Source organism: Hyalella azteca, unplaced genomic scaffold, assembly GCF_000764305.2.
Source record: "Hyalella azteca isolate HAZT.00-mixed unplaced genomic scaffold, Hazt_2.0.2 contig10505, whole genome shotgun sequence".
In the NCBI taxonomy this organism is placed as follows: Eukaryota; Metazoa; Arthropoda; class Malacostraca; order Amphipoda; family Hyalellidae; genus Hyalella; species Hyalella azteca.
The window spans coordinates 1,250-71,563 of NW_025940543.1; the positions used below are offsets into that span (position 1 = coordinate 1,250).

At 35.5% G+C, this 70,314-nt stretch overlaps 5 protein-coding genes across 6 annotated transcripts; 3 read left to right on the forward strand and 2 right to left on the reverse strand.

Annotated features, from left to right (window-relative positions):
• Nucleotides 1-2,597: 2,597 nt before the first annotated feature.
• LOC108664809 (receptor-type tyrosine-protein phosphatase delta) lies at nucleotides 2,598-9,209 on the reverse strand. Of its 2 annotated transcripts, none has more exons than XM_018151505.2 (6): nucleotides 9,122-9,209; nucleotides 7,365-7,422; nucleotides 6,640-6,924; nucleotides 5,575-5,874; nucleotides 4,476-4,750; nucleotides 2,598-3,682 (listed from the first exon to the last, which is right to left on the reverse strand). In XM_018151505.2, exons 1-6 carry the CDS (start codon nucleotides 9,164-9,166, stop codon nucleotides 3,416-3,418), a joined length of 1,230 nt encoding a protein of 409 aa, XP_018006994.1. In that variant the 5' UTR covers nucleotides 9,167-9,209; the 3' UTR covers nucleotides 2,598-3,415. The 2 variants fall into 2 exon arrangements, with proteins under 2 accessions (XP_018006994.1, XP_018006993.1); XM_018151504.2 differs by having other exon boundaries at nucleotides 5,575-5,877.
• Nucleotides 9,210-13,294: 4,085 nt separating this feature from the next.
• LOC108664808 (receptor-type tyrosine-protein phosphatase H) lies at nucleotides 13,295-25,843 on the reverse strand. The gene is made up of 15 exons (XM_047882456.1): nucleotides 25,562-25,843; nucleotides 25,091-25,178; nucleotides 24,290-24,535; nucleotides 22,456-22,749; nucleotides 21,876-22,303; nucleotides 21,392-21,567; nucleotides 20,652-20,715; nucleotides 19,572-19,701; nucleotides 18,560-18,636; nucleotides 17,604-17,741; nucleotides 17,037-17,168; nucleotides 16,298-16,614; nucleotides 15,603-15,741; nucleotides 14,505-14,565; nucleotides 13,295-13,962 (listed from the first exon to the last, which is right to left on the reverse strand). The coding sequence occupies exons 1-15, from the start codon at nucleotides 25,616-25,618 to the stop codon at nucleotides 13,886-13,888; spliced, it is 2,424 nt and encodes an 807-aa protein (XP_047738412.1). The 5' UTR covers nucleotides 25,619-25,843; the 3' UTR covers nucleotides 13,295-13,885.
• A 5,436-nt stretch (nucleotides 25,844-31,279) lies between these two features.
• Nucleotides 31,280-32,734, forward strand: LOC125178522. Its single transcript, XM_047882454.1, has 4 exons — nucleotides 31,280-31,308; nucleotides 31,350-31,530; nucleotides 31,950-32,128; nucleotides 32,665-32,734. The coding sequence occupies exons 1-4, from the start codon at nucleotides 31,280-31,282 to the stop codon at nucleotides 32,732-32,734; spliced, it is 459 nt and encodes a 152-aa protein (XP_047738410.1).
• A 465-nt stretch (nucleotides 32,735-33,199) lies between these two features.
• LOC108664810 (receptor-type tyrosine-protein phosphatase S) lies at nucleotides 33,200-39,194 on the forward strand. The gene is made up of 8 exons (XM_018151507.1): nucleotides 33,200-33,319; nucleotides 33,535-33,608; nucleotides 34,006-34,137; nucleotides 35,102-35,224; nucleotides 35,786-35,937; nucleotides 37,160-37,298; nucleotides 37,659-37,728; nucleotides 38,275-39,194. Exons 3-8 carry the CDS (start codon nucleotides 34,078-34,080, stop codon nucleotides 39,111-39,113), a joined length of 1,383 nt encoding a protein of 460 aa, XP_018006996.1. The 5' UTR covers nucleotides 33,200-33,319; nucleotides 33,535-33,608; nucleotides 34,006-34,077; the 3' UTR covers nucleotides 39,114-39,194.
• A 14,669-nt stretch (nucleotides 39,195-53,863) lies between these two features.
• Nucleotides 53,864-56,548, forward strand: LOC108664813 (heat shock cognate 71 kDa protein-like). Its single transcript, XM_018151508.2, has 2 exons — nucleotides 53,864-53,916; nucleotides 54,554-56,548. Exon 2 carries the CDS (start codon nucleotides 54,562-54,564, stop codon nucleotides 56,479-56,481), a length of 1,920 nt encoding a protein of 639 aa, XP_018006997.1. The 5' UTR covers nucleotides 53,864-53,916; nucleotides 54,554-54,561; the 3' UTR covers nucleotides 56,482-56,548.
• The last annotated feature ends 13,766 nt before the right edge of the window (nucleotides 56,549-70,314 follow it).

The following is a 70,314-nucleotide window of genomic DNA, read 5'->3' on the forward strand; positions in this document are numbered from 1 at the left end:
CGATACTGTGTACAAGAATCTGTAATGCATTGTAGCTCGACAGGCTTCTTTTGGTTTTGACTGAGAAATCGGAAAAGCAGGAAAATTGACTTGGAATTTGAAATTAAAGAGCATGAAGCATTGAGAGCAAATTGCTCAAATTTGCGATATCATCGGTATGTTGACGTCTTCAGACGGTGAGAACATTTCGACATTTTAGCCAAGCAACCTGGCAATTTATGCTTAATATGTCTTATAGACACAATTGTGTATACTACATGTCATGTTACATTTCATAGTACGTGTCATAGAACATATCTTATAAACACATAAAGCAATATAATTACAATGTTCTGATTACTATTAATTTTCCTCGGTTACCAGACCAGTAGTTTGTGTCCCCTCAGTTTTGTGATATGTTAATGATGTTAATGACTATTTAATATGATGTTAATGACTATTGCTAAAATAATATTCGGTTATTATTAATATTCATTATAATTAAGGAAATATTATCATCAATAATAATATATAGTCTTTAAAATTAAAAATAAATTCAAACATAACTCTGTATTACACTTTACAAGAAAAATATATTAATAATACACACTTAAATTTATAACTACGCTCATATGACCTCATTCATGTAGTCAAAAAGAGGATTAATACTGCCGATATGTCTTTTTATGTTACTGAACATGTAAATAAACTAATCAGAACAGCTTTACGCTATATTGTGTTACCAAAATTTACTCACCAGCACTGCCGCACATATGATGACAGCAGCTTTATAGACCAACATTATTAACATGAAGTAGCATCATCAATTTAATTGATCCATCATGAGAAATGAAGAGTACAACCTATAATGGAAGCAAAAAGACTAAAACAGGCCGTCGCAGTCATCGTTCACTCCAAGCAGTTGAATGGACAGATTCGCTTTACAAATTCGTAGCTGGAATATAAAAAAAAAATTTATAAGTTACAATTAACGCCCGAAATTTCAGTTTCTTGTATAGTTGATTTAAGAAAAAAATTGACTGGAAATACCATTTATTATAATTTTATTTCAATAAAACATTCATCATACTTGTATAACGATAAAATGATCCGTGTAAAGAATTTTTAATGATTTAAATAAACTATATCATTTTATTTAACTCCAAAAATCAATTACAAATACAGGATAATGGTTCAATTGGGACTGGTAATATCATCAGCCGTTGTTCATAACCACCGACCCAAAGCTTTAATTTAAAGAATAATTACATAGTCCCATAGATGAGAACAGCAGTTTTCTCAATATAAATTGGATTTCAGAAAGTTTCGAAAACAATAACATTTCAAATATATAACATGAAAGATATAAAGAACAAATTAGATATTCGGCCGATGATAGAATTATTTTCAATATTGAAACAAGCAACACCTCATTGCTGCACATGACTTGAAGAAACTAAGCGGGTGACATTGTCGCGTTGTCGCTCGAATTATCTTATCTTCGAACTGATAGGGCGATTAGTGCTGCAGGCTGTCGCAGTCCGAATAAGAATGCAGTCAAAGAGCAACATCACGCATCACTTTGATGCTGACGTTTACATGCATAGTATAGTATAGTATAGTATAGTATAGTATAGTATAGTATAGTATAGTATAGTATAGTATAGTATAGTATAGTATAGTATAGTATAGTATAGAATAGTATAGTATAGTATAGTATAGTATAGTATAGTATAGTATAGTATAGTATAGTATAGAATAGTATAGTATAGTATAGTATAGTATAAATAGTATTTCACTCCTATAATATTGACGTTTACACTCATAGTTCACCTGTGAAAGCTTAATTACAAGCGATTTTTCTGTTAGCTGAGCTGTATAGGTGTGCCGAACCTCCTTTAATTTGTTAATTTAACTGTTACTCGTTTCATTATTCAATGCCTAAAATTCAGCATATTCCGAGGCTAAGCTTATTATAGAATGAGGAAACGTGGATCACAAATGGCTGTATTGAACCACTCTTTCATGGCGTTCATTAGAGCGCGATTCATTGCAATGTAAAAAATATTATATATTAATATATTAGATCATCATTACGCAGCGCGACTCATAAAGAATGTTCCATTTTGATCAAATAATGAAAACTACAACTTCCAGTGTAGTATTGATATATTATCATCAAAATTATAATTACCACATTCATATTTACATCAATGAAATTTAATATAAGCAAGATTTTCAGGTAATAGTAATGACAAAAGTTGTTATTATTGCAAATTGTTTATTATTATTTCCCATGTTATTCGTTATTACCAAATTCATATTAACATCAATGCAATTTAATATGAGTAAATTTTTCTGGTAATAGTAATGAAAAATTTTCTTTTTATTACAAACAGTTTATTATTATTTTCTATTTCATTCTACAGCGTTTACACAGACAATAATACCGATTCTTGGAAAATGATGTTTCTCGAAGTCATTATAACTTACAAATTCAGATTAGTTTTTAAACGCATTTTTGTCGTTATTATTAAAAATCACTTATTTTTATTATTATTAAAAATCACTCTAAAATTTTCATCAAGTGAGTAATTAAATTTAATGAAACTTGTTCAACTTATAGTGATTTATGAATAATAATTACTTTAGGTAAAATCACAGGATAAATCTCAACCTAAACTGCAGTTACGAGAAAAACACACAAATTCATGACATACCCCGCGCCACGAGTTTATATTGAGCATTTAATTTTAAAATGAAGGATTTGACAAAAATCATTTACTACTCATCAACACTTTCTTACTTCCTATTGCTCCAGATATTTCTCTAGGGGGATTTAAATATTTCAAAATACATATGTAATTACTACTGATTTGATTGATTAATATCAATTATTTTTCAAATTTATTAATTCGATAAATATAGCTATGATTGACGACTAATAAAAATAATAATATCTTCCATGATTGTAATGAGATCTAAAAATTGTTCAGTAATTGTGGTGAGACATTGTGAGTTCAGAAGCTAAAATATAAAATTTTTTCGTAATACTCTTTCTTGACAAAAATATGTTCGCTATTACATTTATTTTGGCAGTCTTTTATCATTGTCATTTCGAAAAAATGATAAATTCATTCAATAGCTAACCACAACTAAAATTATTACATTGTGAACAATAAACTAGGCTACAATTACATATCGATTTTAAAGGCTTTTCTATGATTTAAGTTTAACTAAAGAAATGAATTATTGTCCGCTAGCCAACCAAATTAAGCGTTATGCAATTTAGATGCGCAAGAATGAACCTCGATCACATCGGGTTCTGACTAATGCAGTTCACTTCTATTATTTGCTAAGTGGAATGCTCGGAGGTTTCAAATTAGATTTGAAGTTTCGAAGTTTTGTATAGATTGGGTATGAAATATCAGAAAATTCAAATCAATGAAAAGGGATTTTCTACTAATTTGAACATTGAGGCTACAACTAGAGTCAAAATGAGGAGCGTTCCTGGATTCATATCTCCTGTTCCACAGTCGGAATTCTCTCCTGTTTTGTCACGAGAATTATCTTCATCGATGTTAGACTGAACAGCAGCAGGACTGACTGCGATGTCTGTATGTTCACTTGGTGTGGAATCTTCCCTCGGTCCAGTCGAAAAAATTTTGCCAGTGAAAGGTCCCATTCCTTCTTCGTAGTTGGCCTGAGTGGATAATGATTATAAATTACTTTCTATTTGCAACAGGCAAAGTTTTTCTTAATTGTATATTAAAATAATTATAATTTGCGAATAAAGTGTCATAACTTTATTTTAAATTTAATTCAATACTTGTATTCATTTAGTTCACAGGTCATAGATTTAATACACAATACGACGGTCAATTTGAAGTTTTTTAAAGTTTACGCTAAGTTTACGATCGCAATATTTAGTTTGAACATTCAATGAGGTGCTCAGAAATATCTCCTATCGTTTCTGTAATTTATCAGAAAATGCCTTACAATTTTTTAAAAAACATAGAAAAAATTATAATCTCATAGCCAATCGAATCTGCAAGAAACCTAAATCACTCTTCTCAAAACCGTAAGATGAAGGGGAGGCATTACGAAAAACCATGCTGATGCACCGCCTTCGACACCCATCACGCTACATCAGCCACAGGCATCAACATGTTAGTGAACGGGGCTTCCCAAGGCTCAAAGGATAGCTATTCTCATGTCAGGGCCGCTACCACTGCGCTACAAGCTTGTTTGTGAAAAACATTCAATAATCTCTAACATTTCACTGGAAACTGATTATTGAGTTATGGAAGGTCTAACGTGATTAAGGAAGGTCTAACTTCATTCGTGTCAAAGCTACCAACGAGTACCATCGAATTAATCCATTGTGATCACTATAACTTTTACATGTATAGGTTAAATTGAATTTAATTCAAGTAAATCTTCCATCGGAAAGTTAATCTTTGAATCCCAACCACAGCACGAGTAGAATTTCTTACCCTAACAGCAATATGATATTGCGTCTCAGGCTTCAGCTGCTCGACAATAAATGTCTTGAAGTCTCCTGGTAATGAAAATGTAAGAACTGGAGCATTTGACGTAGTATTATCTTGCACTGCAATCTCGAAGTTCGATATTTTGATTTCCCGTCTTCCCAGGTACGTATTAGAATCCAATTCCTCATCCGAACTTATGTCGTCTGGTGGTTGCCACGCCACATTCAGGGATGTGCTGGAGCTGTTCAGTAGCCTCAAGTCCCGTGGCGCTGGCAGCGCTGGAAAAAAATTTGCCATCATAGTTACGCAATACAAGGAAAGTGAACATACATAATTCCTTAGATATTTAGTGTGACTATTGATTGTGTGGAAATAACAATTCTCTAAACATTCAATATGACTAGCGTTCGTGTGAACATAAATCTTCTCTATATTGAATTACATTAGCCATAGTATGAACATAATAATATCTCCGAAATTTTAATGGGATGGTAATAGTAAAGCTAATTCATTCTCTAAATTTACTCAGACCTGTATGTGATGGTAATAACAAATTTTCTCTGTAAGTCATTTAAATAAACTAGTGATGAAATGAACATGATTATTTTCTAAGATGTTTGATTTGACTAGTGATAATAAGAACATAATTTTTCGTCTAGATTTAGTTTGAGTAATTATAATATGTAGATGTAATTTTATTTCTGCACCCTATGCAGCAGACTTTTATTTTGATTTGTAAATATAAAGAGAATTCCGATTAGAACGCACGTGATAAGTTTGCTCCCCGAATTTTTATGTTTCATTTTAAAAACTTTCTGCTTACTCCAATGCTCCGTCAATAATAATAACCAATAAATAATAATGTACAATTGCCGACGATATTTAACATATATGATGGAAAATATTCTCAAAGTACATCTTCAACAGCTTTGCCACCAGGCAAATGACGTTAGAACAACTTGCTTGCGAGTGAGTTTCGTAGAAATAACGTTAAGAAAAGTTTTTTCAACATCAAATGAGTTTAAAAATATCTGATGGGTTATATTTTTTTGGCTTCTTCGCGCTATTGAATTATCTGGTGATTTTAACAAAAAAGTCCCACCTTTACCAGGAGTTTTAACTCTTACGCAGGATTGTTCAGCGCTCACTGAAAGATTTATTTCAGCTGCCACGCATACATGATACAGCGCGTCGGCACGCGCGGCGCTGATGCGGTATTGGTGATCTTGCAATGAGGCGTTCAAGTGAACAATTTCCTTGTGGTGATCAGGGAATGTTGACGGGTCGGTGTAGGTGATGGAAATCTTGTAGGAGGTTATCGGGCATAGCGAAACTGGAGGCTCCCAAGCGATCAGGACGTCACGATTGTCAATTGTGACGGTCAGGTTTTTAACGGGCGGTTCTGCTGTGGAAAAAACATTATGTGCTTTAATGTTTATATGTCGAATGTATATATCATAACGGTGTGTCATAAAGGAATGGTTCTTTTTGCTGAATGAATAAAGCGCTCTGTATTGTGCTTATGTTGAAGAAACAATGTTGAAAGTTAGAACTTTCGATCGAATAACGATAATTGTTGATTATATGATTATATATGTGTTGGAGAATAATTGACTTCCAAATCAATTATTTTGACAAAAAAACTGACTTATAATTAGCATGGCAATGCGATGATATTAAGCAATATCAACCTTAAAACCGGCCAACACAATCGCGTAAAACTTTGCTACGTTCGAAAATTGAGTTATTTTGTTATGAATGGTTGAGAATATGTCCAAGTTTTGGTAAAAGTATTGTTAAAAGTTTCATGTTTTATTTGAGTATCACCAAAAAAAGCACACATTAATTTAATTTCCGATTTGCTTCGTACTTGTGTCAACTAAGTTTTATTTGATTATAATCAAACATCAGTAAAATCTCTCATATAAATAACAAACAACCATTCATATTAAATTAGTAATTTAATATGAATTTTTGCTTATATCGATAAGTAATTATTTATGCACACTAATATTTTTATTAAATTTTATATTTGAAATTCGAAAAAAATAACTTTTTAATTCGTTGGTCACGTTTAATTCGTAAACTAAATAACTTGAACAAAATTGCGTATCTAAAAACGTACATTCGTCAAAACTTTAGTTAAAAAGATCACATTTTCACTCACCTTTAGATGCAGCGACTTCATGCCTCTCTGTTAATGGCCTAGCCGCCACGCTTCCGTTGGGATAAAACAACGCTACGATCTCATCGTATTCACTGCAAGATGGCAAGTTCTTAATTCTTTCTTGCATTTCTGAGTAACTTTTGTGAGGAGGGATCTGTGTGTCACTCATGGTGTTGTAGGAGTATCCACAAAATTCATCCATGTTTCCAATTTCCGAGTGTTTCACTGGATGAATTTTTGTCTGAACTATTAAGCAGTGCGATAAATTGCAGCCCCGGGAGATTTCTGGAAAATTTCGGCATATTTTGGTAATCAAAATATTTGTTCATTCCACATATATTATGCGATCCATGCGTAGGGAAGGTTTCCGTTATAGTTTAAAAATGAATTTCATTATAAATATTCATTGTTTCCATAACCATTTCTATGATGTATGATTATTCAGTTATCAGAAAATCGTTCTCTATTATTTACTATAGAATATGTCGAACGTTTCTACTGACAATATTACGTCATCATCCTAGGTGTTGTGATGTGTATTGAATATAATATTTTTACCTGTGTAAAACTTTGTTAATATCTATCTCACGGATTGAAACTTTTTAACATTGAAACCAATTGATATTGAATTAGATAATATAAATAAAAAATGTTAAATTTCATTCTAATAAAAATAATCCATTTACTTAAAACTTAAATTAATGCCATTGAAGATGTCTTTTCACCTGCAAAATTTTCCTCCCGGCAGCTGTTACTGGATGCGACGTGCCCGCCATGAATCAGCTGTAAAATATTGTAGGATAATCATAAATGCAGTCAACAATAAAAATAAAGAATGCAGTCAGCTGTGAAATAAACAAAAGGGCTGCCGGCAGTTAGAACTTGCCATCATAATATCAAAATAATTCTGTTAACTGTATAATAAGTGAATAGGCTGTCAGCTGAAAAATGATGAACTGTTTCAGTTGTAAAATAACCTGAAATTTTGTTAACTCTAAAATACTGTTGAGATTAAATCATTTCAAAATGTACAAAATAAAATTCGCACACAGTGAGTCACCGACAATGACTACTTCTTAATTTTCAGCTAAATTCAGCTAAAAGCTCAAATTAAGAAAAAATTTCGGTTGAGAAAAGAACCAAATTATATATCTGGCATGACCAGGATCTAAGACAAGCTGATTTACAGAGGGAGTTTCTGTTCGAAAATGTATAAAATGCAGGTCATTGGATGGATGCTTCCTGCACATATATATATACGCGAGTTTAAAAACCGTGAACGCTAATGTTCACGGATTTTAGGATCCTGAAAGATTGACTGAAAATCCTTCAGGATCACTCAGCGTCCTGAAGGATTTTCGTGCAGGGAAAAGCATTAATTAAGAGGATTAATGTTTATTGATCAAGTCATTAAAGTTTTCATTATTACGTTAAAACAAATAAAGTCCTTATAACATTTATCTAATGAAAAGAAAAGACACATAAATGAGTGCAAGTAGAAAAATCTCCAAAATTTTCTTCTGCCGTGGATGTTTTCCTTGTGAAATGAAGTCAAGAGAGTTCATACCTTCAAACTAGAATCAAATGTAAATCTCTAAACGGAGATCTGTTTTTTCGAAAATAAACGCCTGTAATAAGTTTAAAAAATCCCAAGTGAGTCCGATGAAGCGTAAGCGAAATGAATACCACAATTCAATAAATGAGATTGCTCTAAACTGAAGTCCCTACGAGACGGCAAAGCTATTCTCTGCAATTGGGAGTGTGAAGTATTTGTAAAGTTTGTTTAAATAGCACTCAACACCTGACGGACCTAGATATTTTCATTTCGAAGAAATCAATCCGCTTACTACTAAAAACTTACTACTTACTAAAACTATCCGCAAATAGTTTTAGTAAGTAAATAGTTTGTTGCGTGTGGGACGATTATGAAATTCAACATTCTTTCCAATGCTACGTTCGTATGCATCCTAGCTCACAAACCTATGATTACTATTATTATACCTGAAGTATGCTTCCCTAAGAACCTAAAATTATTAGTTCAAAAAATAAAAGAAGGCAACTATAATCAATCGAATACTATCAAAGTTCGTGAATTATACCCGATTTACCCGATTTATACCCGATTTTTATACCCGATGTTAAATTTAAGTTGTCTTCTGATAATAAGAACGATTAGCTTTAATAAGCTCACAGAGAGCCGAGGAAACTGAAATTGGACTGAGAAGCGTTAACCCCATCATTTATGCGTCAGATTATATTGATAAAATTGGGTGATACCCCGCAACGGGGTCGCACAGTGATCCAGTAACTGGCAAATTGTTCATCTTTCCACAGAACGAAAGAAGTTCGTCCGATATAAGTTTCCACCCATACCGTTTGAGAAACTCATTATGATGATTTGCGGCGTCGAGGTAATATAACTAACGTCATGATGAGACGCTAACAATTAAATTCTGAGTATTCTATCATAACTTTGACTCACCTGCAGCACCAAGTAAATGAAGGCGAGTGTTAAGTACAGCTGCATCACATCGGGTAAGAGACGGGAAAAAAGTCATTGACTCTGTTAACTATAAGTTCAAGGGAAGAAAAAAACCATGAGAGAGATAGATTCATTGAAAATGCTTGTAATAAATTCGCAGGTGGTGAAATAAAGAACAGGATCAGTAAGCATTTAGGTAACATAACAAAAGTTTTTGTAAAAGCGTCTGTAATATTTCAATTCTAGTGCATTATATACAACTCCTATATGCAATGTTTACATGACCGAGTTCATCCCACTTGCAGTGAAAAATGCAAAATCAAATGAGTGAGTCATGTATATTTCGTTTTTTTACTTATAACAGTTGTTCTATACATAAAAGCAATGGATACTTGATGGAAATAACTTTTTCGATACAACTAAATTTTTGCTAAAAAAAATTGTTGGATATATATTTTTTCGCTATTATCGTAGCAACCCTGAAATCATTGTTGTATATATTTTTGCAAGACTGAGTAGGATAAGGAGAGGGTCTGGTTAAAAAAGTCGATAATATTGGCTTTTCCGTTTTCTTCGCTCATTTTGTAGCTGCTGAAAAGGCGCGTCTCACACAGCAAACCGCATGTATGTGTGTGCTCTAGTTGTACATAAAGATATTCCAAAAATATATAAAATGGAAATTTTTTAACAATATGTCAGAGTTTTTTTGAATACATCTGTATTTATAGATCATTATTCTCGCTGAGTTTAAAGTGCTTTCACTCGTTTGAAAGCTACAAACAGGACGCGTTCGACAATATTAATACCATGGATTTACATGCAATAGTTTTTGCGTAAGGCTGTTTTGAACTTGCATAAAAGACCATTTCAACGATATTTACAAATTTTCCTTTATGAAATTATATCTATAGATCGTTATTCGCGGTAATTTCAAAGTGTTTGCACTCGTTTGAAAGCAACAAACGAAGCGCGTTCAAGAAAGCATATATATAGCACGGATGTACATGCAACGTTTTTAGCGTTCGGCCGGTTTGAACTATACGAAATTAACATTTTTATACATAAATATATTTATAAAATATAAAAAAGTCACATCTATAGCTTATTATTCAAATTAAACTGGACAAGAATACGTATAACGACGCGTGCTGTACTCTAAATGCGACTAATTGGCAATGGGAATTCTTGGGCTACAATATCAAGCAATTTTTTGGCTTGATAAGCAAGCAATTTGATTTGGCTTGATTACATATTTGGCTACTCTGAAAAATAAAATTTCCGAATAAGCGATCTTTACAATCTATCACCTCCTGTGATTTTCACGCTCCAGCATTGAATGATACACCATTCGATTCGTAAAAAATATCTAGAGTTCAGCCGATCACTTTTTTTGAATTCGTTATAGTGTGAATTATATATTGAAAAACGGTGAATGGGGGGGGTGGAAATTGAAGAAATCAGAAAAAAAATCATTAATAAAATTGTAAAAATGACCGGTTGATCGCTAGATATACAGGTTTACGAATCAAATGATATGTCTCTAGATGTTTTAGCACGCTAATTGAATGAGGAGATTTTTACCCTCTTTTGCCGTTTTCTATGAATTTCACGGTTTCATTCCTTTTTTCGAGCAAATTCCACGAACAAAAAAGTCCTAGGTTTCTGTTCTACATATCTGTACCAGTTTCAAAGTGAACCATCCGTAGATAAATTTTTTTCCCAGACGCTCCACTTAATTAAACAAAACTATACATAGAATTGGCTATAATTCCTAAACATCGACATAAACTTGAAATATTAATTGTGAATATTTTGGTATCCTACCACTATTAATTACACAGAAGCATCAAATTATTGAGATTTTAATTAGCTTCGTGGATTAATTCATCCAACAAATCACCTTCCTGGAGCACGTATGGCTAAGATACTAACGCTGACTGCATCGTAAGGTTATCGGACGTGTTATCTCAAGCACGATAATCAGGGGCTGATCTACTTGTCACTGATAGTATGCAGCCTGTTCCATATATCAAGGCACCGTTGTTTCATCGTGGAGTGATATTGAAAAAACGCTAAATGGGTTTAATTCTATTCATAATATCCGATGATATCAGAAAAAGAACTGTTTTTTTTATCGGATACTCTATATATAAAGAACTATAGATACAGTGGGGGGAAATAAATATTCGTACACTTGAAAAATCGCATTTTAATGTATGTAAGTACACAAACTTAACAGGAAAAGTGATTTAAATTATGTATAGAGACGCATAGTATTCAAAAATACTATCAAAAGAAATTAAATCTCAATGCAACAAAAAACAATGCAACATGTTCACTTAATAATTTAAATCACTTTTCCTGTTAAGTTTGTGTACTTACATACATTAAAATACGATTTTTCAAGTGTACGAATATTTATTTCCCCCCAATGTACTTATATTATCAGTCTGCTTATGTCGCCAGTTCACCTTATCGATATTGAAAACGTTTCGGAGTCCAGCTCCGTCATCAGTTCAAAAAAACTAAAAATGAATAAAATCAAATTATTATATCAAAGTTCTAAGACAGACATAAAACCTAAACAAGACCTAACATTATATTTAAAAAACAGGAACTGTTTTTTAAAATTAAAAAATTAATTAAATAAATTAATTCATTTTGGGTGCCTTTATCTCATCAAACATACAGCGATTCCGATTCGCTATGCCTATGAATTTTTCAATATTTCTTTTATAAGGTGCCAGTTTGAATAATTAATTTCCTATAGAAATTAATTTCATGAAACTAAATTTAGTTTCATGAAACTAAATTTAGTTTCATGAAACTCATGAAAATAAAGCTTTTTTTTGTTATTTTGAACCTCAGGAGCGATTGCAATTAGAGTTACAATAATTCATATTCCAGGAAGAGGATTATATATTTCAATTTTTATAACTGTCAACTATTTTATGGATATAATATATGATAAATGGATTTTCTGAAAGTTCAAGTTGAGGGGAACCATATCTAACATGAGAACCAAACCTTAATCTAGGTGCTGAGGTGTTCAATATCAGTATGCAATACAGGCTATGCTGTAATATTTTTTGAGAATTTTCTGAAAACGAAAATTTGACTCAACATCTAATACTGGTCTAACGATGCTCCTGTAGTTGCTCGGCTGCTCAAGATGACCGATATTTTTGCATATAAGAGGTAAAACGCTTCCTGCAGTGTGGCGACCAAAAAGACTGCACTCAAACTTTGCCTCATTCTGTTATTATTATAAACAACAGGATAGAACATATTATACATTTTTATTAGTCATATAAAAATGAAATATATATAATATATCATCATTATTCTAATAATATAATTATGAAGAATTACCAGACAAAAACAACGCCTTCATAACCTCTAAATAAGTTTTAAGGCTACAATGTCTTGTTGATGTCCAATAAATTGAATTATTATGCGTCTAAATTGAGGATCGTTCACTACTTACCCTGAGTGTTGGATTCTTTGAAATATAATTCTGGTGTTCTGTCCTGAATATGCGAGTATCGTCTTGGCGATTGTTACAAATCGAAGAAAATCTAAATTAACTTCAATATGGTATTAAAAATTTCCTATTTTATGTGAAATATATAAATTCATTTTACGTGCTGAATTTCTTTTAATTGAATGAGTTCAATAGAAGGAATAAATTGTAAGTTTATGTAATAGAAATGAAATATGTTTAATAGATTTTACTATTAAAACCGGAATTTTAAGATTTTTTCACAATCCCAATACCGGAAAATATTAGAGAAAAACTGTATTATAGTTGTTACGATATACGTGATTATCATGTCTCACTAAATGGTACCAACCTCTAACTAGCGAATTTCATAAATGCAGATAATGTTGTTTACAACTCTTTTCCAACGAATAACATGAGAATTTCGGATCCAAAATATATCAGGAAGGAAATGAATGTCCATGTTTGGGTTAATCATTGAACTGACTTACTTGCAACGTTCATATATGAACTGATCCATGTTCAGCTCGTTAATAACATGTCTTCAATCATATCAGGTAATGATCAGCAAAGGAAATCACTAAAGTAAATAAAACTATGAAATTCATATAATCATAAACTAATGATAACTTAATATAAACATAAATTAATGATATAAATTGATACCTTGATACCTGAAAATATAATAAAATAAATTGATACCATATGAACACATCTACAGTTGTTTATGTTACATCTATCGAATATTTATTCTGATTTGAGTGTCGCATTCCAAGATGTTCTTTTTATATTTCGCTACACTAAATTTTGCACTGAATTTACAATTTAGTGATCGAGTGGAGTAGTTGGCATTGTGCAATGAATGAAGGACATTGTACAATCGAAAATTGTTCATTGCTTTGGAGTAAAGAGAATGGTTGAAGATAGTTGCCGGTCACTAAAGTCATTGAAATACATATATTTAATAGATTAATTTAGAATATGAAATATCATAATCACGATTACCGGTCACTGTTAATTGTCGGTCACTTCAGAAATTACTATGCTTAGAACATGATCATTAGTGCGAAAATCCAACGCCAATAATGAAAATCAATATATGCTCCATGTGCTTGAAACGAGTAAATTACAGAAGAAACTAAACAAACTAGAAATTGTTGTGGAAATGGACGTTCCTATTTCATCGACACTGAAACGCTGGAGATGTCCATAAATTAATTATTTCGTTCCTCAAGAAAAAAACTTGATCGCGTCATCTCAGATCATAACAACTGCTGCATTTGGTATCCGGTGTCTGCTCCATAGGAACATCGTGAAGCTGGTGTTGTGGAGTTAAGTTCTGTGGTGGAATAAATGAGAAAGTGTAAGAAGTATGTCTCGGTCATAAGGGAATTATGTAAAATTAGAATAGAGGGGTGTAAATAAATATATAAGCAGATTGCGTGTTTCTATTGCATAAACCCTATTCAAGCTATAATTGCTCGTAAAAATTTAATGTTGTTTAGCAACTGACACTGTATGATATATAAAAGAATACCAAATGTATTATTTCATTTTCAATTTATATGCTAGATAACAGTGTTTGATGATATTCCCTAACTGACGACTGAAATGGGACTATTGCACTTTGGCGAAATAATATTTGAGATCTTTTCACAATCTAGTTAATTTGATTGATATTTCATCGTTCTGACCAGACAAATATTGTATAGCCATTGTTGTGAACATTCGTATATCGTATGCTATTGTGTATTATTAACATTTGTGTTAAAGGCTGCTAATACTTATATTTTTTGAGATACGATTCATTTCTCCTCGGTAAATTATTGCGTAAATTAATTATTTGTCAGGCATAGATAAGAAAAAGAAGACATAACCCACCGTCACCGCCATCGCTCGTGAGGTAAAAGCGACAGCACTTGTGCCAGAAGATGAACTGGTCCTGTGGGAGAATAATAAGAAGTGAAGTTATGCAATACTGTTTCATGTGTTCTTACATTGGCAGTCTGAATTTTGTAACATTGAATATCAAGATAAATTATTATTATTTATTACAAATTGATGTTACACAACTATAAATCGCCACTATTTCATTACGAAATGAAATAAAGATTATGTAGCGATTGATATCTCATAAAGAAATTTAGGTAAATTCAAACAAAAATATAAGGTTCATCAAGAGAAATGGAGTCTCCTAAGTATTAGTCAAACTAAAACTGCCTGATCAAGTTTAGAATTCACAAATTTTAATAGAATTTTAGTAGAGTAACTGTGGAACAAATTAAAAAAATTATATGTTGAACACTTTCAAATGAAATTCATATTGTCTGATTAACCTTCATACAAAATGGTTCTAACTTATAATTGCTCATTAAAAAGTCATCGTGACGAACGAAAATTGGATCAAAATATCTATTTATGAAATCGTCAATGCGACATTTCATTTCAATAAGACATTAGCAATATATATTTGTGTCTATCGGACATATACTCTAGGGAAGACGACAATCCATTGTAAGCTCACTTTGACAATGAAACTCAACTTCGTGGTGCTCACCTTTTTAATATGGCGAAACCATCATTAATAAAACGATCTATGAATATATTTTGCATAATCACGTGGCACCATTTTAATGATTTTTGTTTTTCTCATTTTATAGTGTTTCTAATAATAAATATTCTATTACAGTAAACACCACAAGTAGTATGAAGAATATTAACTATTTATCCTAACTAAATTAAGAAAATTTGCCATACATGAAGAATAAAGCTTTAGATATAGGCTACAGAATCGATAAAAATAATAGTTTTCATTCCAGTTCAAAATTAATAAGAACATCTGCCACTCACCTCGTCCAGGACCATGTCTGCCCGACACTCCCTAAGAACATCTGCCACTCACCTCGTCCTGGACAATGACCACTCACCTCGTCCTGGACCATGTCTGCCCGACACTCCCTAAGAACATCTGCCACTCACCTCGTCCTGGACCATGTCTGCCCGACACTCCCTAATTTCCCTCAATATTTTGACCAGGTTGATCTCCGACGCGTAATGTTCGGCCGTCAACTGGACGCTCCACAGGGCCAGGAACACGCCTGTGCGACCCGCGCCCGTGCTGTCATTATTAAGGATTTATGTCATTATTTACATAGGTGAATGGATGGATGAATGGTAATGTATGAGCATCGTCATACGTATACAGCCATTATTAACGGTCGCGGATAAAATATTGTTCATTAAGGTCAATATTTACACAGATGAATATTAAGGACTCCGCGTAATTTCGTTGATGAAAAGAAATGATTCGAGTATTAAGGATGTTATTATTTAGTAGATGTTATGGATTTGGTTATTATTATTGGATTGGATTGGATTGGATTGGATATTATTGGATTGGATTGGATAGTTATTATTATTGGATGCTATTATTATTTAGTATTAGTTGTGATAGAGTGCCAGCAACTGTAAATGTGATTCAATTAATTGATATCAAGCCTTTTTAACTTTCTTCATCACTACTGGAAGGCCGCCATATCACATTAAAACGTTTTTTTGTTAAAATGTCTTTTATTTTCACTAAACTCGCGATAAAATATGTGTGGTCAATGGCGAAAACTTTAAAACTCTCTCTAAATCATCGCAGATTTCTTACCTTCCTTGTCTGTACTTACTCGCAGTGTACAACTGTGGTGTTGCGATCTGTGTTGACATCTTTTCTCACAGCGTGCAAAAAGCAACAGAATTCCTCAACAGACGGCAGCTGTTGATCGTTGAAAACCTGACTCTTCCGTCCAACAGACGACGTACATTGTCCTTCAGACTGCGATATAATATGTCCACTGGCTGGCATGAACTGTCCGTTGGGCTGCAGGAGAGTCTGTCCCTCGTATTGCAGCACAAGCATTTCTCCAGGACGCCCCAAAACCTGTCTGCGGTTCGGGGGCCAGTTGATGAACTGGAAATGCTTCAGCAGTCTTGTGGATGATTCCTATCAGAAAATTATTTAATAAATTTTAGTTATTAGTTTGAAATAATTGATTAATTACTTAGCATTAATTGTACACTTGTAAGTGACGTCATCAATTTAAATTGATGGAATTAAATACAGTTAATAGGAACGAGACACACTAAATTGTGAGTTAATGATTGGCGTATTAATTATTATCAATGGTGATGAGAAACCCTGAAATTTAATTATTTTCATGTGTTGAAATCCCCATTACAAATGTCTTCATTTTCTGTTGTAACTTATATGGACACTTATAGTCGACGGAGATACCGTAACATATTTTATTACCTTTATTAACAAAATCAATTTGATGACACTTGTAGTCGGTAATCACCGTTATATATAATGAGATAACATATATTCAAACAATGTTTGTACACCAATACAAGTGTATTACTCACGTATGTGATGGCCAAGCTTCTCTCCACCCACACTTGCTCCACTCGTTGTTCCTCTTGAACAAGTCGTATAGTGAAGGGGGGATATCGCATTTCGGGATTATATGAAGTAGGAAAGTAGGGAGCACATAATTCCTGTACATAGGATACATCCGTCAATTTTAAGTGGGATACATCGTTTTTTTTAAACGGTATAAGTTAATAAATGAACCTGTGAAAAATATTACCAGGTGATTGGAAAGCTGATAATTTGAAATGGAAATATTGTATCAGCTTTGGTGAGTATTTAAAACTTGATAAAATGGGCGCTTCGAAAAGCTGTGTAAATATAGTTTATAAAATTCCCTCTCGGAATATTCTGAGATAATTTATGCGTTTACTTTGAAATAAAATATTTTCAGTTATTCTATTATTGAGATTTGCGCAAAAACTTAATTGCCACAGAAAAAAAGAATAAATGAAAGAGCTCAAAGAAAACCAAAATAAATCAGTGATATTAAGTCAACCTTGTTTTCCTCGTAAAATTCTTTAATAATTAAAATTCATCTCCGTCGTAAACATGGAACAAACCTTATGTCCGTCATAACATTCAGTGATCATGATTATCTGGTTGACGCTCTGCTGCCAGATCATCTGCCAGAAGGCGACGGTGGTTCTCTCAGTGGGGCTCTGTGCCGCGATGAACGTCAGGTTCGGAGACCTGATGTTCTGGAGTAAAGTACATTCAATGAGGAGATAGTGGTTAAAAATTAGGACGAAATCATATCGATTGTGATGAGTGATCAGAATATTAATTTAGGTGCCCTCTTCATAATTATTAGTAATTCTAAAAATATTTATACTGGACAAAAGAGTTGATTCGTGGAACAAAGGTTTACTAGTTTACATGATCGGTTTTGAAATTTTTAGTATATAATATTATTTCACCGTCGCTAATATTTTTAATCATGTAAATGAATATAAATTTTTATACCAATACTTGACCATGACATTTATGAGTCAGTGTTAAATTACAGAATTTGTTTATGTAAAATATTTTGAATTTATCATCTAAGAAGAAAAGCGTGCCGTAAATTTCATATTTTTCATACATATTTTCCGTATTTTTGTTGAAAGACGCGTTAAAAATATTAAATTTAAAAAAAATTTTTGTCTATAACTATAGGTTATAGAATTTATTTTGAGATATGAAATTTGAACTCATTGCTCGTGGAATAGAAAAAATTTCCATTTCATTTATGATATTTCAAATAAAAAAATACATTCATTATTAGTTTATTCCTACTGAATAATAATAACCTACCGAAAACGGTTAGAGTATTTCGCGAAAGTCTTGTTTAGTCGAAATCTGCTGTAATCTTACAAAGAATATGTATGAATATCTACCTCCACTCCGGGATAATTGTCTAACCGAGTATTCCGACTGTTAAATAGAGGATAAGAAACGAAGCAACTTTTTTATTAATATGGAAAATAATTATATAAGTCATGAATATTTTTAATTGGTTCACGGCAAGCGAACTCACAGGAATGAAGCTGGCGTTGATGTAGTCGGAGTCGTGCAGCGCCACGCCATCCGTTAACGTAACTCGGGTTTCGTCGACTGCAACGTGGATAATATGTTCATTAGGAGATATTAGATTATTGTTATTATTTTATTAGATTTATTAGGAGATATTAGATTATTTTATTAACTTACACTTAAAAATAATTAGAATTGAAATGTAACATCAGATCAAGGTTTATTTTATAATCTTCAATTTTGATTGGATATTGTAGGTCATGGGCATTTGTGACAACTTTTTACTGGTCGTAAGTGTCAATTATGCTACATAATTTTGATTAGAAATGTCACATAGGAACGTAATCTTCTGTTGCGCAATTATTTAAGTTGCAATCAAATTAATTGGTGCTTATAAAAGTAAAATCTTATCAAATCAGTGAGTGCGAGTCCAGTCAAATCAGATGAAAATCAAATAAATCGTTGTCAGGACAATAATTGGACAGAGCACAGCAGGGATTGGCAAAAAAATCCTATTTTTAGCAGAATCTAAAGTGTGTTTGTAATTTATTCTTTCAAACAATAAAATATCAAAATCCATTATTTTTTACATTTGTCTTGAGCTTCTCTAAGACATTTTTGTGTTAAAATCAAGTTGTTCAAACCTTTTCTCCTAAATACACTACAATTAATGAATAACCGACGAGTCAAAGAAAATAGTTAATTATTTTTTCATAACAGTATTACTTAGTTATGATGATGGAATTTATTACTTTAGCATCATGTCATTATTATATATCACTAAGAATAAAATCTTAGGTTCCTGTAAAATCTTTACAAGACACGTAACGTTGCTACGCCCTAGCAGCCTTTATAAATTTAATGACTTGGCACAGTTCAACTTACTCGCACCCAAATTTTATGGATGCATGTAGGTTGATAAGATTATATGAGATTATTTGAGACATACGAGATTATTCGAGACATATGAGATTATTTATAATCAGATGCTAGCGCGTTTATATTTAGTTACCCACAAGGTTTACTTAAGCCGCGTCTGTTTTTGGCCTTGTTTTCAGGGCTGCAGGCAACCTCCGTAGATTTTCTTGGCGAGTTTTTCTGGAGTTCTGCAAATTCATTCCTGAGAAGCTCTTTCTCCATTATTTTCTGTATCGCGAAACTTTAATTTAGTTTGATAATTATGATATTATGGCGATTATGATATTATGATATAATAATCATTATTATCGTTATTATATAGGGAAGATGATTTTACATATTATAGAGTAATGATAAATAAATAAAAATAAGATAAGTACTTATATTATCAGTCTGCTTATATCGCAAGTTCACAACGAATTTGAAGGCAAAGAAAACACCAAACAAATACACCATATCGATATTGAAAACGTTTCGGAGTCCAGCTCCATCATCAGTTCGAAAACTAACAATGAATAAAATCGTATTATCATATAATCATATTTTATTAATTTTTAGTTTTTCGAACTGATGATGGAGCTGGACTCCGAAACGTTTTCAATATCGATATGGTGAATTTGCTTGGTGTTTTCTTTACTTTTAAAATCTATGAAAATAAGATAAATAATCATTATGGCTTTATGTACATACCTAAACGTTTAATAATCTCTGAAATTATTTGTGTAATATCTGAAAAGAAAGCAATAAACATATCCTCACAATTCTGAGCTCACAACATGCAACGTCAGTCACATTTGTAAGGCTACGATTGTGTTCAAACTTTGATCCAAAAAAGCCAATTTCAAATAAATTTAAAAGTAGTTTTACTATTGAACGCTATGATTGAACAAGTGTGATTACGATTCCGGTGCGCATGATTGTGCGTCAGAAATAATCTTGCGGCCTTTATTCATAATTGCGTTTATTATTCATACTTGAACTTCAAAGCGTAATCCTTGAAATTAATCAATATCAAATTAAATCCATTTCAATATTTAGATCGTGCAAATACCATATTCAACGTTATTTACCTATAACGTACCAATACGTCAGATGCAATATAAATTATTCCATGTCTATCACTGATAAATCATTTTAATAAATTTTCCTTGTGAATATATTAAATTCAATATACTTACTCCTAATTTCTGCGGCCCGCATTTCGTCATGAGTTGTTGAAAGTACATCTCCTCGCGCTGCTCCCTGGGATGAAAGTAATAATATTCTAGGTCTAAATTTTTATTGCAAAATTACTTATTTGTAATGAATCCTGAAATGTAGAACAAAATTTCATTGCCTTATCGAACTTGCTTCATGTTAATTATGTATAATTCTGCGGTTTGACAAGAATTTATAAAGCTAAGAAAAGAATTTATATGAATTTAAAATGAGTTAAAAGCATTGTAGGTTTTTAATGTCGGTGCAAGATTTTAATGGATCCTTAAAAAACGCTATTTTAATTTATTTGAATATGCATTATTATGGTGATTTCTATTTTGTATAAAGAAGTTTTATGAACTGTCATCATATATGCGGATGGAAAGAGGGGTTATTTGTTCATTTTAATTCCCGAATCCTCTCGAGAAACAACTACTGCCTGAAGTAGCGATAAATGTTAGATCTTTCATAACACACATTGATAAATGTCACATTCATTTCATCACATGAGTAAAAATTCAAAACCATAACTTTCTTCAGATATGCAAAATTATCCACCGTTGTCAGATGCACTGTCTACAAATTTCATAAGGGATAGAACTCCAGTGCTCGAATATTGCTTATTATTCAATTGTAATTAAAAGATGGCTCGTAATTTTGTACTGAAAGATGCAAATATATATAACTAAGTGTCATATTTTTATTTAATATTTGTACCCACGGTTTTTTTGGACGTCTTTTTTTCTTCACAAAGATAGCGATGATAACGATGAGAGCCACCGCGCCACAGCCGCAAATAATCGCAATAATATGATTGTCTTCACTTAAAATGTTTTCTTCGTCGGTTTGGAAAACTTTAACGGCTTCCGCGCCTTTTTTTGAAGAAGACGTAACACCCTGGAAATGTTGGCATAAAATATTGTCCACAAAACTATGTTAAACGCCTCATCAAGTGTAATAAAAATATTAGCATGAATCACCACTGCCCAAACATAGATTACGAGCAGCCTTGCTTGGCCATTTTTTATTCAGGAAACCATTATTTCCAGTAGTTTTAAATTCAATCAAACAAAATGAGATATCGAAAGGAAGTATGAAGGCAGAAACATTATTCAATAAACAACAATAACGCCCCTACTAGCATTAACAATTTTTATGGCAGGGGGGGGGGCGTACGGTGATGCAGTATTTACGGTTAAGCTCACCCGTACGGTGATGCAGTATTTTGTCCCTGGCGAAAGCCCCGTCAAATTAACGCTCAGCGCCTCAGACGTGAAATTTGATTTTGTTTTGTAGACGATGACGAACTGTTCCTCCGAACTTTCTCTGAAGCTGACATTTTTTCTGGTGTTGATGCTTTCAGTGTTGTTGGTTTCAGCGTTATTGCTGGCGTGATTAGTAGGGGAAATTTGTGACTCATTATTCGCGCTGCTGCTTATTATAGCGTCGTTGCTGGCGTTAGTGTCTGATATTTTCACGGAGTTATTGGTCGCGTTATGACTTGCGCTGCAGACAAAGCTGGAAACTTCGTATTTGCTGACGTAATGAGCTTGCTTAGATGGAGGCATCCAGCTGACTGTCAGCGAGGTGGCCATAGCTGACACCAGGGTCAGATTCTCGGGAGCCTTCAGAGCTGACAAAAAAAAATAAATCCCTGAATGGGGAATTAATATATACTAATACAATATATACAATAATTTCATCGTCTAGTACAGAATTGTAATTTGGCTGTCTTTTCGACCAATTCATCACATAAGTCAGTGAGAATAACAATAAGTTGCTAACCGATTTCAGGTGTGGTTTGCTCGATGCAGTTCTCTTGACTGGCGTAATCATCAGAAACAGCAATGACGCATATTGTGTAAGTAGTTCTGGGTGATGTGCTGATGTTGTAATTCAATTGTGTTGTTGTAATGGATGTTTTTACTGCGTCAATGGTTGAGTTGAAAGGATGGGCAGCGTAGGAGATGTTGTATTCGACACGTTCACACGGCAGCTCTGGCGGCAGCCACTGCACCGACACAGCGCTAAACTCCACGGACACCGCACGTAGCTTCTCGACTCCCGATAAGGAAGTGACTGAAACTCAAATATTAATGTCTGTTACATAATTAATAAAGTTACTCATGATGCGGTATATTTAGGGTTCAAGGCAGTAAACCAGCTATTAGAAGCTTCAATGAAACTTATTTTTTTCATTGTGCCTCTGGAGTCTTTCACAAAAGTAAAACAGGGAAAATACGAGCTATTGCGACTGGTTTATCTCGGACTTTTCTCCAATTTCCGACAACTCTTGAAATTTGATCGGAATAGTGTATGAAATAACGATTAGGTTCATTCAGGTAATGAAAATGTAGTTATCAGAAAATCAAGAATAATAACCTTTGCAGAATATAAAAGGATTCGGCGGCTTAAAATAAAACCAAGAGATTGCAAGATTGATTGAAATATACGCATGCAAATTTCAAGTTTCATTTGAGCTCAAAAATTTGTTTACAATAACATTGTATGCATTTAACCCAGTATATTGTAAATGCGTAGTATCAAATAGGTGGCTACGGTTGTCTATTTGGCTACAGGTGAACTACAGAATCCATCGATTCGCTATCCAATCGCTCGAATTAAGAGCCGTCGCAGTGAGAAAAAATAGACGATTTTTATAAATTGCCTAACCGCAAGCATGAGGATTATAATCAATTCGAGCTTAAGTAGAAGTTAATTTTCATCAGCACACGATTTTGCTGGAAATTCGTTACAACATTGCGTGACATGCTTTTATGGTGGAAGCATATCACATGATTCAGTCACGACGTTCTTGCGTTATAATGCATTTTATGATCGCGAATTAAAGATAATGTTGTCGTCGGATATTATTACAAGAAGATGTATAGTTACTACCTACTATAGTTTTTTTTAAATTGATGGAACAGATATCAATGGAAAGGCAAATTTTTTCAAATAGTATAAATAGACTCATCGATGATGACGAAAATTCTTTCTCATAAATGACCCTAACTTGAATTTCAACGTTCGACGGCCAAAAGCCGTCGATCTCATCGGCAATCGACCAAGCAGAAAGTAAAATTTTTCGCTCCTCGTGCTCTCATCTGGTTATTTTAGAATCTTTTTAGCGCATTTTCTCATTTATGGAAAATAAGGCGCAAATAAGGCCCGTCTGTTCAAGGACGGACGGACGTGAGAAAATGCGCTCATTGTCACTCACTGCAGTGAGTCCTGATCTATATTTTTTACACCATTTCCTGGCATTTATCAAGGAAAATGAAGCTGATGCATCAACAGATTTATCCGATTTTGAATAAAATAGTCAGCAACGATGAACTATGTAAATCTCCGTTTTACAGCACGAAAAATTTGACTTCTAGTTAAACTGGTCGTAACATTTGGTTTCCCATTTATTTACGATAATGCTTCTTAACATATATGAAAGGTACATCAAGACATCAGTAATTGTCAGTGATAAATATAAATAAATAACGACGAGCTCGGTGTTCGCATTACGCATCGCTTCGTCGTTCAACTCACGAGTTCCTACTCTTTAGTGTCTTAGTCAAACACATTAGACAACTAAGATTCAACTGAAGGTCGGAGACGCACTCACCATTTCCAGTTCTTGGCTTTGAATAATTGTTCTGTAGTCTCCCATCTCCCATGAAGAACGCCACTTCAACGCTGTACTTCACACACGCTGGCAGGAGGGAAAGTTTGCACTCCAGCAGCTTGAGGCTGTCCAGCGCCACAGCGGAGGCTCCAGGCGTCCAGGGCCGGAGGCTGTAGCCGCACCAGACGGCGCCCCAGGGGAGGACGGCGCGCTCCCGCCGGAGGAACAAGGCGCTTTGGGTGGGCACTGCAAGGGGGGATATTTATTCTAGCTGAAATTTTGATGTGAGTGAATATGATATGCTTATAAAATAAAGAAAGGAACAGTGACACATATTATATGATGACCAATTTATTTCATTAAGGCTGAGTTTGACACCTAAATATTGAGTTAAATATAGCAAAATTAATAATAAAAAAGTAGATATACCGAAAATGAAATGAAATAAATTATTCATTCATGTCCACATTCTCAACCAACATTCATGTTAACGAACATTTCTTAAACTGGCTCAAAAATTATCTTAAATTAGGGAATCTCGTGTCGAATAACCCTCGGAAGGTAGAAGTGCAAGTTATGTCATTTATTGTCTTGAGAGTCTCGGTGAGCTTCTTCCAAATATCACTCATTGCTTACTACATTGAAGCACTGTGATTGACGTGATTGAATTGTATATTGCCGATAAGAAATTCCTACAGCACGTCATTGCTGGGGCCAATATTGCAGCAAGTAATTGAAAAGCAAAGTATATGATATTGACCACTCCATATGATCACTCCATTCCACAGCCAAGTTATTCACCTGGTCGATGTTGATCATCACACGAGGTGCTGGCTGACGGGAATTTATCATCGCAGCGACGTAATGATTCCAATTTGCTGACCTCAGCCTGCAACGCACGTGACGTCAGTTGGTATTAGTATTATTTTGAATCAAAGAGAATTCAAATCGGTTCCACACAGGTAATATTTCGATTCAAAATGCTATAATTACGATAACTTACGGCTATGATTGGATTAATGGAAACTACCAGATTTTTTCCTACAGGAACAGTCGCAATCATGAATCAGCCAGCAGAATAGAAACAGAAGCTTGAAATATATACTTGAAAGAATGCATTCATTATAAGTACTTATAAACTATCTTCTCAATTTATCATATTCTCCTTTCATTTATTGAGCAATAGTTTACTGGTATTGTTCTTTCATTATTAATTTTTTAAGACACCCAAAGCATTTACATTTACAATTGGACATTAAATATAGTACTTACGTAGATGTTCGATGTAAGCGACAATACAATTAATGTAAAGGCAAGTTTATCAAACATTATTACTGGATTTTCTCTTGAGTCACTTAAAGTTATCAATATCTTCTAATATCACTTTTATCTGCATTTTCGGGACATCAAAAGTTAATGTATGTCTTGTGAGCCATTGCATTTCTAACTTAAGAGCTCTCGAAAAGTCGAGAATTAATATGTATCCTTAGATATCTTAGTGTGAAAAGAATATCATCACATAAAAGATTGCACTACCAACACTCCTCGCCACCAAGTCAGAGCCAACACTGCAGCTTCTATGCACGTGTTATCGCCGTTATCAATCAATCACGTGAGGGCATTAGCCCTGCTTTATTGCTAGGCATTTACGTAAAAAATACATATAATCAATTCTCTTTCCGGAAACTTGGAGCTCCGGCATGGCTGATAAACAAAAGATTAATAACATGTTTCTTTGATTTAATAAACTTCTGCATCATAGTCTAATTATTTTTTTAATTGAAGAATAATTATAACAACTATTTTAAACTCTTAATCTACATACGACATTGGCAATCATTTCTAGCACAATGGTCAGCTGCTTCACAATTTCATATATACATGTTTATATTTATTCTTGTTAATAACCAGAAGCGTATTTTATTATGCGTATTTATCATTATTATTGTATTCTTTATGATTTTACAGAAAGTTTTGTAGTGCAGTGAGAAGTGAATTTCCTTCCAATCCTGAATAACTTACTGTGGAAATCATTTCAACTTCACCTTGTATTTTACATATGAAGAATATGAGTTAAACCAAGCAAACTATTTGATTTTCGTTCAGATTTAATCAGTACGCTATAAAAGATATTACAATACACACATTACATTACATCGCATTTTAGTAGGGTACTTATCGCCTTGTGGATTATACGAGTAGTAGCATATAAATACATGCTGATAAGATACTGTATATCCAAGCCGAGGATTAGGTAGCTTCAGCTCTGAGTCATTTAATCCACAAAAAATTAGGATGACGTACCAGATTCCAATTCAGGAACTCATTTGCGTCAACTTGTACTTTATAAACCACCTCTTGGATTACGAGTTGACCAAATAACTGGATTACGAGTTGAAGAAAAATAATCAAGACCAAAAAAGCTCTCACTGTGTGGACGGGAACAGGCAGGAACGATGCCGTAATTTGAAAGAATACATTTCCCATTATTTTAAATGTTGTCGTTTTCAGAACTATAGGTAAGTAAAGATACGCGTAGCGTCTGTTTGGGTGTAGCAGTGTTATACCGTTCTAGGCACTAGTCGAAATCAAAGCTTTGAGGTTGTTTTTGGGCTACTGCGATTAGTAAAATGGGTATGAAATTACCATCGGTTTCAAGTCGTTTCTGATATTTTGTTGAAATGAAGTCGATACTACAGTTCGGTCATACTTTTATCATCCATTTTTATCATCCAACGATATATATGTGAGCGTAAACAAAATTCTATGTTGATTCACAAAATTCAGAGGCCCTCTATCAATGGACATTGCACATGGCAAATATTTAGTAACAGAATTCAATCAAGCTCATAACTGTCCACACATAATTATGAGCCATAAGCAGCAGGGAGCTGCTTAAATAAACCAAAATTTTGATCAAAGATCGTAATAGAGCATAAATTACAATTTACTCGCGAGGACAACACGAAACTCAGAATCAAAATTGGAAGATTGTTTCGAACATCAATCGTCCTCGATATTTAGTTTTTTCTAATTCAACGAGCGTCTACGTTACAGTCAAGGTTACGGGTTACATATTCAAATCTATTCAGAAAAAATTGTCTTAAATGCCTTTTTAGTGTATTCTCTCATTTATGGAAAAAATGCCCTATTGTGCTCGTCATATCCGTCCGTCCGTCTGTCCGTGACTTCAAGTTTTCGTCGATTCTGAGAAAATGCGCTCTCTGTCACTCACTGCAGTGAGTACTGAGTTAAATTTTTACATTTGGGGATCATCAATATCCTGACGTTCAACTAGATACTTTCTTCCACAAATTATTTATTTCCGTAGTAAATATTATCTGAATCAATTAGGCTCCTAATTTTTCGTTCATTAATGTGCACATAATTCAATTATTATTTGATGATTAATTTCAGTCTTATCATTGGTGGGGCCGAATCTATTTTTGATAAAGAGATTAATCCTTAACATTATGTACTTATCTACAATTGAATCAATTTTATGATTTATTTCAATGCATTATATTTTATTACTCATCAAAGTTTTCCTTATCCGAAAATCGGCTGTTCAAATGCGCATTATTACTGCAAAGTGAGTTTATCCGATTAAGGTTTGTAATTAATAATACGAATATTTTCAAAGCGAAAATGGATTATTAGCCGTGATATGAATTAATAACGTTTTACTGCAGTCAGCCTTGATTAGAAAAACACCTAATGTGATGATCAAAGTGAACTTGCCCGCTTATCACTAGATAATTAATTCCTACCTAATCTGGAGGCTTACGGGATTCAGCAAAACCCAATTGTAGTTCATGATGACTGTGCAATTGTTTCTAGGGGAATTTTACGCGCAGTATACAAGTTGCATTTGTGAGGGCAACGTTCACCGAGGGTCCACGCATACTTTATACTCAGATTTTAAAATTCAATAAAAAAATATTATCCTAGCCGGAGAATTTACGTATATGGAGCTTGAATTACGGTCTTCGAAATTACGATAGTCGAAATGATGATCACTACCAATATCAGGGATTTGAATTTTCGCAATTCCAAAGATGAACGATAATTTAAAAGGTTAACAGGTGTGGTTAACTGACAATTTGTTTGTTAACCTGATTAAATTTTGTTTTCGATATTCGATTGAACAAGAAATTGGTATTCACAGTAGGTGACAGGAAAAAGCCTTATATAATACGAGAATTACTTGACTACGACAGCTACTTATTTTTTGACGTTACCTGTCGAGCAAAATTGAACAAAGTGGCTCAACATATTTATGTTCCAGTGAGAAATGTGGAGTCTTTAAATCGTTCGCAATGGGATAGTTTCATTTTCATCGAGTTAGAGAACAATTTTTACATGTTATACTATATTTTGCTCAGATGAAGGTGAATAGTTCGTGTAATGTCGAGCATAGCTGAAATTTTATTGTGAACCAATCAGTGAAATGTAACTGTAGATTTTTATTGAATGTTTGAAAAGAACAAATGCAATCACAAACGAAATAATTAGAACAATAGTATTATATTGAATAAAGATGTGAGGTAAAAACGATTATAATGCACCCACAACGGAATTAAATATTGCGATTGGCAACCCCAAGAAACTCTGGAGTGAAACCTACGAAAATGTTTCCGAACTTTGAAATTGTTTTCATTTTATTGACATTGACATCAAACATTCACGTAAGTATTTAATGTAACGCAATTACACTTCTACGGATAAATAATGTGTGATGAAGCCTTAATAATAACCTACAACATATAGAAAGTATAAGATATATTCAGAATTTAGCAAAAAATACTTATTGAAAATAACTCAACCATTTTACAACACTTCTCTTTAACTTCACTTCTTGTTTGTCTGTCTGTCTGCCTGCTACAAATCTTATAATCGATATTTAACACACTTCTACTTATCTATCGATCTGAAATTTTGCACACTTGCATAAGGTTGCAGACAATGCATGAATCAAATAACAAAATAAATGATTTTAAATATTAAATTTTTTTTTAATATTAAAAAATTTGAAAAAATAATTTTGTCAGCTACAAATCTTATAACTGATATATGACACACTTTTACCTGTCCAATTGATTTGAAATTTGCCCACTTGTGTGAAGTCGGAGGCAATGCATGCATCAACTGACAGAATAAAAAATTGTGAAAAAAACTGTATAGTAAAAAAATTGAAAAATTATTTTTTTTAATATTCGAAAATAAAATGAGAAATTCATTGTACATCTGTAACATTGGATTCTTTTGAAGTGTTGTCTTTAAAAATTAATTTTTAAACATATATTATTAGGTTTATGCTTGTCTTCTGTTTTTCATGTTTGTGCGCTTCTGTGAATATTTTTGAAGATTCTTTAACATTAAGTGACACCTACTGACGTCATCAGGCGTTGCAGGCTGAGGTCAGCAAATTGGAATCATTACGTCGCTGCGATGATAAATTCCCGTCAGCCAGCACCTCATGTGATGATCAGCATCGACCAGGTAAATAACGTGGCTGTGGCATGACAGATGCTCACGAATATCCTATATTTTGCATTTTGTTTATTTACTGCCATATTGGCGCCATCAATGATTTTAATTTCATTATAAAATTAGAACAAAACGGGTCGGGCATCAGTTGCTTCAATATAGTAAGTAATGATTATTTGGAATAAGCTCACCGAGACTTTTGTGACAATAAATGTCACAACTTGCCCTTCTACTTAACTAAGGTTATTCGACACGATATTCCATAAATTTAAGATCCTCTTTGAGCCAGTTTAGAAATGTTTGTTAACATGAATGTTGGAAAATATAATAAATACATTTAAATATTTGTAGGAATGAATTGTGAGAGATTATATCTGGATGTGGATTTTACATGAACGAATAATTGATTAATTGGGTTTTCGCGATGAATTTCATCTGTCTGATGAATAGACTAATGACAATGAATATAAATGTACATGTTATTAGTAAAATTTATTATTTCACTAGTGTAAAGTCAATGTTTGCACGATAGAAAAATTATTGAATTGATTGATGCACCTGTAAAATTTTGTCTGTGCAGTGTGTATCATTCTATTTTAGGTATTTGTGTATCATTGTATTTTGGGAATGTTTTTTTAATAATAATATTCTGTTAGACTAAACTCAACACACTAAGTATGTTTGTGTGCCAAATTCAGCCGTAATGAAATAAACTGGGCATCGTATAATTTGTGTTAGTGTTGCTTTCTTCATTTCATAAGCATTTCATATTCACTCTCATCAAAATTTCAGCTTGAGTGAAAAAATCCCCCCTTGCAGTTCCCCACCAAAACGCCTTGTTCCTCCGGCGTGAGCGCGCCGTCCTCCCCTGGGGCGCCGTCTGGTGCGGCTACAGCCTCCGCCCCTGGACGCCTGGAGCCTCCGCTGTGGCGCTGGACAGCCTCAAGCTGCTGGAGTGTAAACTTGCCCTCCTGCCAGCGTGTGTGAAGTACAGCGTTTATGTGGCGTTCTTCANCCTTTCAACTCAACCATTGACGCAGTAAAAACATCAAATACAACAACACAATTGAATTACACCATCAGCACATCACCAGGAACTACTTACACATTATGCGTCATTGTTGTTGCTGATGATTACGCCAGTCAAGAGAACTGCATCGAGCAAACCACGCCTGAGATCGGTTAGCAACTTATAGTTATTTTCACTGAGTTATGTGATGAATTGGTCGAAAAGGCAGCCAAATGAAATTTCTATACCAGATGTTGAAATTAATGTTTCATTCAAAAATTTATTTGTTTTTTCATTGTCGTTGTCAGCTCTGAAGGCTCCCGAGAATCTGACTCTGGTGTCAGCTATGACCACCTCTCTGACAGTCAGCTGGATGCCGCCATCTGATCAAGCTCATTACGTCAGCAGATACGAAGTTTCCAGCTTTGTCTGCAATGCAAGTCATAACGCGACCAATAACTCCGTGAAAATATCAGGCACTAGCGCCAGCAATGACGCCCGAAGCGACGCTACCAGCAGCGCGAATAATGAGTCACGAGTTACCACTACTAATCACTCCAGAAATAATGCTGAAACCTACAACACTGATAGCACCAGCACAAGAAAAAATGTCAGCTCCAGAGAAAGTTCGCCAGAACAGTTTGTTTTAGTCTACAAAATAAAATCAAATTCCACGTCTGAGGCGCTGAGCGTTAATTTGACGGGGCTGTCGCCAGGGACCGAATACTGCATCACCGTACGGGTGAGTTTATCTGCTCTGCAATAAACATTGTTCATGCAGTGGGTGCATTATTGCTGGTTATTAAATAATGCTTTTGTTTTTTGTGTGCTCTATACATGCGAATATTTATTAAACATACTAAATGTATAAGAAGCATTAAAACAGGTTTTCCGATCATTTAGCTTCCACCAATGTACATCGAATAGAAAATGTTGAACAGTGGCCAGTTTTCGCCTTCATACTTCCTTTCGATATTTCAGTTTGTTTGCTTGAATTTTAAGCTACTTGAAATGATGGTTTCCTGAATAAAAATGGCCGAGCAATGCTGCGCGCAAATTATGTTTTGGCAGAGGTACCGGAGTTCATGCTAATATTTTTATTACGCATGATGAAACGTTAACTACAGTTTTATGAATAATATTTTATGCCAACTTTTCCAGGGTGTGACGTCGTCTTCAAAAAAAGGCGCAGAAACCGTAATAGTTTTCAAAACCGACGAAGAAAACATTTCAAGTGAAGACAATTATATTATTGCGTTTATTTGCTGCAGTTGCGCGGTGGCCCTCGTCGTCGTTATCATGGCTATCTTTGTGATAAAATTTAGACGTCGACCAAAAATGTGAGGATGACGTCACTTCATTGTGATGGTTATATGAAACTATTTTAAAATATATGACTGATAGAACATATGATGTTCTAGGCAATGATGATAAGTACCTCGATTTTTTCATTTATTAAATAAAACTCAAATATACGGAAATTTGACGCAAATTTCAGATGTGTTAGGCTAGGTGTTAAGTAATCTTCATTTAATTTTGTACATAAAAATTTAAATGTTCGATTTATTAGTACATTCTAGTAACAATTCTCAATACCGCTACTATGATTGGTTGATATTTTCGAACAGCTTGAATATTTTTTTACGTGGATTATGGCTAGGGACGTAGAAGTATTTTCAGTCTCTTACCTTAACCCTAACTGTAACCTTACGATTGGCGTCAAAAAGAATGTCTCAGAATTACGTGCATCCTTCTCATGTCACACTACTGTATGTAAATTAATTGAGTGTGATATAGTCCGACAACAAAATAGACTGACTTGTTGATATGAATCTTTCTATAAATTTTAAAGCCTTATTTTCTTTTATTTGTATAGATTATTAGGAGAGAACTGCGATGAAGGAAGGTTCCATGCTCAACTCGACAACTTGACACAGGTGTGGTGAAAAACATTTTTTATTAATCAATGATATAAATTGTAATTGCACAACTAAAAAATCACTCGGGTAAATCACGCGGTTGTTGTTTAATATCTGGCTCTTAACAGGATAGAGGAGTAAAACAAACGCATAGTCCTTCACAGGTCCTTAACAGAATAGAGGAGGATAGAGGAGCTTAATTGGATAGAGGAGTTGACTCTTCGATCGGCAACGGCAATGACCTCAATTGCGTTCACATTGAATAAACACCATCAATTTTTATCGAATAATAAAAATAACATATGAATAATTTCAAGTTGGTTGATAAAACATTTTTTTTCATTAATTTCGGATAATTCAGAAGTGGATTTTGTTGAAATTTTCTTATCAGAGCAATGTGTTTGATATTTCATGACCATAACTGTAGAACATTTTTTCATGGATTTTTATTATGCAAAAAGTTTACAAAATTTAATTTAATCTAGCTTCGGAAATCTGGAAAATTGCTAATCGAAATAAAGGAATTAACAACCGAAAACTCGCACCTGTCAAGAACGGAAGCGCTGCAGACTGAGAACATCCCGAAGAATCGCAACAACCAACACGTGCCGTGTGAGTCCTCTTATAGTTACAATGTCACCCTTATTGACTGGGATAATAAGTGAACAATTGTAACATTTCACCGTAATACAGCATCATAATCTGATCAAAATTTCGAAAATATTTGGCTTGATTCATGATTACCGTAGGTTCAACTCTAAAAACAACATGTATATTTTATAATGTTCCCGCACGTTCATAATGTTCCCTCCCTAATGTTCCCTCAGTTAACTGCACGAGGGTCCTATTGCACCCTCGGGGCCGAGGGACCAATGATTATATCAACGCGAGCCACATCCCGGTATGTGGGGACTAACTTAGCTGATGCAATTACATAACAATTAATCACATCATCTAAACATGACCTTTTTCTATTTTATTTAAATGAGTAATTTTAAATGCCATTATTCACACCTAGAGTAATATTAATCTAATGCAGTTTTTAGGCCCGACAGTGAGAGTTCTGCATGAAACTTTGCCAGCAGAACATTATAAGTGAACATTAGGATGATAGATTTTTAAATTGTTTCAAATCGTAGAATGAATTAAACGTGTATTTTTCATGAGCTGAAAGCATTTAATTATGAATGTTACTTTTGAATCAAAAATTTTGAATGAAAGTTACTAAAGATTCAGTTTACAGAATTTTACGTGCTTGCAGCTACGAGTCTTTTCTGTCTAATACTTATTTTCGTTAGAGTTTCTCGGCCAACATCAGATTCATCGCCACTCAAAGTCCATTGGAAAATACCGAAGAAGATTTTTGGAACATGATTTGGCAGGAAGAAGTCAGCATTATCGCAGCCATGAATAACTTTGACGTTGAGGATGTGAGTATAAATAACAAATTATCGTGATGAAGTAAAGTAATGAATTTGAATAGTAAAAAATTCAGATGTATAGAGAAAGCGTAGAATTTAATAAAGGAAGATACATCTGAGACAATACCTAGTACTGTGAATTTTGATGAGCAGTGACGGTTGGCACTTGGCAAAGTTTGACGCCACTGTTGCTGTTTATTTTTACCTATGTTCTTGACGTTGTAGTCTCAGGTCAAAGCTGATTCATGGTCTATGGGGTTATGGTTTGTTTTGCTATTTATTGTATATAATAAATAATATCTCTTTCTCCACTGAAGAGGTTTTTGAAATATTTTCAAAAGGTTTAACTCGAAATAATCAATTTTTTTAATTGTTTAGCAACAGACTATTTTATATAATTTGCGAATGTTAGTTCATTTTCAGCGCATTTTCTCATTTATTGAAAAAAGGCACTATTGTGCTCGCCATGTCCGTCTGTCTGTCTGTCCGTCCGTCCGTGACCTCAAGGTTTCATCGACGAGAAAATGCGCTCTCTGTCACTCACTGCAGTGAGTACTGAGTTATTTTTTTTCTTCTTTTATAGAGCGAATTTTGAAGTAAATGCACGAGTTTAGTGCATGTTCAGATTTATTTATGAGTAAATTTGATACCTAACCCATTACTCATTTGAGAACACATATTCGTTATTAGTAAAACATCTGTAAGATCTTAGAGTATAGTAAGTAGTATGCGGTATAATATAGGCATGCGGTACTTAGAGTATGCGGTACTATAGGTTTCAAACAAACAAATTTTCAAACCCATACTGCTATAAGCTAACTTTGATAGCAATATTAAACATAGTCGTCCCTTGCTCCGGTATATTCTTTGCTATGTTGACTCACTTTCAGTGAGTGAATGCTTTCAAATTATTTATTGTAATCCCAATATATTGTAATATTGGAAACCGCTGCTCTTGTACCACTATTAACAGGAGGCTCAGCCGTACTGGCCGCGCTCTCGGACTAAAGGCGTGTACCGCAGCCCCATCCAAGTGACGCTTGCTAAGAGACTCAGGAGCGAGTTCTTCATATCAAGACATTTCATTCTTACCAACGTCAGTGAATTATCTAACGTTTCATAGAAGAATATTACATTCAGTTCATAGCTGTAGATCATTATTTGAATGTTATTTAAATTTCAATGGGTCACACTTACTTTAAATCTTTCCTCATTTCGACGCGTATTAACAACATTGAGTCCATTGCAAATGGTGTTAAATAGAATAATTTAAAAATTCGTGGTAATCGCTTAATATATAACGTTCCGAAGGAAGATTTATCAATTGATTGAAAAAATTTATATAAATAAGCAAATAAGCATCCTTTGTTTCTGGTTGAAATGCGTGCAAGAAGTTTTCCTTATTCTGAAAAACTTACCGAGCGATTATATTAAATAAAGCTGTCTAGTAAATGAGGATATTTTGAGACTCTGAGGATCTTAACAATTAAGTTTAAAATTTTCTTGCCCACGTTCAGAAAATATAAGGAAAAATAAATTAGTCTGCGCTGAAATATTTGAGCTGTACTCCAATAAGATTCATTAAGTGTCATTTATGCGAGATTTTATAAATAGGCTAATAAATTCAATGCCTCTGTCATAATAACATCTTTTCAAGGAGGAAGGAGCCAGAAGAGAAGTGCGGCAAGTTCAGTTCACCAAATGGGTCGACGACGCTACCGTGAGACCCGCGGAGCTCGTTTCTTTCCTGCTTAACCTTCGCTCCGGCATCACAGTTGACGGTCTCAACACGGTGGTTGTGCACTGCAGGTTCGGATAGATTAAGAAATATTATTGATTATTAAATATTATTGAATATTAAATTATTTGTTATATTATATTGATTGAATATTAAATTATGTTTGATGAATGGTTTGCTATCTTAGATTACTAATTTCTTTTACCAGTAGCTGGACAACTGGCTTCATGGATGATGGTCAGAGATCACTCGTATAGGGGAATTTTTTCTTCACATATTAGCACTTTGCTGAGTTTTATTTAAGTTTTTATTTCCAAGAAGCTTTCCTGTTATTCAATAAATTACATGAATTAATTATTTGTAATTTGCGAAAAAATGAACGTATTGTGTGAAAAATCGAATTTACAGACACATTGAATTGAATATAACAAATTAATAGTGTAGTGTAAAAAATGTTGTCGACTTTCCAGTATTTACAATGGACGAAGCATTCATTGCGTTTTCAAACTATGACACTGACTGTTAACTAAATATAACTCAGAGGTGAATTTATTCGATCGAGCTTCTGATATTTTCATGTTTTTGCAATAGCTCATCGCTTTGATTGCAATCTGGTTCCAACCATGATACTTAATTACTTAATGTTGATCCTATCCTATCACCGTTCATGATGTCGAAGAGATTAAGCTAAAATAACATGCGTTCAAAAATTACTTTCCAAAGACAACACTTCAAAAGAATACAGTGTCTCCGATGTTACAAATGTACAATGAATTTCTAATTTTACCATCAAATAAAAAAAATAATTTATAAATTTAATTTTTAAAATAAAATAATTATAATTTCTCAAAATTATTTATTTTGTCAATTGATTCGTGCATTGTCTCCAACTTTACGCAAGTGTGCAAAATTTTAGATCGATTGGACAGGTAGAAGTGTGTTAAATATCGATTATAAGATATGTAGCAGAAAAAATTATTTTTAAAATTTTTTTATTATTAAAAATAATATTTTTTTAGTTTTCAGAATTATTTATTCTGTCAATTGATTCATGCATTATCTCCAACTTTACGCAAGAATGCAAAATTACAGATCGGTTTGAGAGGTAGAAGTGTTTTAAATATCGATTTTAAGATTTGTAACAGCCAGACAAAGAAACAAAAAAATAAATAAGTGAAGTTAAAGAGAAGTGTTGCAATATAATCTTCATATCGTACCTTGTGTAAATAATTATCAAATGAACCAGCTTTGTCTATGAAAATTATAACTGATCTCCTACAATGTCATCATCAGCAATGGCAGCAGCCGAACGGCCGTGGTTTTGGGGCTCTGGCTCCTGCAACTGAAGGCCGAATTGTCCGACGAATTGACGGACGTCATGGAAGTCGTCAGGCACCTGAACAAATTCCGGTGTGGTATGCTGGATTCGGAGGTGAGGAGAATGATCATTAGAATGGTGGATTAAGGCAATGATGGATTAAGGCAATGATGGATTATGGAAAGACAGCGTTTGTATAGTCTCCTGATGTTGCTACAACGGATGCCTACAGTGAGTATTACTGTGGTGGTAATCAGTAGTTCTGGTCTTAAAGCCCATCAGTTCCCGTCAAAAATGAAAAACATTCCTAATATATTCTTGACGTGAGTTTTGGACGTTGAAGTTCCAGGTCATGCTGAAGCAGCGCCTAAACGCGATTGACAATTGATACAGTTACGCGATAGCGCATCACCGACATCAGCATATATTGAGCCCTCTATTATGATGCATTTAATCCTCCTCGCAATTTTACAGGCGAAAATTGAAATCCTCGTCCGGAGTTTCAGCTACTACTTGAAACATGCGAAAATCCTGCCTTCAAGAGGTAGGTTTCTGTATGTGCGAGATAACTGCTCTCCTTCTATACTATTGAATCAACATTCCATTTAAAATCCATAAAAAAATTTCCTGTTGTGCGCTTGGATAAAAAATTCGTGGTGAAAGAAATATTTATATTGAATCAACATTCAATTTAAAATCCGTAAAAAAATTTCCTGTTTTACTTTTGGATAAAAAATTCGTGGTGAAAGAAATACTTATATTTCTTGATTTCACACTTTTCCAACCGGTATTGAATAACTTTAGACGGTCATATATAAGATCAAACCTTTTTAAACTTGAGATACAAAGAATGCGTCGGAACATATCGCCCTTTAGTGCAAATTAAACATATATTAATTTTTATTTAAAATATTATCCAAGGTCGATAGTGACTTAAATGAATTTGTTGATATATAGTGCAATGAACTTAGTTATAACTCACATAGAAGATTTCCGAGTGAATAAGCGGAATTTAGCATATTACCTAATACAGAAAATTGTACATTAAATAGAAGGAAATTAGATAAACCAAATATTCTCAAATTGTCAGGTATTGCACTGAACGCCGTAGAGAACGAGGACTCGCTGTCGCTGGTGAGCATTTCGTCAGAGGATGATGGATATGAAACAATGCGCTTCAGGAACTGCAGCAACAAGCGGAACACTTACGAAGACGTGCGGCCGCTTGTGTCCCAGGTTCAGATTACAGAGGGACAGCGACCAGTCATCAGTGTCGCATCTTCAAAGAAACGATCGTCTCGAGGCTACGAGTCGTTCGAAAGGCAAGGTCCCAGATGTTCTTATGCCCAGCCATCTGAATCGGTGACAATACCCTTGATCCATGCAAAAAATAGTGCAAGAGACAGCCCACAAATCAGAAGAACCACGGTTGTTGAGCGATGTTCAGAGGATATTGTTGAAAATAATGTATTTTCGCCGATGACTGCCTCAGAAGTGAATGATCGAACAACAATAAGCTCAGGAACATCAAAAATTGAACTTCTTCCAGGTAAAATATCGCCGACAGTGGAACCAAAACGAACAAAATTTTCGGATGGCTCTCCGCATAAAATTTCATCAGAGTTGAATGTAGAAAAAATCCCTACAAAGATTTCCGATTTAAAAGCACCTCCATCAGAGTGCGTGAGAATACATTCATCGAAAATCACGGAACCTTCTACGTGGGACTCGACAAAAGCCAAAACGTCACATGACTTCGAGTCTATTGCTCGTCCATCTCATGCAACTGAGGTTCTTGATATTTCTGAGGACAAAAACGGAATTATCAGATCTCGGATACCCATTTCAATGAAAAAGCGACCTCTTCCGTACATCAACAAAAGGAACATACGAACCAGTATTCGCTCTGGTAGAGAGACTATTGGTTAAGAAATGTGTATTAGAAACCTATGTTCCTCCACCAAATCCTATGTTCCTTCACTTTCCATGAAGCGTCAAGTATATTTTTAATAAATCTTTTTTTTATTTTATATTTTTTATTTTAAATCTTTTTATATTTTATATTTTTTTAATAAATCTTTTATATTTTTTTATCACGTGATTTCTTCCAATATCATAGGCAACATTTTTTTATTTTCCTGATTTGAAAAAAAAATTGAGCTGTTGCAGCAGTACTTGACCCTTAAGCGTCCAGCTGTGCAAGTATGTATCTCGTCTTTCAAATAGGCGTTTTTTGTCTATTTTTGAAGCTCATTCGACCAATTGGATATATATTTTAATTTCAGGCTGCGCTATGACCGTGTGGTTATATATGTTGCCTGTCAAATTTTTTTCAATTGATAAATTTTCGTAATGTAGTTTGAATGCAATGAGGTATTTTATACTCGCAAAATATAGACCTTATATATGGCTGATTGTATCTACTTTGGCGCGTACAACAGCCTCCCCAGCTTGCAGAGCAGCCAATTCCGTATTGTGCTCACTTTTTTGACCAAGTAAGGTTGGACCTTTGTTTTTTTTTGCCACAATTGACCCTACTGTGTATTTGATTTGAATAATTACTTGCTATATACAAGTGTAAAAAGTTTCCTTTATTATTATTTTCCTATAAGTGGCGTCCTCGTACAAATGCTTCGAATTCCTGGATGGTCAGAACGCATTGTTCTGGAATACAAACAAGGAATATTGATTTTTATCTAGTATTGGGCGACAATGTTTTCATACATGAAGTGGACATCACCATGCCAACATGGTGATGTCAAAAGATATTCTCAAAATTTTAATATTGGTAATACTGAAATCCAAAGTAAGAAGCGAATTTTTCAAAATACTGTACCTCTGAAACATTGAACATTTATAGAAAGTTCTGAAAGAAAAAATCATCATCATAAAAACTAATTTCATCTATTTCGTGAAAAAGTTTAGCACTAATTCTGTTTATGAGATGATGTACAATGAATAGTTTGTATAGCTACTTTGTAAGGCAACCATTGTACTCTACCTCTCCATTGGCCGAAACTACGTATTTGCCGATCAGGTCTGGAAGTAGAAAGTATCAACTTTGTATCAATATGCGCCACTAACTTGTTTTCTGATTGCTATCTCGGTCAATCTTTACACAGCATCGAAATATCATCGCGCGCTTTATCAAATGTATTTATCATTAAATAAAATAAAATGGCATCGCAAGAAGCACGCAATAGGTGAAAAAATATGGATTTAACCTGTAGAAATCTTGTGGCTAAAAAAGAGGTTCAATAAATTCTAACCTATTTCACACGCCCTGGCCTCTAAAGTTGTAGAGCCTGAGGTGGTGGGAAGGAAAGCTAGGCTCATCAGACCTCAATAGATTTCTGGGTCAGGGAGCAACAGTAGGACAATTTAATTTTCTCAGCATTCACCGGTTCGTACCTCTAAGGGATTGGCGTTCCTCGTTTGGATTATATTGTATTTGGTCTAGAACATCAAGGAATAGAAAGTCGATTGCCAATAAACATGATAGAGCCTAAAGCTGCGAAGAAATTACAAATATTCTGACAGAGGGAAAAATTTTAAAAGGTACTCGGTGATCCACCAACGAAATGCAAAATTGACTTTTTCGATGCTTATTAATGTAAAGCAATTTTTCCTTTTTTTTCAGTGGCCAATATTTAAAAAAAACTGTATAATCATGAAAAAATTTCAAATTTTATCTCACTTGAATGGAGCTACGGCCAAACGAACAGTAAATGAAGCCTACAGAAAACAGTGCAGCCTGTGACGAGCTCGTGCACTGAACTTGACCCTAGAGACGACGGTGACGTCGGCCGGATTATAGTTACTAGGACCGCAATAAAATCAGTTGGGGGTAGTGTACAAAATTGTTTTAACTATAACACTGAACCATACATTAAAATGTCTTAGAAAAATTAATTATTTGCAACAAACAGAATTGTCATCAATACAAGGAGATGATGGAGGTATTTAGAATGCTGTTACCAATCACCTAAAATCTACATCGTGCAGTTGTAATGACTATTCGGATAATGTAAAAGAAGATCATCTTTCATGAACTCCAGAAAAAAAGTTCAATTATATAAAAAACCAATTCTACGTAATCTTTATGAGTGACATGTGGCGAACAATTCGTTGCAAAGAACATCGATTTCCGTTGCTCATCCGATTAATTTACAACGTGTTCACCCTAGACTCTCACCATTGATACCCGAATCAGCAGCTATGCTTATCACCACTGTACGTAATGTCAAGAGTACAAGTAGTGCTTTATCTTATCTTCGCTTTAATAGAAAAGGAGTTGGTTTAAGACACATCATTCTTGAATATAAGTATGAAGAAAACAAACGAATGCATTCAAAATACATAGATTGAAAATGGCTAAAAGAACATCACATTCATGCGGGATCATACTAGCCATTTTAAGTGTTGTTGTAAGAGTGCAACAACACAGAACGAGCTAAAGCGTGGTATAGACGTGAGATGAACTCAATGCTCCGCTTTAACATTAATTCTTGAAACTTCGCAACGTTGTAGCCTATAATAGTTCAACCAAAATAAATTATGAAGATAAGCCTGATTTGAGTGGTATGCACGGCAGTTCAGCATAAGAGGAATATGGTGAAGGAATCAATCTTGTTAAATTGCGGTAGAAATTTATGATTGAAACTATAGCGTTGCAATCTTTAAACTATTAGCATAGGGTAAAGCCAAACAATTAAGAAAAATGTTGGTCCTCCTCGAAAATAAATGACGAACTCGCACATTCTGTACGACAGTTATTGATATTTTACAAAATATGAACGTACAGTAAATTCGGCATAATGAACAACTAAACAGACCCTCAAGAAAAATCAGCTTGCATCTGAAAATCGAGCTACGTGGCGTAACCACATATCTATGATAACACTTATGAAATGGAGAACGTTCGTTGGACTTGTGAACCGAAGAACGTACAGCTATTGTTTAATTAAGAACAGATTCTTATTTCAGTATTGCATTACATACGTTCCTGTTTACTATTAAGCTGGTAATTTGAAGAATCAGTCAGGTAGCTTAGATATGTTGCGTCTCAGGAAATTGAGTGTAAAGGTAAAGTCTAATCATTTAACTGGTTATCACGTCATCCTTATCATGACTCCAGGAATCCGACGGTATTAAGTCTGCGAACAAATTAAATAGCTTCTTATCTCCATCCAGCATGAGGTTCGGCACACGTTGGCAGCGTATTCAGCGAACATGCAGCACGTGATAGGCGTTTCTTGAGGTTGTTTTTAAGCTGATAATGCGTTGTCTTTTCTAGCTTGTGTAGTTTTCAACAGGAATAAAAGGGGTTGTTAAAATATTTCACGATATTTTATCTATGTACACGATTAGCTTTTTATTTCTGGTGAATACTTTAATGCGAACTGAAAGATTAACACATTCCAAGTAAGTAACTTATACATTTACTATACGTTTCTCTCTTATCAAAAAACTGTATTGAGTCACAACAAAAAAAAATGCTCTCTGGCCTATTGCTTGTAGGAAATTTGCAAAATTCAGTGATACCTAGTGTTGAAATTTTGTCAGGGAATTATGTTTTTATTCCCTCTCGCTTCATATCATTGTCGAATAACAACTAAAACCAAACAAAATTCATGTCTCGATTCATCTAATTTGCAATCATTTAATTTAGGGCTTGCCAAAACCCACACATATGCACTTGAATGAAGGAAAATACAAAAAAGTATCTCTACCAAAAAATACTAATTATATGGCACTCATGTGTAATTGTGGCACTCATTTTGTTATGAAACACATTGTTGAACTGAATTATGTTACAGATGATAATTTGATTCGTTCAAATAGATGTTGTTTTGCTCAATATTGTTATGCCGTAACTCATTACGAGTTACGTTTTCTACATTAGTTGTAATCAAATTTTACAAGGGCAAAAATGTAATGCAATCATAAGGAAACGCAATTGAAATATATAATCTCGTCCAACGGAAAATTGAAAAATCTCATAAAATTCGTCGTAATGAATGTTTTGTTAAACATTAACCACATTCAATTTGCGGCTAAGGGGGTATTTATTCTTACGAGAGTCTATTGCATTCTGAATTAAAAATTGAAATCCACCTAATGAAGTACGTCCAACGTATAATAGAGCCGACGCGTTTAAAATTCAGAATTATGGGTAAAATGCTGTCTTGCCTATTCTGGCAGCGTTACACAAGCGGATTATGTACAGGCATTGAAGTTTCTTGCTTACACGTCTCTTTATCGGATATTTATTTCCCATTTCACCCTTTAAACATGCTTCCACACTTCCAAGAAGACTCTGGTCTTAAAATAGAGTTGAATGAAAAATTGAGAGTTTTATGTCAGAAAATTATTTTCGTCTTGTACTAAATAATATTACCACCTAAGTACAACGTTAGCTCAATAAATTGGTAAAGTCAATTCTCATATGGTTCCATCTTATGACTGGATTAGCATACACTATCTCATATATTAACGCTATTTCATTTGCGTGAAATGGTAATAGTTCGCTCAAATACCAGCGTCTGATCAGGGCCATCATGAGGCAGCTTAACCAGCGCTTAACTAGGCGCTGGTGGTCAGGGGCAGCCTGACCAGCGTCTGACCAATACTATCATGAATCAACCTGACCAGCGTTTGACCAGAGTCATCATGGGAAGCCATACTAGAGTCTGACCAGAGCCCTTACGAGGCAGTCTAACCGCCGTCTGACCGTCTGGTGGCCTGACCAGCGTCTGACCAGGGCCATCATGTGGCGGTCAGACCCAGTCAAAATGCAGATTCCATTTTGGGCCGCCCCTGCCAACGGACCGGGCATATAGGTGAATCAGGCGCGAACGAATTACGTATTTATAAAATTGTTTTAGATAAAAAGTTCACTTCATATTGTAATTTACAATATTGAAAAAGAGGGGGCAGCCTGAAGGCATAAATAGATAATTAAGGGAAAATTTATTATTATTATTATTTAAAATTTGCTTGATATTGCGATGGCAGTGCCCAACCAGATGACAGATATTGTACAATGTACCTTCGGTTGTACAAAAATGTTCTACAAAATTTGAATATTTTAGGTGATCGCAAAATTGTGGTGCAGTTAAAAAATTCCAATTGTTAGTGAATTAAGATCGCTCTATTCAATGGCGGTTGTGTTATAGTCAACTTTGCCCAAGCACTTCACAACTTTTTGAACAAATTAGTATGAATTTATTCATTGATTCTAACGACATCGACGACAAAACTTACTCCGTACACTATGGTTCTTATTTCTCATCGTTACTTTGTTCCAATTGATGCGCAAAGGTTGTTGCTAAACACGTAAAATTTTCAAAACTTCCACTCATTTTACTCCTTTTTGCACTGGTGGGGGCATATCTACCCCGTTTTATAGAGCTATGCAGCCGCAGAGAGAAGACACGAGGTTGCTGGCAGCAGTCGTCTAGTTGTATTGGTGAAGAACTACGTGAATATTAGTGTTGTATTAGTGAGGTATATTAGTTGTATTAGTGAAGAACATTTATGAAGAGAACTGCGTACATGATGTTCATGAAGAGAACTACGTACATGTTAAACGACACACGCATCGTATATTGAAAAGTGGTGTATGCGACTTAAAGTTTTAAAGGTTAAACATTTTAATCATAGCTATTATAGAAACACAACTTTTTCAGTTTTACTGTCCAGTGCTTCATAATCTGAAGGTCGTCGGAATACACGTCACCGACATTTATGACAGCACAGTTAAGCGTTCAAAATTCTGGTAGTAATAGAAATTTTTAACACGAGTTATACGTTGGCATGAGCGTGTTATTTTAGCAGCTCGTTCTCATATGCTCTATGTTCAAATTTCTAATTCACCACGATACCTATTTCGATTTGTATAGCCGAAAGTTCTCTGAACAGTCGACTGCGTGTTTAGGTTCACCATGCAGTCTTCCCCCTTCGGCGGTAACTAACTAACTTGCTAAGCTGGTCGTTTTTCTGTGAATATGTACTTTGTTCCATTGTTTTATTAATTTTTTTTACCAGAGTGAAATCGAAGTGTCGTTATGAATTTGGTTATTTTCGAAGATTACAAATTATTAGAAAATAAAATTCTGAAATGTGCCATCAGTATGGCAATGTGAGAAAGGTCACATGTTCCAACTATAATTTCAACTAAGGTTACAGTCCCATTTTTCTTTACAGCTGCTGTAGGCAGAATTTCATAGAGCTGTGCAAAACAGTCCGCTGAACAGAATTTACTAGCGAAATGAAAAGTGTTTAGCAAATTACACTGGATGTTACGCGCGCATGCGGAAGTTAGTGGGAATGCAAACGGGTCTCGCCTTAAATTCTGTTACCGCCAACATATAATATTATTATTAGTAATCCCATTCCTGGAAATATAGGAATTATCTACCAAATGTAAACCGCGCCATCAAGAAATGCTAAATACTTTCAAATGCATGAGTTAAAATTGAGATTAGTAGGTGACACATGAAATAGTTGAAATCAAGGATAGATGTGAAGCGACCGATAGAAGAAGCGAGGAAGAAGTACTGCGGGGCAATTATGAACAAGCTGGACTTGGCCAGGAACGAGAGCGACGACATAAAGAGGTATGAGAAAAGTATAGAAATGCTTACATCAAGGCGGCAGAAGAGGTGCTCTGCTCGACTACAAGAAATGGAAGAGTAAGCAGCAACTCTTGGAGGCTGATCGATGAGAGAAGAATTAACAAAGCAAACATTTGAAGTACCCGATCAGAAAGTATTGCAGACAGAATGAAAGAGGAGATCTGTGAGAAAGACGAGGAAGCGAAGAGGAGTGCGAGAGTAGACAAAAAAGTGGATATCAGAGATAGCACCGTGAACACAAAACGCAGCGGAAAACGGAAAACTGATAGAAATATACAGTATCGTGAAATAGCTGACAGGACAGAGTACCGACACTAAATTAACTGGAACAGTGAAGTTTATGAGCGGGTAGCTGCTGAAGAGCAAAGAGGCCAGCCTGGTGAGGTGAAATATGGATTTGGTGAGGTGGATTTGCATACGTAGCCCTCAGAATGGTAATTGTTTGAAGCAATATCAGTTAATGCAAGGCATCGCATTTGAAACTAAAGGAAAAAGTATTAATGGATTTCATTTTAAAGGTGGCCATCGGTGGCTCATCGATGCGCCACCGGCGCCAATGGGCTGGCGGAAGAAGCGCTTTACGGGTAAGGTGGCCATCGGCAGATTATAGGTGTGGAGCAGGTGGTGCGTGCTACCCTTAATTCACTGTTTAAATCAAAGTTTCTTCACCTATGGTGCACGCAGACAGCCATCATAAAAACATAGGTGCTCCGTTCTTATTATATATTTGGGCTGTTACACGTTCGGGGCGGGGTAAAGCTATTCAAGTTGTGTAATTCGTGCGTTAAAATTATTCGCCCTTTGTTGCTATCATATTATTTTATATTTTCAAGTTTGACTATAGAATTATTTTGTGAACCCCACCATAATATCACATTGACCCGATATATTCAATTTGTAGACCTTGCTTGTATAACCGACAGTACATTGTACAATGTTTACCATCAGGCAGCGCACTGCCATCACAATAACGAACAGTGCAATCCCAACACCATAGTAGCCAAAACATTTTATAGGAGCTTGTAAACCTGAATGCAAAACCCAACGTTCATCTGTTGCTGGTTGTGCTAATTACAAATAGTTTAATCATGTTATGACGAGGAATTAAAATTACCTCATTGAGATATAGACCCTGATTTTCTGCCATCGCGAACTCTTTATCAAGTATTTTTCTCCTCTTGAAACTTATTATCATGTCAAGGCTTCAAGCAGCCTCTGCTTCTTGAATAAATTAAATTAAAAAATCACGACTTTTTGAAGCAAAAAATTATCATTGTCATACACGTAATGAATCATTATCTAACTACCATAGAAGGTAAAAAATTTGAAGTGTTAATTCACATCTTGTTAAATTTTACGACTTTCCAAACGTACGAGTGCACATACATCGACGCTATTTCCTAGGTGGCAGATGCTCCTAAAGAATAGCTGAATACTGTAGATGACCGATTCGGGCTGATTCACCTCCAGCCAGAGTGCAGTAAGCCTGTCCAGCATCTAAAAAGTATCCTAAAAGAGACTGAGACTGACTCGAAGCCGATTATATAGAAAACGGCTTGGCCTAAATTGGAATCCGAATTTCAACTTGGAAGTGCTTAAACCTATACAGATGACCATAAGCCACCGTTAATGCCGACTGGGGTTTGTTTGCCGTCCCCCATGTCCGTAGATCTAAGCTAATATCGTTATGCACGGTTGCTCTGCGTATGCTGGAAGTTTGCGTTCATATTAATCTTTTAGTTGTGAATGTTGTCGAATTGGTATAGAGCAAACGAACGTTAATTTCATTCCTTCCCTACTACAAAATATCAACACCTTTTCACTCGGTGACGAAAAGTGAATAACCAGGCCGCTTTTTAATAAATTATTGATTGATGCGCGCTCTCCTGCAACAACTGACGCAACCAGAAACTAATACATCTGATGCGTCGAGAGTCTTCTTATTGAATTATGTCATTCATCACGTTGTATCCTATAATCATATGACCACGCAAACATGAATAGATTAGGAGGGTTCGTTTTAAGTTCAAGGGCAAACTCGTGGTAAATCGTTTGAAAATTTCTAAGATCTTCGTAGCTCAGTTTTCTTCGCTCACATTATTTATTTTCAAAACGATTATTCAAAAAATGTACCGACGATTTAACTTTCATTATTGCGTTCAAGAAATTTAATGACTGATTATATACTCTTAGTAAATTATACAATCTGTAGATCACAACAAAAAATAACTTAGTTAACTTAAATGTAGTTCAAAAAATGAGTCATTATTTACTTGGATGGATTATATATCAAAATTTTCCTCAATTCCTGTACGTTCTCAATATTCAACGAAAATTCGGCTAATGCTGTGAGCAACAATAATATGATAGAATTACAATGCAAATTAAACTTAAGCTTATTGCTTATTGCTTAATTTTAATTAATTTTAATTAACTAATTTTAGTTTAATTAAACTTAAGCTTTACTTTAAAATTTAGTTCATTATTACCTAAAGGCTATCATTTTTATCAGTGAGCTGTAACACGTATGACGGTTATCAATGCTGAATTAGCCTTATCTGTGTACAGAGGCTTCAACAGTCATGAATAAAATATCTAATCTAAATCTCTGTTACCCACTTTGAGCCTCGTTTTCATTATACAGTGTTAGCTCACTTCGTGAAAGCGTTGCACGTGATGTGAGCTCGTCTAAAAATCTCGTAGTTTCTTTTTAAGTCAAAAAAGAGCAAATTTCTCACGTTTTGAAAATGTCTGAAGCAGTTTAGCAGTTTTATATTCGTAGTTGCACAATACATTTTCTATTAGTGGTGAGTACTTTGATGCTTACTGCATTACTTAGAAGTTCTTGGTCTTAATGCGTCGTTTATTTATAACTACAATCTTGCATAGCAACACTTCAAATTATCTTGACTACATTTAATCGTCAACTAGATACTGGGTACATTCAATCATTGACAACAGGGCTGGAATCAGTCAGGGCATGGTTAATTTAAGCTCGATATACCAATTCAAATGTTAATATTTAAGCGATAAATAGTAATCGGTGAATCCTGTTATGCTAAGTACTGTTATGTCGGAAAGAATTTCGTCCAATGCGTAGAGAATATCATGGGGAGAAATAATACAGGTTCAAACCTCTCGAAATTAGTTAAAATTGACATCGCATTTCATTAGCGGATTGGAAAGATAATAAAAGAAGGTGTTTGTGGTAGAATAAATAATAAATGATATTGGATGAGGTCTCATGAAGCACGGCATCCGCTAGCCGTCAATAACATGGCATCCACCTCGAAAGAACACGTTCCAAACACGTCCTATCTATTACACGTTTCACGCACCTTTGAATCCCAATTTAAGAAGAAATTCCTGACAATCTACGGCACAACTGAATATAAAATACGAGAAGAAGAGATGCGATGGTGCGGCCCCTACTGGTACGTGTTCACGTTGTCGCACAGTCGTAAGGAATGACGGGCAACCCGGCTGATGGACTGGCTGGATCGGCGATTTGCATTGAAACACTTTAATTAGGTAAATATTGTTTTGCATGCAAATTCACTGTAAAATGAAGCAATGGACATATAAGATATGCATATGAACAATAAAAATTGTTTTAGTTGAGCAGATATTCAGACAACGGTTTTCGCCAAAATCTATCAAATTAATTTGAACTATAAGCTTACTTTAACAACTTTTTTTGGGAATCAGATTTTATCAATTTATGCAATCAACGAATTTATGTATAATGGTTTTAGAATTAAGGGGAGCGTCTGGGTCAAAATTTATATCGGTTATTTACGGACGGATCGCTCTGAAACTTGGTACACTTATGTAAAAGCGAAAAAAATTAGCCTTTTGCTTATGTGAATTATTCGAAAAATTAAAGAAAACGTGGAATTGTTAGAAAACGGGCAAAAAAGGGGGTGTTGTAGAAATAGAAATGGTCCTAGGATTATCAAGCTGCCACATCGAGACACATATCATTCGATGCATAAAATCTTTATCTACCAAAAGTTTTTTTCTTTTTTTTAAATTTCAATTTTTGTGGAAGTGGGGGCATTTTTCCTAAATTTTCGGAAATTTTACGATTTTTCCCCTGCCACCCCCCACTTTTTGCGGAATAAAATTCAAACTATAATGAAATTAGAAAAACCGAGAAAAAAGTTTTATAGATCTTTTATTTGCAAATCGAATGATATATGTCTCATTGTTGTAGCTTCAAAACTCTAGGAGGAGATAGGTTTGCCGTGACAATAAGTTAAACTGTTCAGTAGAGCCCGACAAAGTCCCGGGCGCCTCGAAATAGGCGTTGAAGGTGGCAAGAATGCAAGACTAGGTGATCCTGGAGCTCAATTTCTGTCAAGGATGGTGTGAACGACGGCAAGCAAACCATCCCAGTTGACTGCAGGCGGATAACTGAAGCACATAGTGTTTGGACTAGCTATTTAAGTGTTCTACCGGGAATTTCCGCCTATCTTAAATGTGAAAGAACTCCACCACTCCCCACCCTTTTGCGATCTGTCGTGAACGCATAAATCAATGTACAGAGATGGTTTTGGTACCGTTGGATAGGTCAGAATGTCAGCTATAAGATGAGACTAAAAACCGGAAAAGCCAAAATTCTAAAATTTTGGCCAGACGCTCCCTTTACAATTTATTTAGACGGAGAATAAAAGGATTTGAAGTTACCCCGAGTTACCCTGAAGCTGAAAAGCACCTCGAAACGCACATTTTATTTTATACATGGAGAAATGTAACTTCTAAAAATAAGTTGAACACATTAAAATGTTTACAGCACGTAGGCAGTTTTACACGAAATTTCAATATGTTTTGTGATTTACCACTAAAGATATGACGCAAAACTGTAACTAAGGGCGATTGAAAAAAAACTGTTACTAAATACTTTTTTCCGAAACAAATCTTATATAAATCAGAGAATACATATGAAATCAGAGAATACATATGAAAAAGTTTTAGAATTTTCGTAAGTCGTTCAGCAAAGATATTGACAGTAGAGTATAAACTTCTTCCAATGAAATTCATTTTTAAAAATGAAATATGTAACAATTTTTTTGGGACATATTATATCAAAATATTCGTCGAGACTCAAAGAACACAGAAAAAAATAATTTAAATCAAATCGAGAGCCTTAAACCAAAGATACGAGTATAAGCGCGAAAATGTGATTTTTACGAAATACTCGTTAGAGTACCTTTTTTATATCGGAAAAATATATTAAAACTCGTTGAATCGAGACAAACGATGTACCAAAATTTGTGCAAACTTCTTGGAGTTATAATGATGAAGGTTTGAACAAAATTGGTCTCTTCGTTTTTGAGATATGCGCTCGAGAGTAAAATTTTCACCTCGCCAAGCACCCGATAATTGTGTGGGTATTCTAATGACGGTGCCAAAGAAAAAATTCATAAAAGCGCGGATCTGCAGCTTGCGCCCCGATCCGTTCGTGATATTTGGCAAAAAATATGAGTGTTATGTTGATGCTAAATGCTAGAACATGTCCACGCGACAACATTTCTTCTCGCTTCGAATCACTGACATGTGGTACAGCCTCCCTGATTACATCGTTGGCGCTCCGAGTATGGACGCGTTCAAGAACAGACTAGATAAAGCTATGGAAAAATATATGTTCAGATTTGAAATGCCTAGCACCATATCGAACCCGGTGGAAGTCTAGTAGCTATTTCAAACTGTCGTCAGTCTTGAAAATATCTGGTCAAATGACAAGATTTAGATCTTCTATGAACAAGTCTCGAAAAGGTCAAGATTCGGCGACAGGCCACATCAGGCCTACTCTTAACCGCCGACATCACTACGATATGTTATGTTTGTTAAATATTTATTTGAACACGAAGATATTTCACAGAGCTACCAGGCTGACAACAGGACGGAAGCTCAGTTTAGACCAGAATTCATCACAAACGTCCATAACGCATTACTCATTTGTTACTCTTTGCTCACTGCTCAGTTGTTTCCTCTGTCACTCTTTCCTGTGACAATGGGCGGATTCCAAGTAATATGCTGTCTTATTCAATTAATTTTTTTCTAGGTTCGTCTTTTTTCGCATTTATTGTGGTCACATTTAGTCAAATTTGGTCATTGAAATTTTTCGTATTGTTCAATAAAATCACACATCTTAATACATTTATAAGAAATATGGTAACAGAGCACATACTTTTATTATACATTTATCCCATTTTATTACCTGGATCAAATTTGATACTGAAACATAGAAAGATTTAACCCCAAATAACATTTATTCATAAAACTAGTGAAAGTGATATATTATTCCGCTTTTGATCATGTATGGCATATATATAGCGGTTTCAGCGTTTATTAGGCCGTAGGCCTGTCGCAGATTCTTTACATTGCAGAACAGTTACAGCATGTTGCGGGCCTGAACTCGCAACTCGCTGCTTCAAAATTTCTTTGCTTCACCGCCCGGCCTCCTTGCCAATTCTGACCAGAATCTGGCGCATAGAGCTGGGATCAAACCTGCAACTCTGCTCCAATCTTTGTGCTCTGAACTTTAACCACTGGGCCACCCTGCCCATTCATACACATCTAACTATACAACGATGACGTACTGAGAGAGTTAATTGCCAAGTTGTATGACATTCAGAAACGCGTTAGCATGATTTAACATAATTTAAATCTGGAACAATTATTCTAGCTGAAAGTCAACCATAAAAAATAACATCATGTCGCTCTTAATTAAAAGTTGATAATTAAATAGTTTTTCCAATGCATATATATATATATATAATACAATGGGGAAAATAAATATTTAGTCAGTCACCAATTGTGCAAATTCTTCCACTTAAATAATGAGAGAGGCCTGTAATTGACATCATACGTAGACCTCAACTATGAGAGACAAAATATGTAAAAATCATTTTGATGGACTTTTAAAAAATTTATTTGCAAATAGTGGTGCAAAATAAGTATTTGGTCAATAACAAAAGTTCAATACATTGTTGTACATCTTTTGTTGACAATGACAGTGGTCAAACGTTTTTGGTACGTCTTTACAAGGTTGGTACACAAATTGCTGGTATTTTGGCCCATTCCTCCATGCAGATCTTCTCTAGAGCAGTGATGTTTGGGGGCTGTCTGCAGGCAACACGGACTTTCAACTCCCTCCAAAGGTTTTCGATAGGGTTGGGATCGGGAGTCTGGCTAGGTCACTCCAGGACTTTGAAATGTTTCTTACGAAGTCACTCCTGTGTTGCCTTGGCAATGGACTTGGGATCACTGTCATTCTGAAAGACCCAACCACGTTTCATCTCCATTGCCCATGCTGACAGAAGGAGGTTTGTACTCAAAATCTCACGATACATGGCCCCATTCATTCTTTTATGTACACGGACCAGCCGTCCTGGTCCTTCTGCAGTGAAAGAGCCCCAAAGCATGATGTTGCCACCCCCATGCTTCGCAGTTGGTATGGTGTTCTTTGGATGCAATTCCATCCACATTCACTTCCCTCCAAACACGACGAGCTGTATTTTTCCAAATAGTTCTACTTTGACTTCATCTGACTATATGCCATTCTCCCAATACTCTTCTGGAACATCCAAATGCTCTCCAGCAAACTTCAGACCTGCCTGATGTGGAGTGGCTTAAGAGGGGGACACGTCTGGCACTGCAAGATCTTAGTCCCTGGCGTCGTAGTGTGTTGCTGATTGTAGCGTTTGCAACGTTGGTCCCAGCTTTCTGCAGGTCATTCATTAGATCCCCCATTGTGGTTTTGGGATTTTTCCTCGCAGTTCTTGTGATCGTTTTGACCCCGCGGGCTGAGATCTTGTGTGGAGCCCCAGACCGAGGGAGATTAGTAGTGGTCTAGTAGGTCTTCCATTTTCTGATTATTGCTCCTACAGTAGATATATTTACACCAAGCTGTTTGCCGATTGCAGATTCGGTCTTCCCAGCCTGGTGCAAGTCTACAATTCGGTTTCTGGTGTCATCCGACAGCTCTTTCGTCTTCACCATAGTGGAGTTTCGAGTGTGACGGTTAAAGGTTGTGGGCAGGTGTCTTTTATATCGTTAACGACTTCAAACAGGCCCCATTAATACAGGTAACGAGTGGGGGAAAGTGAAGTCTCTTAAAAAAAGTTACAGGTCTGTGACAGCCAGAAATCTTGCTTCAATGTTATTGAACAAATACTTATTTTCCACCATTATTTGTAAATAAATTCATTTTAAGTCCCACAAAATTGTTTTCTATCCTTTTTTAACAGTTGGTTTCTCACAAAAGAGGTCTACCTATGACGTCAATTACAGGCCTCTCTCATCTTTTTAAGTGAGAGAACCGGCACAATTGGTGACTGAAATTTATTTTCCCACTGTATATATAAAAATGTTAGGTCTTCTATTGCGTACGTGGTAATCGTACGAAAAATCATCTGAAGGTAATTTGAGATGGAAAATATCGTCCAATGGCCACCAGAATAATTGTCTGTTCATCAAAAGTCGAATTTGCGTTTTATCTATTATTGGCTGGTGGAGAGAGAATGTAACTGTCATTCAGCGTACGTTGATATCGATGGTAAAACCTATTTCAATACCTTTAAATGTCTAGATTGTATTTTAAAGTTGTGACTGCATTCAAAATTGAGGTGCACTTTTGTGAAATGTTCTTGAAATTAATTTGTAACGAGTGAACCATAGAGTATGAACTGCACTTGAAATGAATAAAATGTTTTCATTCTGCAGAATCCAAGATGGTGAAAATACCAGCAGTTGGTATTGACCTAGGCACGACCTACTCGTGCGTGGCTGTGTTCCAGCGTGGCAAAGTCGAGATCATCGCCAACGATCAGGGCAACCGCACAACTCCTTCGTACGTCGCCTTCACCGACACTGAGCGTCTGATAGGTGATGCTGCCAAGAACCAAGTCGCCCTCAATCCTGTTAACACGATTTTTGACGCAAAACGACTAATTGGGAGAAAGTTTGATGACCCAACAGTTGCTGGTGACATGAAACACTGGCCCTTCAAAGTAATCAATCACAGCGACAAGCCAAAATTGCAGGTCGAATTCAAAAGGGAGATGAAAACATTTTCTCCCGAAGAAATTTCTTCTATGGTGTTAACTAAGATGAAAGAAATCGCAGAAGCCTACCTGGGAGGTGATGTAAAAGATGCTGTCATTTCCGTGCCTGCTTACTTCAACGACTCTCAACGCCAAGCAACTAAGGATGCTGGCGCCATTGCTGGCCTCAACGTCCTCAGGATTATCAACGAGCCAGCAGCTGCAGCCATTGCCTACGGCCTCGACAAAAAGGGAACCGGAGCTGGTGAGCGCAACATCCTCATCTTCGATTTGGGCGGTGGAACCGTCGGCGTTTCCATTCTGTCCATCGACGACGGCATTTTTGAAGTAAAAGCCACTGCTGGAGATAATCACCTTGGAGGAGAAGATTTTGACAATCGTATTGTCAATCACTTTGTTCAAGAATTCAAGAGGAAATACAAGAGAGATATCGAAGATAATAAGCGAGCTTTGCAACGACTGAGAACTGCGTGTGAGCGAGCCAAGAGGACTCTCTCCTCATCTGCACAAGCCAGCATCGAGCTTGATTCGCTTTACGAAGGCATCAACTTCTACACTTCAATTACCCGCGCTCGGTTTGAAGAATTGTGCGCTGACCTCTTCAGAGGAACCCTGGATCTCGTGGAGAAGTCGCTTCGAGACGCCAAAATGGAACAAGGACATATCCACGAGATAGTATTGGTTGGAAGTTCAACTCGTATCCCTAAAATTCAAAAGCTGTTGCAGGACTTCTTCTATGGCAAGGAGTTGAACAAATCAATAAACCCTGACGAAGCTGTTGCCTATGGTGCTGCAGTTCTGGCTGCCATTCTATCTGGTGACAAATCTGAAGCCGTTAAAGATGTACTCCTCCTCGATGTCGCCCCTCTATCAATGGGCATTGAGACCGCTGGTGGTGTTATGACTGCCCTCATCAAGCGGAACACTATCATCCCCAGTATACGCTCCCAGATCTTTACTACCTATTCGGACAATCAGCCCGGTGTGCTCATCCAGGTTTACGAAGGAGAGCGCGCTATGACAAAGGATAACAACCTCCTCGGCATGTTCGAGCTCATAGACATCCCTCCCGCCCCTCGGGGCGTGCCTCAGATTGAGGTCTCCTTCGACATCAACGTCAATGGCATCTTGAACGTGTCTGCCGTCGACATGTCCACCGGCAAGAAGATCAAGATAACCATCGCCAACGACAAAAGTCGCCTTAGCAAGGAGGAGATCGAGAAGATGGTACAAGATGCCGAAAAATACAAGGAAGAGGATGAGAAGCAAAAGGAGAAGATTGCTGCCAAGAACAGTCTTGAGTCATACTGCTTCAACATGAAATCTACCCTCGAAGATGATAAACTCAAAGACAAGGTGCCAGAAGAGGAGCTCAAAAAGGCTTTAGGTGCTTGCAGTAAAGCCATCACGTGGCTGGATGCTAATCAGCACGCAGAGAAGAAAGAGTTTGAGAATACACAGAAACAGGTTGAGAATATTTGTTCTTATGTAATTAGCAAGCTCTACAGAGGTGCAAGTGCAATGCCCGGTGGTATGCCAGGAGCAGCATTTGGTGCCGGTGGTCCATTGAAAGAAAGGGTTGATTAATAAGTGACTTTTATGTCATTCGTTGCACCTTTACTGTTAGTAGAACCTTTTTATTACAACACTTCTCTTTAACTTCACTTCTTGTTTGTCTGTTTGTTTGTCTGTCTGTCTGCTACAAATCTTGTAATCGAAATTTAACACACTTCTACTTATCCTATCGATCTGAAATTTTGCATACTTGTTTAAAGTTGGAGACAATGCATGAATCAAATGTCAGAATAAATTATTTTAAAAAGTAAAAAAAAAATTTTCAATATTAAAAAAATTGAAAAAAGTAATTTTGTCAGCTACAAATCTTATGACTGATATTTGACACACTTTTACCTGTCTAATTGATCTGAAATTTTGCACACTTGTGTGAAGTCAGAGGCAATGCATGAATCAATTAATAGAAAAAATAATTTTGAAAAAAAAATTTATATATTAAAAAAATTCAAAAATTAATTTTTTAATATTCGAAAATTAAATGAGAAATTCATGGTAACTCTTTAAGATTGGAAACACTGGATTCTTTGGAGTGTTGTCTTTAAAAGGTAATTTTTAAACATATATTATTTTCTGAGAAAAAGAGCTTATTTCACTGTTTTATTATTAGAGTTAATTATCATATGTAATGAACACGTAGGACACACGAGATTTATTTCTAAAGTGTACCTCTAAAAGTTATTTATACTAATATACTAGTCGTGAAAATCTGTGCGAGCGTTTATTTTCTTTACCTTGTTCTGGATTTTCGTTTTGAGGTTTAGTTTTAATTTCTTATGCGATTCCTAAGTTAATAAATTTATATCAGTAATTTGTTTATTATTATGAACTTCCCAAATTCATTCATATTTTTTAGTAATTTCTGCAGGGGTAAAAGATTGCCAATGGTAAATTTCAACCATACTCATGATTCTTCAAATTTTCAAGTAATAGTGATATTACATTCTTTACATCCAACTCGGGTTATGTCAGGAATCATTTCAAATTAGTCCTGGCTAATTATTTATTTAAGCTATAAAATCATAGATAAATTAGATAAGCGATGCTGAAAGACGATGGGCGACGAGACGATCTGCTTTTTCTGAAAGGAAGGGAAAAATAATAATATTCTTTACAATATTTCACGCCCAAGCTAGGGATATTAAACTATCTAGTGAGCGCACCACGGCAGTATGGAAATTAATATTTAAAATTCATGCAAATATTTGTTTATTGCTCATTATTTCGTCAAGTTCTTCGTCGTCTACGATTAGAATTGCAGTTACCAAAAAACGATGGTGAACGGCCGGAGGCCTGATGATCAATGAAAAACCTGCAGGACCTCATGGTATTAACGGAGCATGGAAAAGCTGAGCCTCGTGACACTTCCAACTAAATGCTGGGAATGGTTTATGTGTGAGAGTTTTAACTCAACACTGGGAATGCTTTAAGTATGACAGTTTCGACTCAACAACGGGAATAGTTAGTGTGAGAGTTTCGACTCAACACTGGGAATGGTTTAAATGTGACAGTTTCAACTCAACACTGGGAAAAGTTTTTGTTCAAACACTTGTTCAAAGTTTTTGTTCTTCATTCGAGTGATGAATAGAAAGTACGGCTGTTTCGTATATGTTCAGTAGTAATTTAATGCATTAATGCGCGTCAATCTTTTTTCGTTCTGCTTTCTCATTGAAAACAGCTTCCGTATAAACGAATCATATATGAGGTTGAAAATTGCTTAACAAAATTAGTATTGCAGATGAGGTATGATTAGAAAATGTTTCGAACAAAGAACATGACAAGTAATCGGGTGTACGCAGTCAGATGAATTTTCACAATAACAACACACGAACTAATTTTTTGGGGATTTTGAATTTACTTTAATTTATCGAATTTACTTTATTTTTTATTTATTTATTGAATTTATTTTAACAAAGTTAGTGAAAAAATAGTATTTGAGAACTGAGAATTCAATTACGGCATACTGTATTTAATGGTCCTCATTATGATTAATGCAAAGATAGCTTGATTCACTGTTGGGGTTTTATAATGAAGACGTGTAACTTATAAATATTATGTTGACAACATTGCGACAGAAGAGCACGTAAAATTCCCTCTTTTTAGCGCAAGGAAAAACCTAAACGCTTTGAAACTAGTCGCTTAACATGTTTACCATAGTTTCGACGATACAATCTAATCCTCATGCAACATCATTGCTCATGACGCCATGAACTGCTGTTCATAGCTAATAATGACACGTATATTCTGTTTCATTATGTGCTTTGATTTTCGATTGGGTTGGTTCCTAGGATTTATAAATTGACGCTATAACCTTTAATTAGGTTAAACTTGCGAATACTGCAGGATAGGGGAAAATCAAAGTGTGACCGAGAGGTATGATAAAATTTCTTGCGTTTGATCGCCACACAATTTGTCGTTGGTTGATAAAGTAACGTGACTCATTATGCACTCTGGAACAAACTATAAATCGAATAAAAATAAAAAGGACTGAGGTTCACGTCAGTCATGAAAAACGGTTCATGATCGCATAATCATGACGAGAAAACACGTAGCCGATTCACCATGCCTCAAATGCCGCGCCAAACTTTCCCACGCTTTAGCTGTGGCCACGATCGAGCGTCTGTCACTCATAACACTTCAGTATGAGAGAAATTTACACGCAGCGTATGATACTCCGATGTACTAATTTACTTCGGACAGTACATGGACAACCTACGTCGCGTTCTGCAGATAGTTTCAAAGCCCGCCAGTGGAACTCTTTCCAAATATAACAAAGTAATATAATGCTGCATTTAATTTAGGTGACATCTGACGTAATGTTCTAGTATCATTGTTTCTATGGTAGCTTCTATAATGCAAATCCTAAGGATTAAATTCTACTCACCATTCAACGCTAAAATCGGCAAATTTTATTAAAAATGTCACAAACAACATTCATTGTTAATAAGTAAAATTTATCACACATCATTATGGAAACTTGAAGGAAGTGCTATAATCGCTGAAAAACTACATATATTCATGGTTATAAACAAGACCCATAAGGTTTATGACGATATTTAAGTTAATACTTGCTTGTTGTATGATTATAACACAAACTTATGTTAAGCCCACATCATATTAAATTTGTCTGCATATTTTAAAACAAATTTAAATAATTTGTATAAATTACCCAAATAAAAATTAAGGATGGCGCACCGATGATTATATGTGGTTATAGTAGATTTTAGGTGGCGTAACGGTGAGTGGCCAGATCTGGCGAAAATCGAAAATAAAACACCAATAAATCGAAAGGGTGGTTAGTATAGGTGGGAGTCATCGATGAATCATCGATGATTTATAGGGTCTGAAACTTCTATGCAACATTGCAGACAAATCTCTTGTGAGCCACCGATAACCGTTTGCCCAAACTGCAAAGTGGACGAAGGTATATGCCACCGTTATTTGTCCAACGTAGAAAGGTGTTATTGGGTTGCAGGTCATTCGAGATCAAGACGAAACCATGACTTCGTTCTGTGTGCTTGGCTTTTAAGATTAAATTATGTTAAGAAAATTTAGCCAAAATTTAGCGTGAATTTGGTAGGTACGAGTAAAACTGACATAGAAGCAAGGTGTTCACAAATTTTTCAAACCAAAGTGAAGCCACTGGGCATGTATCAGACTGCTACTGATATAAATTGTCCTAGGAACAACGGTAAATTTTTGTCGCAGAAAATACAGTTTCCCAAAAGATGACAGCGAATCTAATTTTTTATGTTCACATGAGATATTGAGTAAGGAATTTAAAAGCAAAGAAAACACCAAGCAAATTCACCATATCGATATTGAAAACGTTTCGGAGTCAAGCTCCATCATCAGTTCGAAAAACTAAAAATGAATAAAATCATATTATTATATCAAAATTCTAAGGCAGACATAAAACCTAAAGAAGACCTAACATTATATCGAAAAAAAACAGGACTCGATTGAAACAACTTAGTCCTAGGGTTCACGAAAAGAATATAAAAGCCTAGCGATTCACTATTTCCACATCATATGAACTAAACGCATTATTGAGACACGGTTTTCGTTTGAAGATATGTAGAGACTCCAATATTCTCAAATCCGAGCAGCCAGAAGTGGAACCGAGAATCCTGAAATCACTCTCAGGTACAGCCACGTCGCACTGTTCAGCATGGAGGCGCACGGAAGAATGAGGAGGCTTGGAGAGAGGCAAGTTAGATTGATAGCTCCTGCCACGGTTCAGAAACCCAGATGTAGAAGTAATGCGACGTCATTCCAACGTACGCAGATGCACAGCGTGCACAACTGAACTCATAGACCAGGTTTGAGCGCATCCGAGCAGGAATAACGTCCTTATACCTGAAGAAAGACCCAATATTGAATTTATTTACCAGTAAAACATGCAGATTTATACTCGGGAAATATTTCATGAACAATATCTTTAGTTCTCTAGGCATAGTTTCAGACGCACTACCAAAATAGGGCAATGTGCAATAAATAGTTTTCTTACTTTTTCTTACATGCCAGTGGAACTGCATGCATCCTGCCGTGCACCACCAGCCGTCACTTTTAGCTCACTACATTTGGGTTAGGTTTCAGAAAGCATAGTTCTGTTCCATAATCTATAGTCCTTCGACGAGCGAAATCCGCAGCTTCGCTAAATTACGTAACTTTCAGCTCTCAGCATCTGGGGTTAGGTTTCAGATAGCATAGTTCTGTTCCAAAATTTATCGTCGTACGACGCGTGGCCGTTCGACCGTGGGCTGATTCGACACACGGGGCAGATACGCACGGCTCCGGCGCGCTCCGTCCAGGTGGGGTAAAAATTTTTTCGCGTATTGGCGGACGATGCTGGTCCATACGACGTCAGGCCATTTTCCTGTGGGTTGATTGGTCTAATTCAATGGATGTGATCAGTCTGGTGACGTGCGGCTGATAATGTTACAGTCAAGAAGTGTTCTAGGCTACGTTCTTTAGGGAAGGGGATCATGATAGTCCATTCGAAGCACGGCAGTGGTGGTCTCCGACAGGCGTCCCGATTTGAATGGTAAGTCGGGCAATTCGGCATAAGAGGAAAATAGTGAAGGAATCAATCTTATGAAATCGAGGTAGAAATTTATGATCATGAGAGAGTCTATCTTGTTCCGGTAACGCAACTAAAGCCATGCAATCTCTAGACTGTATATTAGCATAGGGTTTGGCCAAACAATTAATAAAAAATGATGGTCATCCTCGAAAACTCGCATCCTCGATGGACTCGCACTTTCTGTAGGACGGTTATTGGTATTTTACAAAATTAAATTCGGCGCATATGCAAACTAAATAGACCCTAAAGAAAAAATCAGCTTGCACCTGGCCAACGAGCTACGCAGCGCATCCATATATCTATGCATGATAACACTTATGAAATAGAGAAAGTTCTACGGGCGTGTTTTATATCCGTTTTATAGCCGTAAATAAGAATCCGTTTCAAAAACATATTCCTACTACAATATTTCATTACAAAATAGACATAAGTTCCTGTCTAGTGTTAAGCAGGAAAATTGAAGTATGTGTCAGGTAGCTAAGATATATTTCGTCCCGGTAAATTAAGTGTATAAGTGAAGTCTAATCATTTTCGTGGTTATCTCATCATCTTTATCATGACTCCGAGAATCCGACGGTGTTAAGTCTGTGATTAAATTAAAACTTCTTATCTCCATGTAGCCTGAGGTTCAGTACACGTTGGCAGTGTATTCAGTGAACGTGAAACATGTGATAGGCGTTTCTTGAGATTATTTGTATGCAGATAATGTGCAATATTCTCTAGGTTGCGTGGTTTTCAATAAGAATCAAAATGGTTGTTAAAATATCTCGCGATATTTTATCTATTTTTACGATTAGCTATTTGTTTCTGGTGAGTACATAAATGGGAACTGAAATATGAATTCATTCCAAATAATTCATTCCTTCTCAATAAAATATGCCTAATGCTGTGAGCAACAATCTTATGATATAAACACAATGCAAATTCAACTTACGTTCTTTTCTGACTGATAATAATTGAAAATTGAGTTCATCACGACCTAAAGACCATTTTTAGCGCATTTTCTCATTTATGAAAAATGCACTATTGTGCTCGCCATGTCCATCTGTCTGTCCGTCCGTCTATCCGTGACCTCAAGTTTTCGTCGAGAAAATGAGCTCTCTGTCACTCACTGCAGTGAGTACTGAGTTACAATTTTTATAAATGAACTTTAACAAGTATGATGGGTATCCTGCTGAATTAGCGTTATCTGTGTACAAAGGCTTCAACAGCCATGAATAGCCTCTGTAATCCAAATCTCTGTTACCCACTTTGAGCCATGCTGTCCGTATGCAGTGTTCGTGAAAGCGTTGCACGTGATGTGAGCTCGTCAAAAATCACGTAGTTTGTTTAGCGCACACGAAGTAGAAAATATACGTTTAAAAATTACTTCTTAAAGACAACACTTCCAAAGAATCCAGTGTTTCCAATCTTACAGATGTACAATGAATTTCTCATCTAATTTTCGAATATTAAAAAAAACTAATTTTTCATTTTTTAATATATAAAATATTTTTATGAATTATTTTTTACAATTATTTATTCTGTTCATTGATTCATACAGTGCCTCTGACTTCACGCAAGTGTGTAAAATTTCAGATCAATCAGACAGGTAAAAGTGTGTCAAATATCAGTTATAAGATTTGTAGCTGACGAAATTATTTTTGCAATTTTTTTTTAAATTGGAAAAAAAATTTTTTAATCATTTATTTTGACATTTGATTCATGCATTTCCTCCAACTTTACACAAGTGTGCAAAATTTAAGATCGATAGGATAAGTAGAAGTGTATTAAATTTCGATTACAAGATTTGTAGCAGACAGACAAACAAACAAACAGACACGAAGTGAAGTTAAAGAGAAGTGTTGTAAAAAAAGAGTATATTTTCAAGTTTTCAACATGCCTGAAGAGAGTTCCCAGTATTTAATTTTAAGTTGTACAATATTTTTTCTCTTAACGGTGAGTACCTTGATGCATACCGTATTACTTAAACGCTATTGATCTTATTGCATCGTTTAGCTATAACAATAACCTTGCATAGCAACACTTTAAATTACCTTACCGGCATTTAATCATCGATTAAAGACTAGGTACATTTAATAACTGATAAAAGGGCTAGAATCAGTCAGGACATGGTTGACTTGTGTTCAATATTTCGTTTCAATGGTTCATATTATTTTAGCTTTGAATAGTAATCTGTGAACCCTGAGGTACTGTTATGTCGGAAAGAATTTCGACCAATGTGTAGAGAATATCGTGGGGAAAAATAAAACAGATTCAAACCTCTCGGAATTAGCTAAACCTGACATCGCATTCCATCAACGGCTTGGAAAAATAATAAAGGATGGGGTTTGTGGTAGGATAAATAATAAATGATATTTGATGAGGTCTCATGAAGCAAAAGTTATTATTCTTATTATATAATTTCTGCAATAGAAAAACGTAAATATTACGAAAAAAAACTAAAAACCAGGGAACCGCACATCCCCAAATCATTATTTACATATACACAATTTTTTAGATCCCACGATGACATATTATGGTCAAATGGAGCAACAACAATCTCCAGTAACTTCAATGACCCAACGATAAAATATTTCACTCGATATTTACTTTCGAAAATCAATTTCGGCACTTCATCACACCACTAGACAACTTGTCAAAACGCAAATTCACTTTAAATCTAACTTTACTATCTCCACCGAGCCTTAATGTCCATGTCGGTAGCATCTCGGGGAAACCGATTCAAAAGTACACTCTCTGAAAGCAATACGAATTTTGAGTCGAATTCAAAATAACTCATATTTCGTGCAGCACTCGCAAATTTAACAATCAACTTTGGTGTCTCCCCACACCACCAGACGATAAGTCAAAACGCGCGTTCACTTTTGTTTCATGGAAAAACCAATGCAAATGCTGGAGGCATCTCAACATTTCCCTTTCGAGGTTTCAGTACATATATTCAAAATTTTTACAGTATATTCATTTTACAATGTATTCAAATTTGAAATCATCATTGTAAGCACTTAGCGAAACATCTGCTGCCAGAAAACAAATTTTGAATTAATTCAATTCCAATATACTCAATTTAAAATTTAAACACATATATCACGAGTGTGATAGCGCGGGATGTCTACTTACGCGAGTGAAAGCGCTTTATGCGCCCCACGCATCGCGGGTGGTATTATGCATGGGCGACCGTTTCGCGGTCAAGAAGGTGCGGGGAAGAAGCACCGCTCAGGCTACTTGTCCCAGGTAGTCTGAGCCGCAGGGTGCTAACACCAAACATGGAAAAACCATGAAGACACCGTTCGATATTATCGGATCTCAACGCAGTTCTTGCGAATCAAATGATAACGTAAATGTGATGTCAGTGCGTTCAGCAGAGTAAAGGCGTATTGACCAAGTCCATTTGAAAATACGATTTCTTGACTAGTCATCTAAACGGATTGAAATTGACATTCTTCAAATTTATTTGAATCTACTTCAAGTGCGGATTGCACACACGCTCAGACGTTCATTTGCTCCTGTCATACGTCAGCATTGCGTCACGCACGCGAATACGACCAATAAAGGAATTGAATGAAGAAGTGAAATTTCATTCGAGTACACTAAGATCGCAGTTCTTAAATTTTGCTTGATTGTTTTTATAGATATTTGATGCTGGCTTGTGATTGGTTCATCCTGGCACATCACGTTGCTCTGTCGTCACATCAGGGAACAAGAAATATTCCACCCTGGCTTCTAGCCACACTTATGTGGCAAAAGGGATTCCCTGAAATGTTATCACTGCACCATCATGCACATAATTCCTGAAAGTTCTGCCAGGTCTGAAGTTCAGACTGACACGTATGTTCGGTCTGGCACTAATGTTCGGTCTGGCACGAATGTTCGGCCTCACACGAATGTTCAGACCGACACAAATGTTCAGCCTGGCACAAATGGTCAGCCCGACGCGATTATTTTGCCTGACACGAATGTTCTGTCTAACATGGATCATATAACTAACATGGATGTGCTACATGGCATTGATGTTCTACCAAATATAGATGTTGTGCCTGGTAAGGTCACTCACTGACTAAAGGCGCGTCTGCGAGCCGTCAATAACATGACATCCACCTCGAGAGAACACGTTCCAAAACCCTTTCAAAATTTATTACAACAATTCAACATTCAACTTTGTTGCACGTTTCACACACGTTTGAATTTGAATTTAAAACGAATTTTCTGATAATCTACGGCACAACCAAATCGAAAATATGAGATAAAGAGATGCAATGCCTCTTCCCTAGCTAGAACGTGCTCACGTTGTCGCACCGTCGTAAAGAATGGCGTGCGACCTGGCTGATATGGATCGGCTCTATCGGAGATTTGCATTAAAACACTTAAACTAGATAAATTTTGGTTTGCGTGCAAATAAACCGTAAAATGAAGCAATAGACATATACGATGTGCATATGAACAGTGAAAATTATTATGGTTGAGCAGATATTCAAACGACAGTTTTCGCCAAAATTTATTACATTAATTTAAAATATAAGCATAATTTAACAACTGTTTGGGAATCAGATTTCGTCAATATATGCAATCAACTAATTTATAGATAATTGTGTTAGAAATAGAACTTATTTAGACAGAAAATAAAAGGATGTCAATTTACCCAAGTTACCCTGAAGCTGAAAAGCACCCCGAAACGCACATTTTATTTTATATATGGATAAATCAAACTTCTAAAAATATATTGAGTACATCAAAATGTTCACAACACAAGCAGCCAGTTCTTTATTAAAGTTAAATTCATTCGGTGATCTATTACTAAAGATATGACATAAAAATTTAAAAAAATTTAATTTAAAAAGTATATATATATATTAATTAAATATTTTCCGAAACGAAGCGGATATCCAAATGTTCATCATGAATCAGAGAACATGTATGAAAAAGTTTTAGAATTTTCGTAAGTCGTTCAGCAATGATATAGACAGAGAAGTGTGAACTGTTCCATATGAAGTTTATTTTAATAAATAATATATTGAACATTTTTTCGGGACATATTTTATATCAAATTGTTTGTCATAATTCAGTGAACATATAAAAATGATTTGAACCAAATCGTGAGTTTTAATCTAAAGATACAAGCGCAAGAAGGTGATTTTTTAAATGCTCGTTACAGTCCCATTTTATATAGGAAAAATATATTGAAAATCGTTGAACTGTGACAAACAATATACCAAAAATTTGCGCAAACTTCTTAGAGTTACAATGATAAAGGTTTGAACAAAATCGGACACTTCGGTATTGAGATATAAGCCCAAGAGTAAAACTCACCTCGCCAAGAACCCGAAACATCATGTGAGTATTCGAATGACGGTTCCAAAGACTAAACTCGTAGAGGCTCGGACAAACGGTAGTTTGCGCCCCTGATCCGTTTTTAACATTCGGCAAATAATTAGTATTATGTTGATGCTAAATAGTTCTTTGAACACGAACTTTTTTCACAGAGCTGCCGGGCTGACAACAAGGCGGAAGCTCAGAGACAAGAATTCATCACAAACGTCACATCGCATTGCTCAGTTGATAAGTCTCTTTCCTGTGACAAATGGCGGATTCCAGGTAATGCGATGTCTTATTCAATTAGGATTTTTCTTGCTTCATCGTTTCATCACATTTGGATACATTTTATCATTGAAAAATTTCGTATTGCTCACTAAAATCATACATTTTATATATTTATACGGAATACGGTAACAGAGCACATACTTTTGGCATACAGTGATCCCATTTTATTAACTGGATCGAATTCGATATTGCAATATAGAAACTTTTAACTCCGTATAAAATTTATTCATAAAACTAGTGAAACTTATGCATGATTCCGCCTTTTATGATGTAATATTGATAAACTGCCATTGAAATCTAGTCAGATTTAGATGACGGCTTCTTCACTCACAATGACCATTTCCAGAATTAGCCCCATCCTCGACTTTATTTCAATACATGGTATCCATGGACAAGAACAGGCAATGGTGCGGATATGACCAACGCAAAACAAAAGGGATATCAGCCGAACACGAAGCATCCAGCACTCTGAGTGCTGTCGATTGTGTAGAAAAAGCTCTGCCTCACTGTGTGGAATATTCATCCAAGCTCATGATGTTGCGGACAGAATTCAATGTTACGAACGGAGCAGGTGGGTTTGAAATTAGAAGGTTCAAATCCTTTTATTTTCTGAACAGTAGCAATAGAATAAATTCGATAGCGTGTGTAGTAAAAATAAAAATAAATGTACACGAGCATTTAAAAAAATAGATGAACATCATATGTTGCATTTTCTCAGTTTTTAGTTAGATTCCAAAAGATAACTAAGATGTTTCTAGGTAAAGCCCGTTTTCATGACGTTACACCAAGTTAGTTGTTCATAGATCATTCATAACAATCCTTGGTAGCTTGAGCCTCATGCATAATTTTTCAATTTTTCTTGATGACAGGTTCTAAATTCGTGAGCGTTGATGATTTGAAAATTCTGAACATGTCCGACTCGTCAGTGACTGTCACGTGGAACAAGCCAAAATCAAACGAAGTATTTAAAGGATACCTAGTGAGATACTCGGTCATTGCATCTGACAATAATATCTTACATGACAACCTCAAAGATACAACACCGTATAAAAATTATACAGTCACAGTAGATGAAAATGTTTCCGTGTCATTAATCGGTATTTGCATCGCACCAGCTTTCAATTCTCCGCCCAGAAACGAAAGTTGTCTGGACTTGTTACTCTATCCCGTGGGTGAGTGGAAAAAGTATGTTGCTTCTGCCATTTATAGCAGTAGTTGGAAATAAGTCTTCAATATTGTTATCATACCGACGAAAGAAATGCGAATGAGCCCGAAAAGAGATCAGCCCGATCAGTCATGAGAGGTATAAAACTAGAGTGAAGCAAAAAATTCTAACAAATGTTGATGTTACTTTGCACAGAAAGGATCGCAGTTCAAATCTACGGCTGTTTAAGTTGAATAAATTGGATCAACTCGTATCGGTAAGAAAATTGGATTCTAACGTAAAAAACAATGTCCTGTGCATTTTCAGAAAAACGTTTTGGACGAATGCCATGGCTCCTACCGGTACAGTCGCTAATCATAAAGTCTCTTGACTGTCAAGGAATAACATTGGACTGGAAAGCACCGGTCCCCATCTGCAAGGTGACGCGATACCTACTATCCTATTCCTCCACTTTCCTGGCACAAGGAGGAGACTCACCGCTGCAAGACGTGCAGCGAAACATCACGATTAACCCAAACATTCATAGCTACACCATTAGTGACCTCCACAGCCTCAGCGTGTACAATGTTTGTGTTGTGGCCGAATATACTTCAGGGTTCAGTACCTTGACTTGTATCCAAAATACAACGGGTGAATTAGGTAAGATTAATTCAAAATATTTTTTGGTAAGACTACGGCTTACTAGAAATTCTGGTGATATTTGGGTGGAGATTATTAGCTTGAATGAACGTAAAATGCATAAACATTTCCATGTTGCATCATAGTTTATTCAACTACTTGACTAGAATAGACCGTAAATGCACTCATGGATGTCTCTGTAGTTATGAAATAATGGTTCTGATCTAAGTAAAAATTTTGGTCGCACTTGAAGATGATTAAGTCTGAATTTCAGTAAAATTATTACTCTACAATATTTCTGTTCATATACAGGGTGGGGCAGAACCGATTGAGCAGTTTTGAGGCGAAATAAAAGAGTAATGGAGGTACATAATAAAGAAAGTTTATTTTCCTCGAGGTTAGCTTAACATACCATTTAGAATACTTATGTTTTGAAAATAATATCAGGAAGATGGTATCCGGTAGCTGCAACATACTGAGAGAAAAGGGCCCCTTGTTTTGAAACACTTGGGTGTTTCAAATCCTCCCCGAAAGATCGTGCCCACACCGAAACACCCAGGTGTTTCGAAAACGTTCAGGTACTTCAAAATTTGCGATTTTTAAACACCTAGGTGTTTTAGCGTTAGAACACCGAAAGTCTACGGAGAATGAGACCTTCTTTTCAGAATCTGTGCAATATCCATGTCTAGTTTCCAGCGCCTGATGAAATTATTTTAACATATTCTACTCCTCCGGTCGATCCCAGTCTAATCCATGGCCGCCTCCCAACCAAAATTATGAAAATTATATTTATCCGTCTCTATCTGATTTCAACGCTTTTCTCCTCCACAGCGGAATTAGTCACACATTCATTCTTTTATACACATATTTATTACACAATTTATATCGGTATGTACAATCATCATGAAACTACACTCTTTGCTCTCACCTCTATCGAACTCTGGTTGAAGAAACTATGAGTCGCCCGCCGAGATTCGAACCTTTGCCAAGACTGCAACCAGACTGTCGCGAGCAGGCACCTTAGTCCACTCAGCTACGAAGAGGGCAACTACATAGAGTTGCCGTGTTTGTTTTGTTTTGCGCGCGGTACTACCAGAATAAATCTTTGATTTTATGATCAACTTCTTGTGTGATTGAGTGGACAAGACGTCGCTCGTTAACATTACTATTGACAAAAGAACAGCAATGAATTGAAACAATTAACCGAATTGAGTTGGAACAATTAACCGTATGCAGTGTAGATTGGTGGCATTCATGAGCGGCGGCTCCACACAACCACATCCTATGACAGCATTCGGCACACTGACCACGCGACGCTAGCCGCACAAATATAAGCGCGTCAAGCTCGGGGAGGCTTTGAAACACCCCAGTGCTTCAAAAC

Excerpts from the sequence above, each read along its gene's own strand:
- LOC108664809 (XM_018151504.2), bottom strand. The coding sequence starts at position 9,166 with ATGCAGCTGTACTTAACACTCGCCTTCATTTACTTGGTGCTGCAG. Across the intron at positions 7,423-9,121 it reads TCATTTACTTGGTGCTGCAG|CTGATTCATGGCGGGCACGT; the intron begins GTGAGTCAAAGT and ends AATATTTTACAG. Across the intron at positions 6,925-7,364 it reads CCGGGAGGAAAATTTTGCAG|AAATCTCCCGGGGCTGCAAT; the intron begins GTGAAAAGACAT and ends GAAATTTTCCAG.
- LOC108664810 (XM_018151507.1), top strand. The coding sequence starts at position 34,078 with ATGATTTGGCAGGAAGAAGTCAGCATTATCGCAGCCATGAATAACTTT. Across the intron at positions 34,138-35,101 it reads ATAACTTTGACGTTGAGGAT|GAGGCTCAGCCGTACTGGCC; the intron begins GTGAGTATAAAT and ends CACTATTAACAG. Across the intron at positions 35,225-35,785 it reads GACATTTCATTCTTACCAAC|GAGGAAGGAGCCAGAAGAGA; the intron begins GTCAGTGAATTA and ends CATCTTTTCAAG.
- LOC108664813 (XM_018151508.2), top strand. The coding sequence starts at position 54,562 with ATGGTGAAAATACCAGCAGTTGGTATTGACCTAGGCACGACCTACTCG.
- LOC108664808 (XM_047882456.1), bottom strand. The coding sequence starts at position 25,618 with ATGTTTGATAAACTTGCCTTTACATTAATTGTATTGTCGCTTACATCG. Across the intron at positions 18,637-19,571 it reads ACGCGGCTTAAGTAAACCTT|TCGACGAAACCCGAGTTACG; the intron begins GTGGGTAACTAA and ends TCCACGTTGCAG. Across the intron at positions 17,742-18,559 it reads TCAACGCCAGCTTCATTCCT|AACATCAGGTCTCCGAACCT; the intron begins GTGAGTTCGCTT and ends ACTTTACTCCAG.
- LOC125178522 (XM_047882454.1), top strand. The coding sequence starts at position 31,280 with ATGACGCCCGAAGCGACGCTACCAGCAGC. Across the intron at positions 31,531-31,949 it reads AATACTGCATCACCGTACGG|GGTGTGACGTCGTCTTCAAA; the intron begins GTGAGTTTATCT and ends CAACTTTTCCAG. Across the intron at positions 32,129-32,664 it reads TTTAGACGTCGACCAAAAAT|ATTATTAGGAGAGAACTGCG; the intron begins GTGAGGATGACG and ends TTATTTGTATAG.